A 68,808-nucleotide genomic window follows, 5' to 3' on the forward strand; every position below is an offset into this window, starting at 1 on the left:
TCTGATATTATACAGACGTGTGTCACAATCAAAGTAAAGATCTACATGCCAGCCAATGGAAAGACGGACATCTCTCAAATGCACCTTAGTTCAAAATTTCCATAACATATGATGACCTGTTTTGGAGTTTAAAATGAATTACAAATGTTATTACAATATAGGTTTCAATTCTCTAATTTCATTTTTGCTAATATTTATACCAAAGGTACCAAGACAGAAAGGGCTCTTTAAATTAGATAATAATAATACAATATATTTATATAGCGCTTTTCAGGGACCCAAAGACGCTGATAATGTGGAGTTTTTCATTTGACATTTTGTTTACTAATTTACAGTAAACTAGCATAGCCTAACTATTAATCAATATGCACAACAAAGTTCAACACAATTTGGCCTGACTGAATAATGACAAGTGAGAGGTTCTCTGATGGGTGGAACCTGTACACAGAACATCCAGTGATGGGTGGAACCTGTACACAGAACATCCAGTGATGGGTGGAACCTGACGGGTAATATGTTCTGTTTATTTCCCTCAGACTGTGAGGACTGCGGGTCTTTCTTCATGGAGGAGTGTGAGCTCCATGGTCCTCCCATCTTCATCCCTGACACCCCTGCCCCTCCAGGAGTCCCTGACAGGGCCAGACTCACCCTGCCGCCCGGCATGGAGATCATGACATCAGGCATCCCTGGAGCAGGACTGGGGGTGTTCAACCAAGGGGTCACTGTGGCTCTAGGAACCCACTATGGACCTTATGAAGGAGAGAATATAGACAAGGACCAGGCCATGGAGAGTGGATACTCCTGGGTGGTGAGAGGAGTGTCGATCTACAACAGCAGACACGAATGTAGATGTTGTCTTCTTCAGCTTCACAACAGCAGACACTAATGTACACTGAACAAAATTATAAACGCAACACTTTTGTTTTTGCCCCCATTTATCATGAGCTGAACTCAAAGATCTAAGACTTTCTCTATGTACACAAAAGGCTTATTTCTCAAATATTGTACTCAAATCTGTCTAAATCTGTGTTAGTGAGCACTTCTCCTTTGCCGAGATAATCCATCCACCTCACAGGTGTGGCATATCAAGATGCTGATTAGACAGCATGATTATTGCACAGGGTGTGCCTTAGGCTGGCCACAATAAAAGGCCACTCTAAAATGTTCAGTTTCACCGGGGGCGTCCAAAAACCAGTCAGTATCTGGTGTGACCACCATTTGCCTCACACAGTGCAACACATCTCCTTCGCATAGAGTTGATCAGGTTGTTGATTGTGGCCTGTGGAAAGTTGGTCCACTCCTCTTCAATGGCTGTGTGAAGTTGCTGGATATTTGCAGGACCTGGAACACGCTGTCATATACACCGATCCAGAGCATCCCAAACATGCTTAATGGGTGACCTGTCCGGTGAGTATGCTGGCCATGCAAGACCTGGGATGTTTTCAGCTTCCTGGAATTGTGTACAGATCCTTGCAACATGGGGCCGTGCATTATCATGCTGCAACATGAGGTGATGGTTGTGGATGAATGGCACAACGATGGGCCTCAGGATCTCGTCACGATATCTCTGTGCATTCAAAATGCCATCAATAAAATGCACCTGTGATTTTGTCCATAACGTGCGCCTGCCCATACCATAACCCCACCGCCACCATGGGCCACTCAATCCACAATGTTGACATCAGCAAACCGCTCACCCACACGACGCCATACACGCTGTCTGCCATCTGCCCTGTACAGTGAAAACCGTGATTCATCCGTGAAGAGAACACCTCCCCAAAGTGCCAAACGCCATCGAATGTGAGCATTTGCCCACTTAAGTCGGTTACGACGACGAACTGCAGTCAGGTCGAGACCCCGATGAGGATGACGAGCATGCAGATGAGCTTCCCTGAGACGGTTTCTGACAGTTTGTGCAGAAATTCTTTGGTTATGCAAACCGATTGTTGCCGCAGCTGTTCGAATGGCTGGTCTCAGACGATCTTGGAGGTGAAGACGCTGGATGTGGAGGTCCTGGGCTGGTGTGGTTACACGTGGTCTGTGGTTGTGAGGCCGGTTGGATGTACTGCCAAATTCTCTGAAACGCCTTTAGAGACTGCTTATGGTAGAGAAATGAACATTCAATTCATGGGCAACAGCTCTGGTGGACATTCCTGCAGTCAGCATGCCAATTGCAAGCTCCCTCAAAACTTGCAACATCTGTGGGATTATGCTGTATGATGGAACTGCACATTTTAGAGTGGCCTTTTATTGTGGCCAGCCTAAGGCACACCTGTGCAATAATCATGCAGTCTAATCAGCATCTTGATATGCCACACCTGTGAGGTGGATGGATTATCTTGGCAAAGGAGAAGGGCTCACTAACACAGATTTAGACAGATTTGTGAACATATTTGAGAGAAATAGGCCTTTTGTGTACATGGAGAAAGTCTTAGATCTTTGAGTTCAGCTCATGATAAATGGGGGCAAAAACAAAAGTGTTGCGTTTATAATTTTGTTCAGTGTAGATGTTTTATTCTTCAGCTTCACAACAGCAGACACTAATGTATATGTTTTCTTCAGCTTCACAACAGTTAACACTAGCAGGACTGGGGGTGTTCAACCAAGGGGTCACTGTGGCTCTAGGAACCCATTATGGACCTTAAGGAGAGAATATAGACAAGGACCAGGCCATGGAGAGTGGATACTCCTGGGTGTTGAGAGTAGTGTCGATCTACAACAGCAGACACTAAAGTAGATGTTGTCTTCTTCAGATCTACAACAGCAGGCAGTGTGATGACTACATCGATGCTCAGAGAGAAACTCACTCCAACTGGATGAGGTGGGCAACGATATGAAGAATAAAGACACTGTCTTCTGTGTCTCGTACTCAATGCTAACTCATCTTTATTATATCCTCGTGATATGGTCGGGTGTTGCAAATATATCCCTTGGAAAACTTTTCCATATGCTTTCCGACAGTGTCTTGTTCTACAAATACCGATTATAGAGAAAGATAATCTTCAACTTTTCCATACACTCTCCGGCAGTTGGAATGTATTAAAAGAAAATGATACGCAGTACAAATACCATCACAGTATATGACATCACCGTTGGAACACTTTGAACTAGGCTTCATTGGAGCTCAAACCCTCCCCAGGAGAAACCCAATGTTTTCCAGCAGACAGAGAAATGTCCCGCGCACCAGGTCTTCCTGCGTACTCACAGCTAACCATGCTGTGATTCACACGGGGTCTGTTGCTAGCTCCTTAGATCAATTACTCCAGAACCTCAATACTAACAGCACAGAGTGAAGGAATCACTGCTACTTCTTAAACATTATCGGTAGCCATATCCTTGACAGAAGAAAATGAATAGCTGATGTTCTTTTTCTTTGTTTTAAACCTATACTTTTCAGAAATATGCGTATATTTGTAATGAGTTGTTCACATTTTAATACTGATTATTCAGAAAGATTATCTTCAACTTTTCCATACACTCTCCGCCAATTTCTTGTTCTACAAATACTGATTATTAATGAGGATAATCTTCAACTTTGTGTTAGTCACTTGGGTGACATTACAGTACAGTCAGAAGCTGTCATTCCCCATGACACAGCATTCTGCCTTCTTCCATTACTTTCCATCTCTGCCACTGAACTAACAAACTACACCTGAGCAGCAGCTTAATCATTGTACTGAGAGCAGATTTGGAGTAGCTACATTACTACCTAGTAATGACCTAATGGTATGTTACATCAATACAGCTACATGGAAGTTACAACAGGCATTCATAAACCATATACCAATATGTAATTGCAATGAATTCGTCTCTTACAAACATCAAGATGTTAAAAATTCCAAATTGTCTTCAAATTAATCTCTGTCATACACACACATAACCCAAAGGTCTTTTTACAGCCTCCTAATCTAAAAGCTAAGAAAGGTCAAGTTTAGGGAATGAGATGTTTTGAATGTCTCATTGTATTTATGGGGTAATTGTACCATCTTTTAGTGTTTTGTAATAGGGTATATTTTGTTATTTTCATGGACACCGGGAAGAGTAGCTGGTGCCTTTCCAAGAAGCTAATGGGGATGCTGATAAATCTTAAATAGTCAAAATCTATAATGAATATATTTTAGGTCTATATGGTACCCATCATTCTCATCTATACACATGGTTAAACCGCTTATTTTCACACATCTATTTACTTTTGAAAGGCTTTATTGGCATGGAAAACATTTGTTTACAGTAACGTCTGAAAATATTGGACACTGACACAATTTTCATAATTTTGGCTCTGTACTCCGCCACAATGGATTTGAAATGAAACCACCAAGATGCAATTGAAGTGCAGACTTTGAGCTTTAATTCAAGGGGTTGAACAAAAATATCATATGAAATGTTTAGGAATTTCAACCGTTACGCAGTCCCCTTATTTCAGGGGTTCAAATGGTAATTGGACAAATTAACACAATGATAAATAAAATGTTCATTTTTAATACTTTGTTGAGAACTCTTTGCAGGCAATGACTGGTTGAAGTCTGGAACACCTGGACATCACCAAACGCTTGGTTTCCTCTGTGATGCTTTGCCAGGCCTTTACTGCAGCTGGCTTCAGGTGTTTGTTTGTGGGTCTTACTGCATTAAAGTCACTTCAGATTTCATCTGGCTGCTTCTTCTTTCCAAATTTCGTCCTTCTTAGGGAGTTTTTCTTAACCACTGAAATTCTACACTACTGTTGTTTGCTCTTTGGAGTTTAAGGCAGTGTTTTGTAAAAGCACTTTGTGACAACTGCTGATGTAAAAAGAGCTTTATAAATACATTTGATTGATTCTGTCTTCAGTCACATCAACACTAGTGACCCAGTGCCAATGAAAGCCATGCATGCCCATGCCATCACACTGCCTCCACTGCGTTTCACAGATGATGTGGTGTGCTTTGGATCATGAGCCATTACTTTTTTCTTCCCATCATTCTGGTACAGGTTTCATCTCTCCAAATAATGCTGTTCCAGAACTGGGCTGGCTTTTTTAGATATTTTTTGGCAAAGTCTAATCTGGCCTTTTTATTCTTGAGGCTTATGAATGGTTTGCACCTTGTGGTGAATTTGCTGTCATGAAGTGTTCTCTTTATGTTAGACTTTGATAATGATATGCCTACCTCCTGGAGAGTGTTCTTCACTTGGCTGGATGTTGTGAAGGTTGTTTTTTTTTACCATGGAAAGAATCCTATGATCATCCACCACTGTTGTCTTCTGTGGATGTCCAGGTCTTTTTGTGTTACAGAACTCAGCAGTGAGTTATTTTTTCCGCAGAATGTACCAACCTGTTGATTTGGCCACTACAAATGTTCCTGCTATATCTCAGATTTTTTTTTGCAGCCTAAGGATGGCCTGTTTCACTTGCATTGAGAGCTCCTTTGGCCGCATGTTATGTGTTCACAGCAATAGCTTCCATATGTGAATACCACACCTGGAATCATCTCCAGACCTTTAACTGCTTAATTGATGAATAAATAACCCACACCTGTCCATGAAACCGCTTTTAAGTCAATTGTCCAATTACCTTTGGTCCTGTATTTCCTATTTGTGATTCCTAAACCCTTCCTCCAATTTGGATGTGAATGCCCTTAAATTAAAGCTGAGAGACTGCACTTTAAGCCCATGTTCATTATTTAACTGTAACTTGAATATATTTTGGTGAACAGTCAAAATAACAAAACTAGTGTCCAATTATTCCCGGACCTAATTGTATGTTACCAAATCAAGTGGATAAATAAATCTTCCCACTTTAAAGTTAAACAAATAAAAAAATATATAACTAACAAGTGGAAGAAAGAGTAATAATTACTCCTGTCAGTGTTTCAAAAGAAAGAAGGCATTTCAGATGTTACTAGCTATGTACAGTGTTTTAACCATGCAAATAGTTTACTTTCTCCATTTCTCCCTGTGTCTGTGGCTCCATTTCTCCCTGTCTGTGGCTCCATTTGTGTCTGTGGCTCCATTTCTCCATGTGTCTGTGGCTCCATTTGTGTCTGTGGCTCCATGTCTGTCCGTCTGTCTGTCTGTCAGGTATGTCAACTGTGCCCGTAATGAAGAAGAACAGAATCTGGTGGCCTTCCAGTACAGAGGAGGGATTCTGTACCGCTGCTGTAAGCCCATAGCTGTTGGAGACGAGCTGCTGGTTTGGTACGGAGAGGAGTACGCCAGAGACCTGGACTTTGTCTTTGACCACCTCTGGGATAAAAAGAGCTCTGCTAAAGGTACAGTTCTCACTCAGCGTCCTTTACCTCTTTATTTTTCTTTCTCTACATTTGGACGTTGGAACAACTAGATAACTAAAACATCTCTTACTCCCTCCTTTTTCCTACCACCATGATAACGTTTCCCCCGCCACCATTTTTTGGCTACTCTAAGATTATTTTAATTTGTCTGCAACCACACATTGAACGAATAAATTATACAATTTTACACAGTTTTCTCTCTGTCAGTCTGTAAGAAAATAATTTCACTGTTGGTCTACCCTTAACAAATTATGTGGCAAATAACATTTGATTTGATTTCCTTATCACTCTCTTAGATGTGAACTCTAAATCTTCCCAGTCCCGGATCTACTACTGTTCCTGCTGCCCATTCTCTTTCACCTCTCAGGTCTATTTCCACAACCACATAAAGAGATGTCACCATGAACAGTACATCAGACTACTGAGGAGTGGAGAGATCAAAGCAGAAGGTGTTATGTCTTTCAGTAGTTCACAACAACATCAAACCACCTCCCGTTCCTCCAAACCACCTCCCACTCGGAAGCCAAGAGGGACATCCAAGCCACAACCTTACCATTGCTCCCAGTGTGGGAAGAATTTTACTAGAGACAACAGTCTTAGAACACACCAGCGCATTCATACAGGATATAAGCCTTTTCACTGTTCCCAGTGTGAGAAGACATTCAGTAGAGAGGATGTTCTTAGAACACACCAACGCACTCACACTGGTGAGAAACCATACCACTGCACTCAATGTGGGAAGACTTTCAGTCAGCTACAGCATTTAACAGGTCACCAGCGCATTCACACTGGAGAGAGGCCATACCACTGTTCCTACTGTGAGAAAAGTTTTTGTCAGTCAGGAGACCTAAAGAAACATAAACGCATTCATACAGGAGAGAAGCCATTTCACTGTTCCCAATGTGAGAAGACTTTCAGTCAGGAGGGTAATCTTAGAACACACCAACGCACTCATACAGGGGAGAAGCCATACCACTGCTCCCAGTGTGGTAAAACTTTTAGTTGGTCAGGAGACTTCAAGATACATCAACGTATTCACACAGGAGAGAAGCCATACCATTGTTCCCGGTGTGGAAAGACTTTTATTCGGTCAGACAGGCTAAAAACACATCATTGTTCTAAAGAGTAGTAGTAAAGTGGATCTTGATGTTTAATTTAAGAATGGGATGTTGGTGAGAAGGCTATATTAATATGACAGTGATAGTAAATGTTAAGTATGTGTATATAAAATGTTTCTAATATAACTTTAAATATAAGACATCTCAGTCTTGATTTGTATCATGGTCGCATCATATTACAGTTTTTTACAGTCGCTAGGACACATTTCCCAATACTTCGGTCACTTTTTCAAAACTCTTCACACAGTTCTCCAAACAAACTTTCAGCTCGGCACAGCAGTTCATTTCACTTTCAAAATGCACTAAAACTACCAAATCACTTCATACATGTCTCAAATCAACTCATTCTTCCAGAACACTAGCAAAGGTTGACAGACAACAAACACACTTTGTCACCCACAAAACAATGACCTAAAAAACGCTAACAACAGGTAGCATTTTACAATTTTTTCTTGTGTAAAACAAGGACACATCTCTGTTTATAATTCACTGCAATGTATTTTACTGGAATGAATCAGACATGATTCAGAAAGCCACAATATGTTTTATGTCTTTTATTAATTATTATTTTTGTGCAGTAAGTCCAAAATACAAGAATTTGTGTACACACCATCCACTGATACAATAGTAATGCTAATCTACTCGGTCTTCTCCATTTGGCCACAGATTCTCATCCACATCACATCTTATGTCATCTAGGGCAATACACCTAGGAAAGAATCTTCTGGCATGCCTGATCCATCCCTGACAATCTCCTGCTGATATGTTCAGGCATCCAGCATTCATTGTGTCCAGGAGGGATATTTGATCATGTGGATGGTGGTCATAAACCTTCCACCTCCATGAGGAAAATAATTCCTCTATGGGGTTGAGGAATGGAGAATAAGGTGGGAGGAAAAGTTACACCATTCTGGGATGGGCTGCAAACCACTCGGTGACTGCACGGGAGTGGTGAAATGCCACATTGTCCCATACAATTATAAATGTTGGCTGATTTCTTCTCTCCATCCCTTTCCTTACCTAGCACAACCCTTCCATAGAGGTCATGCAGGAACGCAAGGAGACGTTCAGTGTTGTATGGCCCAATTAGTGGTTTGTGTAACAGCAGTCCATATTGCGGGGCACATTGTGATGTTGGCACCCCTCAGGCCTGGGACATCCACTGTGGCTCTCTTCCCAATCATGTTCAGAGTTCCTCTCAAAAGGCACAGTGTACAACTGTTTCATCCTTACCTGATGTTTTTTCAGGACTCTACAAATAGTTGTTATGCTTACACTGTGAATATTTGCAAAAGTAATGTTGTCTGCCAAGACTCTGTCTCGAATCTCAGTGAGTTTTATGTCATTGTTTCTGATGACCATATCAACAATGTCAGTTTCCTGCACATCAGTGAACATCCTTCCTCTCCCACCTGTGTGAGGTAACCATTGAGTCCTAAGCAGATATGCAAAAGCAATTACACACAAGTCTATTTACTTCTGTAATGTGCAACTCAGTCAAATGCCCTTGCAGAATACAAGTTACCTGTTGGTTTGCCGGAAAACTCTAACAATAGATGCCACTGTTCAGTGTTGCAGATTTGGCTGCACTCTCTGACCAGCCTCTCTCATTGAGAGACAATGATTTACTACATGATCAATTACAGTAGCTCTGATCTCATCTGAGACTACAGCTCTTGATCTTCCTCTAATTCTTCTTCCACCACACATACGTATTCTTCACCCCCTCCCAGTCACTCTTCTTCCTCTTTCAGCCACTTGTCTATTTCTGTCCGGGTCCATTTTCTGGCTGGGTCCACATCACAATGCAAAACTACTCAGCAGTTGTCTCCTTTTTGTAAGGAAATTGAAAGAGTAACAACTGTGTAGATGTTCATCTACAATGAGAATCAGCTGTGGTTGGTCCAATTGTCCAATTGTTTTTATAGCATCTAATTTTAAGATTTAAAATATATTTCATTAAAATATGACTGTAGAATTGTAGCAAATTGCTGTCATATTCAGCTTTGTATTATGTTATTGTTTTGAACTTAAGTTTAACAGTTTTGAAAACAGTATGTAAGCATGTGCAAATTGGCCTGTAAGTACACAGAGTTTTGGCGGTTGTTGTGTCGAAGTGAGAAAATAATTAATGTAATTTGAAAGATGTAGTCATTGAATTATAAATTTTTATGGACAGAATTTCTAGGCGCAGCCAGGGGCCGGAGGGTGCCAGGTTTGGGGACCACACGATTTCGTCTTTGCTCTTTGCGGATGATGTTGTCGTGTTGGCCCCTTCAAACCAGGACCTTCAGCATGCGCTGGGACGGTTTGCAGCCGAGTGTGAAGCAGTGGGGATGAGAATCAGTACCTCCAAATCCGAGGCCATGGTCCTCAGTCGGAAAAGGGTGGCTTGCCCACTTCAGGTTGGTGGAGAGTGCTTGCCTCAAGTGGAGGAGTTTAAGTATCTAGGGATCTTGTTCACGAGTGAGGGAAGGATGGAACGGGAGATTGACAGACGGATCGGTGCAGCTTCTGCAGTAATGCGGTCGATGTATCGGTCTGTCGTGGTGAAGAAAGAGCTGAGCCTCAAGGCGAAGCTCTCGATTTACCGGTCAATCTACGTTCCTACTCTCACCTATGGTCATGAGCTTTGGGTCATGACCGAAAGGACAAGATCCCGGATACAGGCGGCCGAAATGAGCTTTCTCCGCAGGGTGGCTGGGCGATCCCTTAGAGATAGGGTGAGAAGCTTGGTCACCCGGGAGGAGCTTGGAGTAGAGCCGCTGCTCATCCACATCGAGAGGGGTCAGCTGAGGTGGCTTGGGCATCTGTTACGGATGCCTCCGGAACGCCTTCCTGGGAAGGTGTTCCGGTCCCATCCCACCGGGAGGAGACCCCGGGGAAGACCTAGGACACGCTGGAGGGACTATGTCTCCCGGCTGGCCTGGGAACGCCTCGGTGTCCCCCCGGAAGAGCTGGAGGAAGTGTCTGGGGAGAGGGATGTCTGGGCATCTCTGCTTAGACTGCTGCCCCCGCGACCCGGCCCCGGATGAAGCGGAAGAAGATGAATGAATGAATGAATGAATGAATAGTCATTGAATGCATTTTGTGCCAAAGCAATGATAATTGATCCTCAGTTTAGCCCACTTATACTTCTGTTGTGCTCACTGTGTGAAGAGTTTTGAAAAAGTGACCTAAGTATTGGAAAATGTGTCCTAGCGACTAAAAAACTGTAATCATTCTATGCAGCCATCATAGCGGATAATATACAAAAATAAACAGGACTTTATCTTGTCCCCCTCCCTACTGAAACAGAAAACTCCCCCAGAAGATGAGAGACGTGCGGATCACAAGGTAGCGGAAATGTCTGAAATGGCCTTACTTTGTTATGCAGTAAGTGGACAGTTCTGGAACTTTGTGGTTATGAGTGATCACAGCTGTCAAGCGAGACACTTCAATCTAATCCCATTAGAAATGTACCTCATTTAAACCACTCATTTGCAAGTCTAAAGGACGTCAGCAATGACATGACTTGAGTTTCTTTAGTTTACTGTTCGCCAGCATTTGGACCATGGGGTGCTCATGGTGTTACTGACAAGATCTAATCAAATCAAATCCTTGCATATTCAAAACATTGATTCTAGCTTAGCGAACTGCCTATATTGTGAACGGTTCAGTGCAATGTTGGCATTGACATGATATTTCCAAAAAAGTGCATTATCCATATGATTTCTGTAACAAATGTCTGCCTTGACCTGCTACAAATGTTTTGGTATTTGACTTGATTGTTCACTGTCATTCAAAACTCATATCGCCGACCTGCAGTCGAAAGTTAAATCCAGAACTGGTCCTTGTTTACAGCGACATTGATCACTGTGACCTTAACACCTGGTTAACTGACTATCTCTTCACACACATCAGCTTTAATGGTACCAGCTTACTTAAATATTTCAGGTAAATGCCCTCTATCTTAGTTTACTTCTCAATATCTGCTACTCTGATAGTAACATGCGCTCTGAAAGATACATCGCTGGTCAACCCTAAACCATGTTCTTCCATCAGCTAAAGCTCGCTTTGGTTTGCTGTTGCCAATGACTGGAATGAGTTGCAAAAGACTCTCTAGCTTGACACACTTGTTGCACTAAGAAAATAATGAGCTGCTATTTATAATTGTACCTGCTGAATCTCGTATTCCCATCCCTCTATATTTACTGTTTGTTTTCTATTTATATTCGTATACATTTCAGTTTTACCTTCCCTATGGTCTTTGTGCTTGCATTTAAATGCTTTTTTCCTTGAAAATTGGAATTGGTTCTCAAGCAATTTATCTTGTTAAATAACAGTTACATGAATAAATGCCTGTTTCACTGTGATGACAAACAAGCCACCCACTGCCTGTCGCTCAGATAATGTCAGTTACAGTGGAGGGTGTTGGTTAATCTCAGCTACTGTCAGGGGTTAGTAGATCATCTCAAATACGGTCAGGGGTTGGTAGATCATCTCAGCTATGGTCAGGGGTTGGTAGATCATCTCAGCTACTGTCAGGGGTTAGTAGATCATCTCAAATACGGTCAGGGGTTGGTAGATCATCTCAGCTATGGTCAGGGGTTGGTAGATCATCTCAGCTACGGTCAGGGGTTGGTAGATCATCTCAGCTATGGTCAGGGGTTGGTAGATCATCTCAGCTACGGTCAGGGGTTGGTAGATTATCTAAGCTATGGTCAGGGGTTGGTAGATCATCTAACCTACGGTCAGGGGTTGGTAGATCATCTAACCTATGGTCAGGGGTTGGTAGATCATCTCAGCTACGGTCAGGGGTTGGTAGATCTCAGCTACAGTCAGGGGTTCATCTCAGAAGGATCTCCTCAAACCTAAACAGTCTACATCCCAGAATGATCTCCTCAACCTAACTAGTCGGGCTTAAACTCAGAAGGATGTTCTCAACCCTAACCAGTAAGGATTCATCTCGATTTTCTTTGGTGGAATGCCAGTCTTCTCCAAGACCTGTCCATCATGTTTGTTAACTCATAACATGGTTTCCCTCTCCCAGAGTTGAATGTGAGTGAATATCTGACACAAGACTGAGAACAAACAAGATTAAACAAATATGCATTTTATTATCACAGCAAAAAGACTTGCCATGCAGATGTCTTGGGTATACATTTGATTTAGTGATAAATAAAATGTTTAGGCCCCAAACAATAATTTTGATTCTCATAAAATATCGTTGAGTTTGGGAAACAAATCACCTATAATATATTAAGGCAAAAAAAAAATATGTTTGTCAAATTACCAGGAAAGTTGAAAATATGTCATTTTGACACATCAGGGGTCTTTGTGTTGAAAAGACCCTGGTGTCATTAATGACGTGAAGTCTCATTTACAATATTCCAGCTTTGCCTAAATATGAATCATCATGAATGCTTTCAGAATTGGAAAAATAATGGTGTCACAATGGGCTCTAGACATCCAGTGTAGAAATCTTCATGGTTGCTAAAATCTATCATCATCATTTTCTTCCGCTTATCCGGGGCCGGGTCGCGGGGGCAGCAGTCTAAGCAGAGATGCCCAGACTTCCCTCTCCCTAGACACTTCCTCCAGCTCTTCCGGGGGGACACTGAGGCGTTCCCAGGCCAGCCGGGAGACATAGTACCTCCAGCGTGTCCTAGGTCTTCCCTGGGGTCTCCTCCCGGTGGGACGGGCCCGGAACACCTTCCCAGGAAACATCTGTTCCGAAACAGATGCCCAAGCCACCTCAGCTGACCCCTCTCGATGTGGAGGAGCAGCAGCTCTACTCTGAGCTCCTCCCGGGTGACCGAGCTTCTCACCCTATCTCTAAGGGATTGCCCGGCCACCCTGCGGAGAAAGCTCATTTCGGCCGCCTGTATCCGGGATCTTGTCCTTTCGGTCATGACCCAAAGCTCATGACCATAGGTGAGAGTAGGAATGTAGATTGACTGGTAAATCTTCACCACGACAGACCGATACATCGACTGCATTACTGCAGAAGCTGCACCGATCCGTCTGTCAATCTCCCGTTCCATCCTTCCCTCACTCGTGAACAAGACCCCTAGATACTTAAACTCCTCCACTTGAGGCAGGCACTCTCCACCAACCTGAAGTGGGCACGCCACCCTTTTCCGACTGAGGACCGATCAATTCTCCAAAATTCCAAACTCTGTTAAACTTGACCATTCTGTAAAAAACATTTCAGAACCATTTTACAATTGTCAAATACCATCCAATTTATAAATGAACTCTAAAGCTCCACTACTTTACTATTTTGAGAACACGTGTCTTTCGCCTACTTGAATGACTGGTAGTTGTGTGGCTTAACAGTGCCATTGTGTGACTTCTGAAAGTGATCCCTAAAACTTATTTTACACAAGGAGCAGTTGGACAGGTTTCCTCCAGTGTGAATGGGTTTTGTGGTTTCTGATATAACTCTTTTGACTGAAACTCCTCTCATAAGTGAGGTTACTGGATGTTTTATTAGGGCATTAATGCAAATCAAAGTACTACCCACAACAACAATAGTACAATTACTTCTCTCTTGTGTGAGTGCGCTGGTGTTTTTTCAGAACATCCCCTCTACTGAAGCGCTTCTCACACTGGGAACAGTTGTATGGCTTCTCTCCTGTGTGAATACGCTGGTGTGCTCTGAGAATAAACAATCTACTGAAGCTTTTCTCACACTGGGAGCAGTGGAACGGCTTCTCACCTGTGTGAATGCGCTGGTGTGTTCTGAGAATAAACATTCTACTGAAGCTCTTCCCACACTGGGAGCAGTGGAATGGCTTATCTTTTGTGTGAATGCAGTGGTGTGTTTTGAGATTATCCTCAATATGGAAATTATTTTTACACTGAGTGCAGTGGAACGGCTTCTCTTCTGTGTGAATGCGCTGGTGTATCTTTAATTTTCCTAATTCCCTGAAATTCATTCCACACTGAGAGCAGTAGAATGGCTTCTCTCCTGTGTGATTACCCTGGTGTGCTGTTAAGTGCTGAAGCCGACTGAAAGTTTCACCACATTCTGAGCAGTTAAATGGTTTCTCACCAGTGTGAGTGCGCTGGTGTCTTCTGAGATTACAACCTTGACTGAAAGTCTTTCCACATTGTGAGCATTGGTATGGCTTTTCCCCTGTGTGAATGCGCAGGTGGTTCTTTAAGTTTGCTGACCCTCTGAAACTCTTCCCACACTGGGAACAGTAGTAGGGATTCTCTCCTGTGTGAATGTGTTGGTGTACTGTAAGACTACTCTTGAGACGGAAACTCTTCCCACATTGGGTGCAGTGGTATGGCGTCTCTCCTGTGTGAGTGTGTTGGTGTTTTTTTAGATTAACCTTTTGAGTGTAACTCTTCCCACACTGGGAGCAATGGAAAGGCTTCTCTCCTGTGTGAATGCGCTGGTGAATCTTTAAGGTTCCTGGCTCACTGAAACTCTTCCCACACTGGGAACAGTGGTGAGGTCTTGTCTTGTCTGTCTCAGTTGGTATCAGGGTGGGAGGTGGGTTGGAGGAACTTGAGCTGGATTGTTGGTGTTTTGAGCTGATGGAAGATATGAGACTTTTTACTCTGATCTCTCCACTCCTCAGCAATCTGATGTACACTTCATAGTGACATCTCTTCATATGGTTGTGGAGGTAGATTTGGGAAGTGAATGAGAACGGACATACAGAACAGGAGAAGATCTGGGAACGGGAAGATTTGGTGTTCACATCTGCAAGAGAAAGACAGAAACAAATATACAGCTCCGGAAAAAATTCTGAGACCACTGCACCTTTTTCTTTCCTTTCCAAAAAAGGAAAGTTTTGAGTGAGGAACAGAAGCGTTCAATTAGCAAGTGGTCTTAATTTTAACCCTTCTGTTCCTCACTCAAAACCTTCCTTTTCAACTTTTTTGGAAAGGAAAGAAAAAGGTGCAGTGGTCTCAATTCTTTCCAGAGCTGTATGTGACAAGAATATGACGTCACCCATGAAACAATGCTAATTTGTCATTTAAATCAATCAGGTATGTATGTAGTACTGATCAGTGGGACTGTAAAGTTGATGTACATTAGTGTATTTGGCTGACTTTCAGTGATATGGGCCGGCGGACAGGTTCAGAGCTCCAGACAGATCCTGACCACAATCATGAGCCCTGTATCAGTAAGCCTGGTCTTTACCAGTAGGACAACCTGGCCCTTTGTGTAATGATTGGAACAGGAATTGTAAAGACATGTAAAATGATTAAAGAACAAAAAAAAAAGTAAAAACCTTTTTTTCATTACTGAAAAGACCCTGTGCAAGAAACACAGAAACAATTACCACAGGACTATTTGAAAAAATACAATTTCTTATACAGCACTGTTTTAAAACAAACACTCACTGCTCAGATACATTTTCATATTTACTATTATTATTATTTTTTTAGGTGGCATGAATATTTTGCACTGTATATATTGTGTTTTATTACAGCATAAAATATTTTTTTAAGAATTAAATGCACTATTAATGATGGGATGTGCACATCTGCTCCTGAGCTGAAATATCTAGGTACATGCAAATAAAGCGTAATTCAACTGTTGAATTACACTTTAAGGTTGCCTCAGACAATTAACCATAACAATTACTGACTATGATGGAGAGCTGAAAGTGTGTACAAAAATGTGTACTGCACAGGTCTCAACTTTTCGTGTAAAAACATTTTCCACAGTATGTGACTGGTTACAATCATTAAGTGTGGTGTGAAACAGCATCTAGCTGCACTTTTTGTGTTTTCAAATCGGCACTCCCGCATGAGCAAATACTGAAAGTCAATTACAATTAGATATTTATACTTAGATAATTTTTGTTTTATCTTGCAAGTGAAACTGTTTAGCAATATAGCATGTTCTGACTGGCCAGTCAAGCCTCAACATGCCTACAAATTATTTATAATCATCAAACCCCAGCCCTTTGATGAGATGTCAGTCCTGTGCCGATCATACTTCATTGTGAAAAAAGCTAAACTATTTCGTAATGCCAAATATTTTGCGAACCTTAATAACTACAACAGGGCCCCAAATTGTTTATTTATTAAAAATGCATCCTCAATGTTTATTTATGAAGTGAAACCATACATTCAAGAATGACAGATTTTGGCATCTTGTTTTGAAGTCGGTACTTACTGCTGGAAGTAATAAGATCTCCAGGCTGTTCTTCTTCTTCATCCGGCTCTTCCTCTTTTACTTTGACAGCCATCTGCCTTTCCTCTTCTTCCTCATTCTCCTCCTTCACTCCTAAAACAACTTGTTCTTCCAATGAAACATCCTTTCCCTCTTCCACTCTGAAATTTTCTCTCTCTTCTTTCACTGTGACTGGAAACTCCTCCACCTCCACTTTCACTTCAAATCCTTTTTCCTCTGTTTTTACAACACCCTCTCTGTTCACTACATTTATTTCCTCTGCTTTTACAACACCCTCTCCATTCACTACATTTATTTCCTCTGTTTTTACAACACCATCTCCATTCACTACATTTCTTTCCTCTGCTTTCACTGTAAAACCCTCTTTTTTAAATATTGTGATGATAGAATCTTCTTCTTCGTCTTTCATTCCAAACGTTCCTTGTTCTTCTTTCACAGTGACAATCATTGTTCCTTTTTGTTTCTCATCCTCCTTTTTCACTCCAAAAACACACTGAACCTCCTGGAAAGAGACAATAGGAGTGGCCAATATCACAAATACAACAGTAACAGGGAAGTGAACAAGTGTAACACGAATGTGTTCATGTGTAACATCCCATGGAGCAGACAGGCCTTCCCACTGAAGAAGAGTAACTCAGTCTTGTCAAGATTAAGCTTGAATTGGTGAGCTGACATTCATCAGAGATTTGTCACCGGGCATTTCGCCAGTTTTTAAAGACAGATGGGAATGGTTTCCTACGTACAGATTGGTTTAGCAGATATCATTTCACGTAACCCATTTAACATGATTCTCTTAATGGTTCTGCAAATCACCACTGAACTAACCACATAAAACATGTTGAAACTGTACTTCAGGACTCCACAGTACCTACCCAGGGTTCATTTTACACTGGAGTCATTTAGCAAACACTCTTATTCAGAGCGACTTACAATAAATAAATGTGTCAATAAGAAAGCTGGGTAAAACAGCCACACAGCTTAGTAGTGATTGCATTCTAATCAATTAATTAGTTATTGGCAACAGTAATTGATTGATCTCATCTATGGCCCAGGTACAGATGACCCCAACGTGGAGTTGGTTGCGTCCATTATGTTCCTTCCATTTGGGGCAGAACAGAAACGTGGTTGTTCAGATCTTAATGTAGTGCCGACTGAGGGCACAAAGATCATGACCATCCAGTATTGTTTTTTGGCCTCGTCCCTTGCATACAGAGATTTATCCAGATTATTTGACTCTTTTAATTATATTATGTACCATAGATGATGAGATCCCAAACTTGCCAATTTTATGTTGTGAAGCAATTATTCTGAAATTGTTGCACAATTTGCATGCGCAGCCTTTCACAGAGTGGTGAACACCTCCCGATCCTCACTTCTGAAAGACTCATCCTCTCTGGAGATCTTTTAATACCCAATCATGTTACTGACCTGTTGCCAATTAACCTAATTAGTTGTAAGATATTCCACCAGGTTTAGTTTTTAGCATTACACAACTTTTCCAGTCTTTTGTTGCCTCTATCCCAACTTTTTTTAAACGTATTGCTGGCATCAAATTCAAACTGGGCATATATTTTTCAAGAAACAATAAAATGACTCAGTTTCAAAATTAGGTATGTCGCCTTTGTACTATTTTCTATATACATTTTAAACGATTTGAACATTGCATTCTGTTTTTATTTACATTTTACCCCAACTTCCTTGGGAATTGGGTTGCAGAAGAGAGTTTAATTTATTCAGTTCAGTTTATGCTGCTCACCTTCCTGCAATGCACTGCACATTTTTCTGTGGGCTCTCATGGAAAATCAATGGGGACAAAAAATAATATTTGGGATTGAACCCCTTTAAACGGAAGATATTCACCAGGAGCAACAATGTAGGAAGAATACCCATACAGTATCCAAACATTAAAACCAAACACAGTATCTCTAAGAACAGCTGAACTCACCTCTTTTTGAAGCAGACACTCTATGCTGTATTCACTTGACTTTCGTTCCATGGCCTCTAGCTTCAAATACTGCAAGTCAAAATATAAAAACACTGGAAATGTATCACTGTTGATTAGTCCATCAGAAATGTGTGCAATCAGTAGCTAGAAAAAAAATTAAGGGTGGGGGGGGTCACTGTCTTAACTTTAGTCAGGCATTTTTTTTAATCTGGACCAGTGGAGATCAAGCATGCACATTTATTTATATAGCACTATTCATACATCAAAGCAATTAAATGTGCTTTACAAAGAAAAAGAACAAATATAAAAATACAGTAACATACTCAAATGAAAACTTCAAAACAACATCATAATAAGAAAAATATGTAATAAGAAAATATAAAAAGAATAAAAACAGGATAAAAACATCTATAAGGAAGCTATAAGGCTAAACAGAGGTTAAGTGTAAGTGCTCAGTCATAGGCACGTGAAAAGAGAATTGTTTTAACCAGGATTTAAAAGTTGATCCGTTTGGGGCACGTCTAAGATCTTCTGGTAGTTTATTCCAGTTCTGGGCAGCATAACTGCTAAACCCAGTTTCTCCATGTTTAGTTTGGACTCTGGGCTCTACTAGCTGACCTGTGTTCATGGACCTAAGAGACCTGCTCGGTTTATATTCTTCAAACATATGAGAAATGTATTTGGGTCCTAAACCATTCAGAGATTTATAAACTACAAGCACCACTTTAAAATCTATTCTGTAACTGACTGGAAGCCAATGCAAAGATTTAAAAACCGGGGTGATGTGCTCTGTTCTCTTGGTCCTGGTTAACATTCTAGCAGCAGCATTCTGAATGAGCTGCAGTTGTTTTACAGACTTTTTGGGGAGACCAGTTAAGAAGCCAGTACAGTAGTCAACCCTACTAGAGATAAAAGCATGGGACACCAGCATTTGATTCTGGCTATATTTTTAAGATGATAGAATGCTGTTTAGATGACCGCTTTGATAAGACTGTTAAATGTGAGTCTATCAGAACACCAAGATTACGCACTTGATCCCTGGTTTTAAGGGCCAGAAAATCCAGCTCTTTACTAATACTAGTTATTTTATTTTTGTTGCCAAACACAATAATCTCATTGTTTTATCTTGGTTTAATTGTAGACAATTTTGGTTCATCCAGGTATTTATGTGCTCTGTACAGTGACACCGAGAGTCTATTGAGCTCTTATCATACAGTTCGAGAGCCATATATATTTGAGTATCATGGACATAGCTGTGGTAGTTAATGTTGTTCTGTAGAATTTGGCCCAGAGGTAGCACATAGAGATTGAACAGAAGTGGTCCGAGAACTGATCCCTGTGGAACTCTGCATGTCATAGTCACCCTATCAGATTAATGATTACCAATGATGACAAAGGAACTCCGGCCATCTAGATAAGATCTGAACCAATCAAGGACTGTCCCGGAGAGTCCTACCCAATTTTCCAGCCTATCTATAAATGTTCTATGATCTACAGTGTCCAATGCTGCACTGAGATCTAATAGAACCAGAACTATTATTTTATCTAAATCAGTATTCAGCCGTATATCATTTAAAACTTAAATCAGGGCCGTTTCAGTACTGTGGTGGGGTCGGAAGCCTGACTGAAATTTGTCTAAGAGATCCCTTAAGGTCACAAAATTGCTGAGTTGATTGACGACAACCTTCTCAATGATCTTGGCTATAAAAGGGAGATTTGATACAGGTCTATAGTTGTTCATTATAGATGCATTCAGTGTTCTCTTTTTTATTAGTTGTTTAATGGCAGCTGTTTTTAGAGACTTTGGGAAAATGCCTGATTGCAGAGTGCTATTAACTATTTGCTGTAGGTCCATTGTTATAGAGTAAAAAAAAAAAAAAGTAAAGTCTGATGCCAGTGTGTCAAGACAACATGTGGAAGCTTTAAGATGTCGAACTGTTTCTTCTAGGGATTTTTGATCAATTGTATTAAATTGCGACATAACCAAGTTATGTCTTGGTGACGGTACGGAGTCCTTGTTAGACTGTGTAGTTCTGATGGTCTGTCTAATACTTATATTTTTTTCACTAAAGAAACAAGCAAATTCATTGCATTTCACAGTGGACATGAGTTCTGATGCCAGCTGCTTTATTGGGTTTGTAAGCTTGTCGACCGTGACAAATAGAGTGCAGGTATTTTTTATATTCTTGTTGATCATTCAAGATAAATGTTGCTGTCTGGCCCTGTGTAACTCATTGTTGAAGCTACCAAGGCTTTGTTTATAGATGTCATAGTGAATTTATAGAGTTTTTCTCCTCTTATGTTCTGCTTTCCTACATTCTCTTTTCAGGGTTCTTCCCATCATGGTGGTTCTCCATGGTGTTTTCTGTTTGCTCATAGTTTTCTTTACCTTTACCGGTGCAACACGATCCATGACATTCAATATTTTGGCATTAAAATGATCCAGGAGTACATCAACTGACTCAGCACATATTATTGGAGAGATAACTATGGCTTCCATAAACTGAGCACTGGTACTCTCATTGATGTACCTTTTCTTAACAGAAACAGAGTTTAAAGCAGTCAAGTAATTTGTAATCAATGAAATTCCAACTGTGCTCAGTGTTTCTTATTGTATCTCGATGACTGGCCAGATGCTGCGCCTAATCCCAGTATCTCTATATGGGCACACTCACTGTAAAGTTGTTACAAAGTGGACACATTGGCCAGAGCAAACCATTTATAACGTGAAAATGTTCCTCCGGAAATATACACCAAATACAGGAAAAAATATTCAATATTTTCTATTCATATCCTATCCAAGCGCAATCGGTGATCTGCGTGGATTTTGCACTTCTCGATTAAATGTACTGCGCCGTCAGTTTGCAGCAATGAAAATTAAATATTCGCTACAAAATTTGCACTATAAATGGAATGCTGGCTTGATCACTGAACATGTCCCATTAATCTACAACAAGACGTGAATTCAGGAAATATCTGGCATCTGACTACCATTGCTGCGACCCATTTCCATACAGCATCAGGCATTAAGTTCACGGGAAACGTCTGCACTAGACTCGCCATAGACAATGGAACTCCACGCTGCGTGAGTATTTCTGTTGTGATGCAGCCTACAGGTTCTACGATGATCACAAACCTTTCCATGCAGGGCAAAGTATTGCACCAATCAAGGACAAAGGCTTCTTCCCCAAAAAGATCTATAGGCTTATATGTGTGCCACTCCATGTTGTTTAGTCTAACGGATTGAGAGCGAAGATTAAGACCAAATGTACTGTAAAGATGATAGTTTGTGATATATGTTAGAAACAATGGTACCGTATGATAACGCTAAATTGTGATTCAGATCCATATGATATGCCATGAGATAAGAAACCATTTCAATTGTGATTTTGAACGTTTTTGGTTCTACATTTCCATATAAATGGCGTGATTGGTAAAAATGATTTCGACCTGGATTGTATTCGTGTAGTTAGACAAACATCCACATCTCAGCTAGCTAGTGGCAAACTCGTAGCTATAAAAATTATTTAGCTAGCTATACTTCATTATGTAAGTTAAAAACAAATTAGCCAAGTTTATTTTACAAATCCTTATACGCATTGCCTCTGACGCGCTAACCCTTATACTAAACACCATTAACATAGCAAATTCAAAGTATTTGTTGTATGCTAGCTTGCTACTTACCTTTTGACACATTTATCTTTTTTCACGAGTACTCTGCCTGCAGTAGGGATGGCCAAACCAGATTAGCGTTATTTTGCAGCAGGAAGTTATGCTGGCAGCACTCAGATTTTCTTTATCACAATTAAAGCCATCATCGAAATTTATAAGGCCATATAGTTAATCTAATCTGTAAACAAAAGATCAGAGAGAATAGGAAAATGAAGAAAATGCTGGCTAGATCAGTTTTCTTTTTCAAAATAAAAGCCATCATTGAGATATATATCAATGATGGCTTTTATTTTGAAAAAGGAAATCTGAGTTAGAGCTGCTAGCATAATATCCTGCTGCTAGAAGAACGGTAATGAAGCCTCGTTTGGCCATCACTTGACTGCAGAACTATGACGTCATAATCTTATAATAACGAAGAAACCTTATTATTATTATTCCGATTTGGGTGGCAGATCGCATCCAACTGAAGGTGCATATACCGCCCTCTACTGCACTGGAGTGTGAGAATGGTCACGGCCTCCCTACTTAAAATCCTCACAAAAAGACTACCTCCTTTTATAACTAGCTCCTTCCCTTTCCCACACCCAAGAACACCAACCGTCTTCTCCCCACTTAGCCTCCATTACCTGGTCATACAATCTTCCCCTATCAACATCATATTTCACCTCCCACCGGCCCAATCTCGCCCCAACATGCATATCCATCTCGCTCCCATCTGAACTGCCATCCATGCCAACCTCAGTCACAGCGCAGCTGTGCAACCTGCTTTGTGTTTTTTGCTGTAAAGTGTCCTTGGATCTCAGGGACCTTGTTGCACTACTGGACTCTGACACTGATGAACAAAGTCTGATAAGTACCTTATTGCTGCCATCTCTGCATTTCATTGCATGCTACCTTCAATTTGCCTTCATTGCACATCTATACATTCCACTTGTAATATACATTATACTTAATACTTGTTCTGCCCTCTTCTATTTGCACGTCTGGTTGGATGCTAACTGCATTTTGTTGTACTGTACTCATACTTAGGTTATTTGGTAACAGGTCAGTAACGTGTGGGTATACAAAGAGCATCCCAGAGAGGATGAGTGTTTCAGAAGTAAAGATGGGTAGGGGTTCACCACTCTGTGAAAGACTGCGCAAGCAAATAGTGCAACAATATAAGAATAACGTTTCTCAACGTCAAATTGCAAAGAGTTTGGGGATGCATTTAAAGCAGACATGATTCTGTAGTGGACATCACTGCATGTGCTCAGGAACACTTCCAAAAATCACTGTCTGTGAACACAGTACATTGCTGCATCAACAAAGTTAAAACTCTACCATGCAAAGAAGAAACCATAATAAACAAGATCTAGAAACGCTACCGACTTCTCTGGGCCTGAGCTCATTTTAGATGGACTGACACAAAGTGGAAAATTGTCCTGTTGTCCAACAAACAAAAAACTTTAATTATTTTTGGGAATCATGCCACGTCCTCCAGACTAAAGAGGAGAGAGACCATCTCGAGTGAAAGAGTCCGGGTGCTAAACAAGCCTGCCTGCAGTCCAGACCTGTCACCCATTGAAAACATTTCGCGCATTATGACAAAAAATATGACAAAGGGGACCACAAACTGTTGAGCAGCTGAAGTCCTATACAGTATCTCACAAAAGTGACAACACTGAAGAAATGACTCTATGCTACAATGTAAAGTAGTGAGTGTACAGCTTGTATAACAGTGTAAAATTGCTGTCCTCTCAAAATAACACAACACACAGCCATTCATGTCTAAACCGCTGGCAACAAAAGTGAGTACACCCCTAAGTGAAAATATCCAAATTGGGCCCAAAGTGACAATATTTAGTGTGGCCACCAACATTTTCCAGCACTGCCTTAACCCTCTTGGGCATGGAGTTCACCAGAGCTTCACAGGTTGCAACTGGAGTCCTCTCTTCCACTCCTCCTTGACAACATCTCGGAGCTGGTGGATGTTAGAGACCTTGCGCTCCTCCACCTTCCGTTTGAGGATGCCCCACAGATGCTCAATAGGGTTTTGGTCTGGAGACATGCTTGGCCAGTCCATCACCTTTACCCTCAGCTTCTTTTGCAAGGCATTGGTTGTCTTGGAGTTGTGTTTGGAGTCGTTATCATGTTGAAATACTGCCCTGCAAACGGAGGGGATCATGCTCTGCTTCAGTATGTCACAGTACATGTTGGCATTCATGGTTTCCTCAATGAACTGTAGCTCCCCAGTGCCGGCAGCACTCATGCAGCCCCAGACCATGACACTCCCACCACCATGCTTGACTGTAGGCAAGATATACTTGTCTTTGTACTTTGTACTCACCTGGTTGTTGTCACACACGCTTGACACCATCTGAACCAAATAATTGTATCTTGGTCTCATCAGACCACAGGACATGGTTCCAATAATCCATGTCCTAATTCAGCTTGTCTTCAGCAAACTGTTGGCGGGCTTTCTTGTGCATCATCTTTAGAAGAGGCTTCCTTCTGGGACGACAGCCATGCAGACCAATTTGATGCAGTGTGCGTCGTATGGTCTGAGCACTGACAGGCTGACCCCCCACCCCTTCAACCTCTGCAGCAATGCTGGCAGAACTCATATCTATTTCCCAAAGACAACCTCTGGATATGACGCTGAGCACGTGCACTCAACTTCTTTGGTCGACCATGGCGAGGCCTGTTCTGAGTGGAACCTGTCCTGTTAAACCACTGTATGGTCTTGGCCTCAGTGCTTCAGCTCAGTTTCAGGGTCTTGTCAATCTTCTTATAGCCTAGGCCATCCTTATGTAGAGCAACAATTCTTTTTTTCAGATCCTCAGAGAGTTCTTTGCCATGAGTTGCCATGTTGAACTTCCAGTGACCAGTATGAGGGAGTGTGAGAGCGATGACACCAAATTTAAAACACCTGCTCCCCATTCACACCTGAGACCTTGTAACAGTAATGAGTCACATGACACCGGGGAAAATGGCTAATTGGGCCCAAGTACTCACTTTTGTTGCCAGCGGTTTAGACATTAATGGCTGTGTGTTGACATGTTTTGAGGAGACAGTAAATTTACACTGTTATACATTAACTACTTTACATTGTAGCAAAGTGTCATTTCTTCAGTGTTGTCACGTCAAAAGATATACTCAAATATTTACATACATGTGAGGGGTGTACTTATGTTTGTGAGATAATGTATCAAGAAAGAATGGGAATACATTTCACTTTCAAAACTAGTTTGTCTCCTCAGTTCCCAAACACTAACAGATTATTGTTATAAGGTGATGCAACACAGTGGTGAACATGCCCCTGTACCAACTTTTTTGAAAGGTGTTGCTGGCATCAAATAAAAAATGGGCATGTTTTTCCAAAAACAATACCATCTCTCACTTTCAACATTTAATACGTTCCTTTTGTATTATTTTCAATTAAATACAGCGACAAATTATTTGCACATCATTGCATTCAGTTTTTATTTGCATTTTATACAGTGTCCCATAATCTTTGGAAACCGGGTTGTTATATACAAATTATTTAAGACTGAACTTAATGTTATAACTTTCTCAAGTCACTTTCAAAAACGATCATGTGTTTCACATATTTGAATGCAAGGGTATTGAAAACCTCGGAACAAAACATTACAGAATTGAGATGATTATGGACATGTATCCATGATCTAGCTCAGTGTTTTCCAATCCTGGTCATTAGGACCCAAAGGGGTGTATGTTTTTGTTGTTGCCCTAGCACTCACCCCCCCCCGATTCAAGACCTGATCATAGGTTGATTATGTAACTCAAGTATGTAAGGTCGTAGGGCAACATTTGAAACAGGTGTGTGAGTGCTAGGGCAAATACTTGCACCCTTTTGGGTCCTGAAGACCTGGATTGGGAAACACTGAATTCTAGCCTGATGAATTATGATGAAGGCTGTGTATCGCCATCTAGTGGTTATTTTACATAACAACTAATTAGAGTACACTATTTGCTTTTTACATTTCCGTCACCTCCAGGTCTCACCAGTCTGAAGTATTTGTCTCTGTTGACAAGGAACTTTCTTCTTAAAAAATAGTCTGTGTAGGTGTCCTTTCTTGTTCTATTGTTTTTGGTCTCTGTTGATGGTGTCCTTTGCATCTGGTTCCAATGTTTTGGCAAAAGCTGAAACTAACGCAAACTAAGAGTGGTGATGTCGTTTACCTCAAACAACTTCCTGATGTTGTCTTCCCAGAGAGAATGGTTTCTTTTTTGCAACTACTTGTGTTATCATTACTGCCCTGATACTTCCTATGCTCACTGGTCAGTTTTGTTTACAAATGATGTCCCATGGTGAATATAGGACAGGCTACTATTTTATTTTCATATGGATAAAATAAAGCCGCAATTATATCAACATAAAGGCATTGCATTACACAAATTGCTAAATCTAGCTAGTTAGCTAATCTGCCATCTAATGACAGCTAATACTTACAAACTCGTGTCTTCATGGGTTCACCTCAGTACGGTTTGGATTATGGTCTTCCGGTGCCTACAGTGGTTAGGGTACATACAGTGGGGAGAACAAGTGTTTGATACACTGTCGATTTTGCAGGTTTTCCCACTTACAAAGCATGTAGAAGTCTGTAATGTTTATCATAGGTACACTTCAAACAAAAATCCTGAAAATCACATTGTATGATTTTTAAATAATTAAAGTATTTGATCACCTACCAACCATTAAGAATTCCGGTTCGCAGAGATCTGTTAGTTTTTCTTTAAGAAGCCCTCCTGTTCTCCACTCATTACCTGTATTAGCTGCACCTGTTTGAACTCGTTACCTGTATAAAAGACACCTGTCCACACACTCAATCAAACAGACTCCAACATCTCCACAATGGCCAAGACCAGAGAGCTGTCTAAGGACATCAGGGATAAAAGTGGAGACCTGCTCAAGGCTGGGATGGGCTGCAGGATAATAGGCAAGCAGCTTGGTGAGAAGGAAACAACTGTTGGCACAATTATTAGAAAATGGAAGAAGTTCAAGAAGATGGTCAGTCTCCCTCGGTCTGGGGCTCCATGCAAGATCTCACTTTGTGGGGCATCAATGATCATGAGGAAGGTGAAGGATCAGCCCAGAACTACACAGCAGGACCTGGTCAATGACCTGAAGAGAGCTGGGACCACAGTCTCAAAGAAAACCATTAGCAACACACTATGCAGTCATTGATTAAAAAACTGCAGCGCACACAAGGTCCCCCTGCTCAAGCCAGCGCATGTCCAGGCCCATCTGAAGTTTGCCAATGACCATCTGGATGATCCAGAGGAGGAATGGGAGAAGGTCATGTGGTCTGATGAGACATAAATAGAGCTTTTTGGTCTAAACTCCACTCGCCGTGTTTGGAGGAAGCAGGATGAGTACAACCCCAAGAACACCATCCCAACCGTGAAGCATGGAGGTGGAAACATCATTCTTTGGGGATGCTTTTCTGCAAAGGGGACAGGACGACTGCACCGTATTGAGGGGAGGATGGATGGGGCCATGTATCGCGAGATCTTGGCCAACAACCTCCTTCCCTCAGTAAGAGCATTAAAGATGGGTCGTGGCTGGGTCTTCCAGCATGACAACGACGAAACACACAGCCAGGGCAACTATGGAGTGGCTCCGTAAGAAGCATCTCAAGGTCCTGGAGTGGCCTAGCCAGTCTCCAGACCTGAACCTAATAGAAAATCTTTGGAGGGAGCTGAGTCCATATTGCCAAGCGACAGCCCCGAAACCTGAAGGTCTGTATGGAGGAGTGGGTCAAAATCCCTGCTTCAGTGTGTGCAAACCTGGTCAAGAACTACAGGAAACATATGATCTCTGTAATTACAAAGGTTTCTGGACCAAATATTAAGTTCTGCTTTTCTGATGTATCAAATACTTATGTCATGCAATAAAATGCAAATTACTTAAAAATCATTCAATATGATTTTCTGGATTTTTGTTTTAGATTCCGTCTCTCACAGTTAAAGAGTACCTATGATAAAATGTACAGACTTCTACATGCTTTGTAAGTGGGAAAACCTGCAAAATCGGCACTTTATCAAATACTTGTTCTCCCCGCTGTATACTTTTAGCATACTCCTACATATTGCATATTGCAAACAAAAGCCTACCAGAGGAATTCTCTGATATGGTCGATGGATGAAGTTGTCAGTGGAATGTAGACCATATAGGGGATAGAATGATGCTGTTAATGGCACAGTCAAAACTACTTTAGCTGGTAGCAAACAGCGTCTTTCAGAGAAATTCACCCGTTGGACCATTTCACACTTTGTGTTACTACATGAAATCAAAAGGGATTCAACACAAGAAAAGTCTGTTATGTAAAAGTAAAAATTAAATGTGCAAATTGTAGTTAACTAATGACAAATTTAAAACAGAAAAATTTGTCGTCTTTCCTACATAAGTTTCCACTGCATAACGAAAGTGTGTGTATATTCCGATAAAATAGGCTAATTTCGCTAGTGACAACAGTATCTGGCTCAGTGTAGGTGTTGTTTTAAACCACGCCTGTGATGACATCATCGCTGATCAACAGATGCTATGGCTTGGGAAAGTAATGACTGTAAATAAATTCCAGACAATTCTAAAAATGCAAACTCCAGGCTGGGGCAGAAGTAAAGAATAGCTTATTGTGAAATATGACACAATTTTTACTTTAGAGCCCTTTAACTGTAGAGCTCAGAGACAGAATGACAGATTTTTCACCTTGTCAGCTCAACATTTCAATCTGGCAACCTTTTCATCACTGGTTAAATGGTTTAACCACTAGACTACCCTGCAGTTAAACTTGACCATTCTGTTAACATCATCAATCGTTTTACTTATGTCATATACCACTCTGTTTACAAATGAAAACGAAATCTTCACTTCTTTTCTATTTTGAGAACAATGACATATCATTAACCAATTTCCATGACTGGAAGTAGTTTGGCTTCTGTCTTCTGTTCTGACAGCGTTTACAATGGAAGCAGCGGAACAGCTTTCCTCCTGTGTGAATGGGTTTGGTGTTTTTTGAGATTACTCTGTTGACTGAAACTCTTTGTGCATTGGGAGCAGTGGAACTGTTTCTCTCCTGTGTGATTTCCCTGATGTGCTGTTAAGTGCTGCAGCCGACTGAAAGTTTCCCCACACTGAGAGCAGCTGAATGGTTTCTCTCCAGTGTGAGTGCGCTGGTGTCTCCTGAGATTACTACCTTGACTAAAACTCTTCCCACACTGGGAGCAGTGAAACGGCTTCTCTCCTGTGTGTATGCGTAGGTGTCTTCTAAGACTAACCTCTTGAATGAAACTCTTCCCACACTGAGAGCACTTGTATGGCTTCTCTCCTGTGTGAATGCGTGAGTGGTTTTTTAAGTTTGCTGACCCTCTGAAATTCTTCCCACACTGAGAACAGTGGTAGGGCTTCTCTCCTGTGTGAATGTGTTGGTGTTTTCTGAGTATACCCTCTCGACTGAAACTCTTCCCACACTGGGAACAGTGGTAGGGCTTCTCTCCAGTGTGAGTGCGGTGGTGTATTTTAAGACTACTCTTGTGACTGAAACTCTTCCCACACTGGGAACAGTAGTGAGGTGTCGTCTTGTGTGTCTCTCTATGATCCAAGATGGGAGGTGGTTTGGATGAACCTGAGGTGGTTTCATGATATTGTGAGCGGCTTGGGGACATAAGATTTTCTGCTCTGATCTCTCCACTCCTCAGTAGTCTGATGTACTCTTCATGGTGACATCTCTTCAAGTGCTTGTGAAGGTATGTCGTAGATGTGAAGGAGGACGGACACCAGGAACAGGGGAAGATCTGAATCTGTGAAGAGGTAATGTCTGAGAGACAGACAGTGTAGAGAGAGATGGATTAGAGAGTGAGGGAGTACAGAGAGACCTAAATACATGGCAGGACATGCAGTTCTTTCAGAACAATCTACTCCCTGTATCACTGTCAAGGTAATGAAGACCAAAGAACTCTCTGAAGATGTCAGAAAATCCAACAGTAATGTTGTGGCTTCTGATTATTAAAAAAACACCAATCTTCGCCTAAAGAATTACATCACGGGTATCTTCTAACAAGCTGTGAATGATTTGTGAGACAAAACAAGAAGGGCTTTCCACACAATCAAAGATAAAATTAATCATCAAAACAAAAGCTGTTCAACACACATCTAAAGAAAGGCGAATGCTAAACATTCTACGATGTACAAAATTCTTCTTCAGAGAAATGTAACCTTGACAAAAGCCTCCTAAGTCTGCTGGTTCTGTTCCACTGATCACAAACCCAAACAGACCCAACAGAGCTCTAGTAGCCAACACAGACCACAGGGAGAAATGACATTTTATGAGATGAGCTGTAGGGGATTGATGTATATTCCAGTTGTGTATATGTTTGATTGATGGGTCTTTTGAGGTAATATAATAGGTGTTATTATGATGTGCACAACATTTAGTATAATATCACATCTCAGTTAGTCATGAATTCTGTGGTTGAAAGCCTTTTTTGGCAAATGACATATTATTCAGTTTTCAGGGACCTTCTTTGGCTTGACTGCAGCACTTTTATAACCAGTGGACAAAACATGATCTAATAAGGTTGATAACCACTCGTAGCTTTAACAATTCCCAGAGTAAAGAACAAGATATTCAGTAACTATAGAGTTTGTCCCCCTGTTAAGACAATACTCACCGCAGCGTCTGATCTGATCCATGTCCTCCTCCTCCTCCTCCCTCTCCTCTTCCACTGTGACAGTCACCTCCCCTTCCTTTTCTTCCTCATTGTCGTCTTTCATTACAAAAACCTCCACTGTAACATCCTCCTCTTTCACCTTGGAAGCTCCATTCCCTTCTTTCACTGTAACATCCTCCTCTTTTAATCTTGTGATGGTAGCTTCCACATCCTCCTTTTTCACACCAAAGGCTTCTTGTTCTTCCTCCTTCACTGTGATGGTCACCTCCTCCTCCTCTCCTTTCACTACATCACTCCAGCATCTCTCCAGACGAGGGGTCCAGTCATCTTTCTCCTCTGAGTCACTGGCTGACAGAAGTGGATCGATGTTCTCTAGTCTAGATCTGCCTCTCCTCATAAACCCAGGTACTGGAGAGTTCAGCCCTGAGGGACACATGACATGAGTGAACAAATTTGACACAGCACCATACAACACAAAGACCGTCAGACACAAAGGGACAGTTGGTGATGGAGACCTAGAGAGGCCTGCCACTCATCTTTCAACGTGATGCTTTGCCATCCTGTAACCATCCCTGTAGTGCAGCCATTTCATTTCCTTCTGATTTGGGTACATTGTTCCAGGAATCTACAGGCTTTTTCAAAGCTACTTTTTAGCAGCTGTAATATGGCTGTTCTGTTCTTGAGGCTTACAAGTGGTGTGCATTATGTAGCCTCTGAGGTTATGCTGGTGTCTTCTTCTGTGAATGGTAGTCTTTGACCGATTTATGCTTACCTACAGGGGAGTTTTTCCAGATCTGCTGGAATGTAGTTTTGTTTTTCATGATAACAATTGAAAGTATTCCACAGTTATCCAGTATGGTGGTCTGTGTCTACTAGGTTATTACCATTGATGAGCTCACCATTTTGGCACACAAGAGTTGCATGGACACTTCTTTGGTCCTGGTGTTGTCAGACACCAGCAACAGACACTAAATGCAAAGCCTAACAGCCAGGGAGGTCTGCAAATCTCCACGTTATGTTTGGTTTTAACCTGATATTATATTTTTGTTGTGGGTCTTGGGCATATTTTGGAAGAGCATCCACATCTAGGTGGAGTTGCTATCATGTTGAATGCTTTCCATTTGTAAATTATTTGCTTCACAGTGGACTGACAGAGCTCAAATCTTTTAATAATAATAATTTTAACTTGTACAGCGTTTTTTCGAGATACTCAAACCACTTCACAGGGTGAGCATATGCAGTAAAATCACTTTAATAGCTACAAACAAAAGGTAAAATTAAATAAATCACAACTATACGACCCCTGTTGAATAGTTATGTGATGGTGCTTTCATTTATGTTAAATTAAACACACACACACACACACACACACACACACCCTTGTATTTCTATCCTTGTGGGGAGCAGAAACCAAATGACTAGATTATAATTTAAAACAGCAAACCCTTTCATTAGGGTGTCATGAAGGCACACGCGGTGCGTTTTTTAAATGATCATCTTGCCCAATAGAAAAAAGGCTTTTTAACAACAATAATCCATGAGTGCCTCAAATACAATTCTTATACTATTATTATCTGATCTCCCTTCCAAGAGCAGAGTAGGAGTTTGACTTGACTTTAGAACTGAAGCACTCCTGCTGCAACTTCTTCAGAACTAATTTCATTGATGGACGTTTGATTGCACAGGGGTACCTTGGGAGATCCCGAGGCCCATAACAGAGATCAGATGCCAGGGTGATGTCACGTTCCAGGGTGATGTCATGTTACACCGCTCCATTCCTCAAGGATGTGTCCATTCCCTACGGATGTGTCCATTCCCTACGGATGTGTCCATTCCCTAAGGATGTGTCCATTCCCTAAGGATGTGTCCATTCCCTAAGGATGTGTCCATTCCTGAAAGCTGAAAATGTCCCAGATCCTCCACGGCCTGTATCCTCTCCAGACTCCCAATGGGCATGTTGGAATGCTCTGGATGAATGGTGCTTCCAGCTCCACCAAGCTCCCGTCGACATCCACCAAGCTCCCGTCGACATCCACCAAGCTCCCGTCGACATCCACCAAGCTCCCGTTGACATCCACCAAGCTCCCGCCGACATCCACCAAGCTCCCGCCGACATCCACCAAGCTCCCGCCGACATCCACCAAGCTCCCGTTGACATCCACCAAGCTCCCGTCGACATCCACCAAGCTCCCGCCGACATCCACCAAGCTCCCGTCGACATCCACCAAGCTCCCGCCGACATCCACCAAGCTCCCGCCGACATCCACCAAGGGTTTAAAGGATTTGTACATCATTGCATTCTGTTTTTCTCACAGCGTCCCAAAAACGTAAACTTGTAAATGTCAATAAGAAAACAATATTCCCAATTTAGATCAAACCAGGAAGTCAGTAAGATCGGGGAGGTCACTCTCAGTTTGCGTGAACGTGTCCAACCTGCCTAAAGGGGGGAAAGGACAGGACGACGCCCCGCCACCCCCACCACCCTAATCAGCATCACTCCATGGAGCTCACTGACACGTCACGGCTCGAACCTGGCATTTGCAGGACATCTTCGCATTACGAAACAGCATCGCAGAGTGCTGCACCATCTGGGAGACTGCTTATATTATTTAGTTAACATTCTAGAAAGATGCCAAATGCATTTTAGCATCCATTTGTATATCTTAAACACCAGAAAGAATGAGATGAGAGAAGAATGAGATGACCGTATTAAAATCTAGACCAAATATCTCTAATGAGTACAAAGATAGAAAACAAAAGTTTGCAGTTTAACTACGAACAGAGAAAGATTGTAAATGAAATCACATTTGATTTAACTTTCCACTGTAATAATTCCTACAGGACAGAACAACACTGAAGAGTAGAACCTATGTCCTTTTAAAAGAAATGTAATACTGTACTCACTGCTGGAGTTAATCCGATCTCCGATCTCTGCTTCATCCTCCTTTTTTTCTTCCATTACGACAGTCAGCACCTCTTCTCCTTCACTCTCTCCTTTCACTGTGACGACCTCCCCATTAACTGAGAAGGCTTCTTCCTCTCCTTTCACTGTGATAGTCATTTCCTCCTCCTCAACTTTCAATGCATCTCTCCAGCATCTCTCCAGATGACGGGTCCTATCACCTTCTTTATCAGAGTTGCTGGGTGATAGAAGTGGATCCATGTTCTCCAGTCTAGATCTGCCTCTCCTCATAAACCCAGGTACTGGAGATTTCAGCCCTGAGGTACACATGACATGAGTGAACACAGTAGCAACAACACTATACATCACAGAAGCAGGGAGAGACTCCCATTCGACTAAATTGAAACACAAGTAGTTAATAGTGACTTACTACATGAATCTATTAACTACTAAAATCTCCATATTTCTCAGTTTCCATGAGGCACACTTACCTTCAGCCAACAAAGCCAGGTGGCTCCTCTTCATGTTTCTCTACCTCACTTTCTTAAGTTTCACCTGGCATGTAGGTTAGCTCCATCTTTTTAGAAAAATGTCTTTAAATCTCTGACATCATCCTCTGGTAGTGCACAAGGAGAGACACAAAGCAATCTCCCGAACACATCAGGGGTGCATTTAGATTGCCACAAACAAACAGAACCCAACAACACAGACATAATGATATGACATAATGGTGACTACTACCGGGGCTTTTCAATGGAGATGTTATATTTTCCCATGGATCCAGGTCAATTTTTTACTAATTTGAACTTAGAAAATCTGTCAGAAGCCAAATTAGCCTGACTGGAGGCTCCATCCACATACTCTCACAAGAGGTGAAGATCTCAGAAGATCTTGTGTGTCATTCACTTATCCAGATTAAACCCCAATCAGCCATAACATTATGACCACTGACAGGTGAAGTGAATAACACTGATACACCCATCAGCCATAACATTATGACCACTAACAGGTGAAGTGAATAACACTGATACACCCATCAGTCATAACATTATGACCACTGACAGGTGAAGTGAATAACACTGATACACCCATCAGCCATAACATTATGACCACTAACAGGTGAAGTGAATAACACAGATACACCCATCAGCCATAACATTATGACCACTGACAGGTGAAGTGAATAACACTGATACACCCATCAGCCATAACATTATGACCACTGACAGGTGAAGTGAATAACACTGATACACCCATCAGCCATAACATTATGACCACTGACAGGTGAAGTGAATAACACTGATACACCCATCAGCCATAACATTATGACCACTGACAGGTGAAGTGAATAACACTGATACACCCATCAGTCATAACATTATGACCACTGACAAGTAAAGTGAATAACACTGATACACCCATCAGCCATAACATTATGACCACTGACAGGTGAAGTGAATAACACTGATACACCCATCAGTCATAACATTATGACCACTGACAAGTAAAGTGAATAACACTGATACACCCATCAGCCATAACATTATGACCACTGACAGGTGAAGTGATTAACACTGATACACCCATCAGCCATAACATTATGACCACTGACAGGGGAAATGAATAACACTGATACACACATCAGCCATAACATTATGACCACTGACAGGTGAAGTCTATAACACTGGTAATCTCGTCATCATGGCACCTCTCAGTGGGTGGGATACATTAGGCAGCAAGTGAACATTCTGTCCTCAAAGTTGAAGTGTTAGAAGCAGGAAAAATGATCTGAGCGACTTTGACAAGGGCCAAATTGTGATGGCTAGATGACTGGGTCAGAGCATCTCCAAAACTGCAGCCCTTGTGGGGTGTTCCCAGCCTGCAGGGGTCAGTACCTATCAAAAGCGGAAAAGCGGTGAACTGGCAACAGGGTCATGGGTGGCCAAGGCTCAATGATTCACGTGGGGAGCGAAGGCTGGCCTGTGTGTTCTGATCAAACAGATGAGTTACTATAGCTCAAACTGCTGAAAAAGTGAATGCTGGTACTGATAGAAAGGTGTCAGAACACACAGTGCAACACAGTTTGTTGCGTATGGGGCTGCGTAGCCGCAGACCAGTCAGGGTGCCCATGCTGACCCCTGTCCACTGCCGAAAGCCCCTACAATGGGCATGTGAGCATCAGACCTGGACCATGGAACAATGGAAGAAGGTGGCCTGGTCTGATGAATCACGTTTTATTTTACATTACATGGATGGCTGGGGGCGTGTTGCTTACCTGTAGAACACATGGCACCAGGATGCACTATGGGACGGCAAGCCGGCGGGGGCAGACTGATGCTTTGGGCAATGTTCTGCTGGGAAACCTTGGGTCCTGCCATTCATGTGGATGTTATTTTGACAAGTACCACCTACCTAAGCATTGTTGCAGACCATGTGCGCCCTTTCATGGCAACGGTATTCCCTGATGGAATTAACCTCTTTCAGCAGGATAATGCACCCTGCCACAAAGCAAATGGTTCAGGAATGGTTTGAGAAACACAACAAGTTCAAGGTGTTGACTTGGCCTCCAACTTCCCCAGATCTCAATCCAATCGAGCATCTGTGGTCCGATCCATGGAAGCCCAACCTCACAACTTACAGGACTTAAAGGATCTGCTGCTAACGTCTTGGTCCCAGATACCACAGCACACCTTCAGAGGTCTTGTGGAGTTCATGCCTCAAAGGGTCAGGGCTGTTTTGGCGGCAAAAGGGGGACCTTCACAATATTAGGTAGGTGGTCATAATGTTATGGCTGATGGGTGAATATTACCATAATACAGTACATGAATCATGATCTATAAGTTTAAAAAAGCTTTTACGAATTTTTTTGGGGGAAATCAACGCAGGACATTGATGGTTTATGTAACACCATTGCATTAATGAATTGGTGCATACACTGGTTAACTACACTGAACAAAAATATTAACACGTTATGACTAGTTTCATGTGCTAAAAAAATTCCCGATATTTTCAATACGTACATTAGATTACAGCCTTATTAATTTATTTTAAATGACCCATTTCCTTGTACGAAATTCATTCATTTGCATGTTATGTTTACATTTTTGTTCAGTGTAGCAACAGTTTAAGGTAGCAAACGAGATTCGCGAGAAAGCTAACCGGCTGAGATAGAAACCGTAAATTAAGATTTCCTCAAGACTGCTAGCACTGGCAAATGGGTTTGTTGGCGGGTACATTAGTATACCAATGTGCCATGATACAAAGATAATGTTAACATAATAACAATGCTGTGCTTTTTAGGCAAGTATTGTAATGAACACACCTTGAAACCGTTATTTGGAAAGCTAACCAGCGTACCTCCTCTTAAACAGCGTCTTGTGAGAAACATAAAAAAACACTTCCGCGTCACGAGAATTAGGAACATTTCAAAATAAGAGGCCAACGTATTCCTTCAAAACTACAGAAAAAAACGATTCTATACGCTGCAGTGAATATATTGTAGGAAAGGTTGATGAGAATTTACAGAGTGATTATATGTTACAAAATGAAGGCATTAAGGCGCACTATGTATTTGCAATTGTTGCTGGCATTTTACTCGGCCCATAACACTGGCTACAATATAACTCAATGGATTGCAAATATACAGTGCCCCTTTTTTTGGCATATAGTGTATTTTTTTATATGTTGTTCACAAGACGATGATGAAGCTAATTAGTACATACGAAGGGCAAGTTGTTTAAAATACCTGACTAAAAAGCACATTCAAATATATATATATATATATATATATATATATATATATATATATTCGTACAAAATAAAATTGCAATACTAATGTACCTGTCAAAAAAACCTGTTCGCCAATGCTCCAACAACAATTAAAGGGTTAGCCAACATTATAATATTCCTAGTTAAACTATATAAATCCCTTTGTTCTGTAACTACTTAACAAAAAATGTATACATTAATTCAAGGTTGTACATTTGTTTAATAATTAGGTGCAGTGTTTTGTATATGACCAAAAATAGTTGGCTACAACAACTAACTACTTGTGCTGATCTGTGAAATGTCACTCCCGCCGAGAAAGTGGGGTCAGTTTTTCAAACCAAGCATTGACTAAGCATGAAAATTCATCCATAATTGTACACCCCACAACATAGTGTTGAGAAAACTAATGTTCCACATTTTTCATTTCAGAAAACCATGTCACCCTCTCTTTTTATTGTCAATGATAGCCTGGGGCTCTACAGTGACATTTTCTAAAGTTTATACTAAAAAATAAAGTTTGAGTATTCTTCAGTATTTCTTGGGAAATGTATGGTTGTGTAAACAAGCCAGAAGACTATAATCACTGATTAAAAGTTTACAATTGAAAGGATCTTTCATGTTTTTGTTTGTTTACATTGAAATGAAAACTGACAGCATTTTAACAACACCTAATCTTGCCAAAATATATTGAAAAACAGCATTGGGAATAGCCTCTGCTTGTGCTAATTCTGAAAGACAGAGTGAACCACCCGTCTAGTGAGAAAGTGGGGTACAGAAACATGAACCGGAACCAGTTGGATATGTTCGCTAAAGGAACTGTCCGTCATAAAGACAGAGACATATATGGACATTTTAAATGCATCACTATACAATGTCTTTTTAAACCTTGCTCTGTAATAGTCTCTCTGTTTTTGTGTTTGCAGAGCTTTTTCTAATTTGTGCACTGATGTCATGTGTCCCTCAGATCTGAATTCACCAGTGAACCTTAGTTTGGAGAGATGCAGGAAAGATGCAGGAGAGATGCAGGAGAGATGCAGGAGAGATGCAGGAGAGCTGCTGGAGAGATGCAGGAGAGATGCTGGAGAGATGCAGGAGAGATGCAGGAGAGATGCACGAGAGATGCAGGAGAGATGCAGGAGAGATGCACGAGAGATGCTGGAGAGATGCTGGAGAGATGCAGGAGAGATGCTGGAGAGATGCAGGAGAGATGCAGGAGAGATGCTGGAGAGATGCAGTGAAAAAATAATAGGAGGAGATGACTGTCAAAACGAAGGAAGAGGAGAAAGATTTTGCAGTGAAAGAGAAGGTAGTCATCAAAATATTGAAAAAATATGTTACAGTGAAAAAAGAAGAGCATGATATTTTTGCAGTGAAAGCAAATAACTCTGTCTCAGTGAAACGAGAGAAAGCTTATTGATCAAAAGACAAGGACGTTTTAGTTAAGGAGGAAGAAATATCTGGAGTGAAAGTGGAAAGCGATAAATGAAAGGAAGGGGAGGTGATTGTGACACTGAAAAAGGAAACGGAAGGGAAATGTTTGGTCAAACAGTTTTTTTATTGGACAGGTAGGTCCCTCTATTTGTTCTGTTTCATTCTGTTTTGTGAAACATTTCAAATTTCAATCCTTCTCTCACCCCAGTATTCACATCTCATCTTTCACATCTTTCCTTCTCTCACCCCAGACTTTCAAGAAATGGAGAGATCCGAGCAAAACGTTTCACATCCAGCAGCTCAAAACTCAATCAAACTTCCTCAGGTTTCTCCAATGCACCTACCACCCTGAAACAGAGAGAAACAAACAACACAAGACCGCACCACTGCTCCCAGTGTGGGAAGTTTCAATAGAATCTCATATCACACCAATGCATTCACACAGGAGAGAAGACATTCCACTGCTCCCAGTGTGGGAAAAGCTTCTGGGAGTCATCAACCTTAAAGAGGTACCTGCGCATTCACAAGTTCAGAAGTTTCAATGACAAGGATCATCTTCATACAGAAAAGAAGGTGTCCCACTTCTCCCAGTGTGAAGAGTAGTCCCAAAAAACACGAACACATTCATACAGGAGAGAAACCATTTCACTTTTGCCAATGTGGAAAGAGTTTCATTTGGTTACACAGCTTAAAGAACCACCTGTGCATTCACAGAGGAGAGAAGCCATACAACGGCTCCCATTGCGGGAAGAGTTTCAGTAGGCAGGTTTGTGTCCAAAGACACCAACGCATTCACACAGGAAAAGCCATTCCACTGCTCCCTTTGTGGGAAGAACTTTACTCAAAAGAATTGTCTCAGAAAACACTAAAACATTCACACAGGGGAGAAGCCTTTCTACTGTGTTTCAATCAAGAGAGTAGTCTCCGTATACACTAGGGCATTCACACAAGTGAAAAGCTGTACCACTGCTGCTAGTGTGGAAGAGTTTAATTAGCTTACACAGCTTAAAAAAACACCTCAGCATTCACACAGGAGAGAAGCCTTACCACTGTTACCAGTGTGGGAAGACATTCAATAAAGCAAGTAATCTCAGTAGACATCAACGGATTCACATAAGGATGAAGCCCTACCATAGTTGTGTTGGTATGTGTTGGTATTGCTGGCTGTACAATACTGGCCTCAATCCTCTGTAAAAAGAATGTAAGCACTCCAGGTTCCAATTTAGATGATTTAATGGTTTTCAATGTGTGCACAAGATTTGCCATTAAGAATGATTGCGTGTGGTCTCAAATAAAGGAATAAGTGAATCTAATGTTATTACAGTCAGGCTTATGTTCAGATTTTACCATACATGAACATCTATTGGAATGGCATTACAGCACTTGCATAAACAACTATAGAGTTCACAGAAAAAGGAGACCTGTATATGACACTATTTCCCCCCACAAATTAACTATTACAACGGATGTGTAATAACGGAATATAACAACGATAACAATTGTAATGATATATTCTTTAAACCGAGCTGACGGTAGCCTAAACACTTTCCGCGGACTAACCAGTGCAAACCTAGCACGGTAATCGTGCATTTGTCTCGTGACGTAAAGCTAGCAAACTCAAACATGTTCTAAAAGTAATTCGCTTAACTTTAGTAAACATCAATGATGCTTAACCGAAGCGAATCACTTTTCTTTACGCACGCTGGTTTTGTGTACAATTTACTAACTAAATAATATAATAAGCGAACATCAACCGAGTCACCGGCATTGACAATAGTACTGCGTTATCTAAATGATATGCGCATATCGTGAAGTGATGACGTGACACCTATTCGGCAGAAGCAGGGGATTTTTCACAATGTCATTGATGTCACGGTATTTCAGCAAATTGTTACAGTTGTCACCACCTCAAGATTGTGGTAACATACCGCTTCTCTCAAGAAATGGTAACAGTCTGCATTTTGCTTTAATCATTTTGTATTTATAATTTTGTTTGTAATACATTTTCATAACCCATTACATTTAGGACTGTGTTGGAAATATGATGGCACCTGCGTTTTCTGTTTTGTACGTTATTTCGTATTTGTTGAATATACTGTAGCTACAAAATCTGAAAAAGATAAAGATGTACATTAACAAGGGGAAGTATTTATTTGTTTATTGTTACAGTCGAGCATAATTCACTTTGATATGTGATCAAATAACACCATGCAATCTGTGCACACATAAGCATGTTGATATTTGATACACAATAACGGTAACAGCCTATCTCCCTGTAATCAACATATTTTCACCTTTTCCCCACAAACCTTCATATGTCCTAAAACTCCATATGAAATGAACGATGCATTGTTAACATGGTGTTCTAACAACAACTCTGTATCTTAACAATGGCAAAGTCTTGGCCGTCGTAGTTCTCATGAACCCTGGCAGCTGTCAGCACTAAAGGGACCTCTTCTTCTTCGTCCTGACATCCTACTGACTCTCCAGTTGTCTGTACTTTTTCTTCAGTTTATTCAGCTCAGAGGTCAATTTTAGGTTCTTCTCTCTAAGGGATTTGATGTTCTCCCTTCTCTTGGTCAGGGCCTCATCCCTCTCCTGCACCTGTTTCTGCAGCCTGAGAATCGTCGCTCGGCAGGAATAACCCTGGCAGCCCACGTCCGCCCTTCCTTCTGCCACGGAAGGCAACGGCAAGTCTGCCAAGCCATCCTCACTCCGACACGCTGCCTCCAGAAGGTCTAAGCGGGTGGCCATCGGGACTGCGGGGTTCGACGCCCTCAACGCCGCCAGTCGCTCCATCGTCACACGTCTCTTCACTCCGTCCAAAGCCCATCTCCTCTGCGCTCTGCTGAGCTCCATGTGGGAGGCCATGTGCCGGTCCAGCCGTTGGATCTGGGCGGCGCATCCCGGCACTGGACAAGGCTCCTGCCGGACGTTGATACGGCCCGACTGCCAGTTACACAGGAGCAACCTCTCCGCCGTGTTCCTCACAACGTGCGCCACCCTGAGGTGTTGGCTGAAGGCGACCACCACTTTTGGGCAGAGTGGGCACAAACGCAGCGCCGAGCAGCGCCTTGCGGAGCATACCGAAGCCTCCTGTAATGACATGAAGCAGAATGTCAGCAGCATCTCAGTTGTAATTTCCACCTCCAGAAACAAAGCCCAATAACAAAGTGCCCCCCCCCAAAATTATTGGCACCCTGGGTAAATTATTTGTCAGCTTGATCGTACACTCCAAAAAAATCATAATGTTCCAGCATTTAATTCAGCTGGGAAAAAAAACATCAAGAAACAATTTCTTCATTCAAAAACATGCATGCTGCAATTATTGGCACCATTTATTTAGTAATTCTTTATTTAGTAATTCTATCACCCTGCCTTGATGGACGACTAAGGGAGGGGAGCCTGTGTGTTAACTCATATTTATAATCCAGTGAAAAGGGATGTCATGGATGACCATATACAGGAATTACCAAAGATAGAATAACTTGGGGCTCTAAATGGAGAAAAAAGAGATTTACACTCACGAAGTCCGACTGGAGGAGAGCATTTTATAAATGATTTAAATAGGCTGTTGGTGGCTGAGGAGGGTACGATAAATAAATGGTTAAATAAAATGTTACGCCTTCTCAAGGTGTAATGACAAAGGGTAGTAAAGACACCCCATCTCGCTCTCTGCTGTTCTACCTAACATTTACCTGTACTGCAGCTGTGGCAGATCTGTCAAGTTGAGGGGCTCCCTGTGACCCTGTTGGTTTAAAAACAAAATTAGGATTTGTAATTACAAAAATACATATACATTTGCTGTCAAAATTCAAAATTGTTTGGGCGATCTACTACAAGCACAAAAAGATTGAAAATAAGACCTCATGTAAAAACAGTCGACCACTCTAGCTTTACAGATCCAATTAAAGTCCAAAGACCTTCAGCAGAATGCCCCTTAGAAATGAACACATGCCTGTGGGCTAGTATTTACGATAGTACTCACTGCTACAATTAATCAGATCTCCAATGTCCTCTTCCTCTTTCATTGTAAGAGTCATCACCCCTTTGTTTTCTCTCCCCTCACTCTCCCCTTTCACTCCTAAAACACTTTCTTCCTCCTGCTGGTTCTCCCTCCTTCTTTTCACTGAGAGCGATGTCTCTTCTTCTTTCACTGCAAAAGCTTTGTTGTCTTTGCCTTTCAAAATAACATCCTCTTCTCCAATAACTAAGCTCTCTTCTTCTTCTTCTTTCACTGTGATATCCATCTCCTCATTCACTCCAATAGGGCTCTCTTCTTCTTCTTCTTTCACTGTGATATCCATCTCCTCTTTCATTCCAATAGGGCTCTCTTCTTTTTCCTCTTCTTCCTTCCCTTTAAATCTTGTGATTAGTTTGACGTCTTTCATTCCAAAGGCCTCAATTTCTTCTTCTTTCACTGTGACAGCCATCACCTCCTCCTCTCCTTTCACTACATCACTCCAGCATCTCTCCAGATGAGAGGTCCAGTCATCTTTCTCCTCTGAGTCAATGGTTGATAGAAGTGGATCCATGTTCTCTAGTCTAGATCTGCCTCTCCTCATAAACCCAGGTACTGGAGAGTTCAGCCCTGAGGGACACATGACATGAGTGAACATAGTATACACAGCACTATACACAATGAGAGACTCATAACATATCGTTCATAACAGAGGAAAAACAACTTAATAGTGATATATCTAAAATCTCCATATTATCTCTTTCTCCATTTGGGACACTTACCTTGACCCAGCATGGCCAAGTTGTTCCTCTTCATGTTTTTGTACCTCACAATGACATTTCACTTGACTGGTGAAATGTCAGTGTTTTGGTTCACTTCGTCCCATTGAAAATGAAGCTCAAAGCAGTCAAAAGACAATGTTGGCTAACTATACATCGAAGTTTCTGGCTTTGTCGAGTAGCTATATTATATCAATTATTAATAATTAGAGTTATAATAAACTCGTAATGCTAAATTAACAACAATGTCTAATCCAGGTACTTCAAAGAATACTATCAGCGTCTTGTGAGCAACATTAAAGAAACACTTCCGGGTTAGGGTTAGATACACCATGTTCATATATTAAGGGCCTTGTTCCAACTGATTTCAGAGGATTACATAGCTCTATCAGCAATCACATAAAAACCAGGTGCCATACATTTCCCATTATGGAGTCGAGGGCAAATACATCTTCATTTTAATGTAGCCAAATGGGTGAGACATCAACTTCATCTTTCCATCATGAGGATAGAAATGACTCCAACCGGTTCAGCCAATGGATTTCAAAGTCATTTTACCCACTTGACTTTATGTTTAAGAATTACATTCTATATTACACATAACAGCTTTAAAAAAATATATATATTTGGATTACATATTACTGTTCATTTTTTTTTTTTTACTGAGTTACTTTTGGCAAAAGTGAAACTGAAAATGGAAAACCATACAGTAAATACAATAGCGACAGTAGTAATGTGAAAAATGCGTTCCACTCACCACTTTCAACAGCATGTTGTTGACTCTCTCCTGCATCAGTAGTGGAGGTGGACCCGGAGGAGGCATCCTGCACACAGACTCTGCGTCTGCACACACATGTTGTACATGAGCATCATCACCATTTAACTTATTTACAGTAACATATAAATGTAACATGTTGATAAGCACTATTACCATTAGTGCTTATCAACATACATATTTATAAATTGGCCTACCGTTTTTTGGGCGACTTTCGGCAGCCTCCAAGCTTCTCCTTAGCTGGGTTAGGCCCTTGCATAGCATTTATGGGATTGGGGAACTCAGGGGTAGGTTTTCCATTCATAAAATGCTACATGAAAGATAAAAACAAAATTATTTAAAAAGTTGCTTGTTGGGGCACTATGTTCGACTTTATTGTAAACTGACGAAAAATAAAATGATAATAAATCTATAGAGTCTCCTGAACATTTCCTACAATACATTCACTGCGGCGTATAGAATAGTTTTTTCTGTATGAGTCAATATGCATTTCATATCCATTGAGTTGCATTGTGGCCAATGGGATGAGTGGAGTAAAATGCCAGCAACAATTGCAAATACACAGTGCCCCTTGATTTCTTTGCATATAATTATTCTATCCACTCTCCTGAACATTTCCTACAATCCATTTTAACAATATACACTAAGCAAAGTGTCAAAATCGATACATTTATTATAATTAAAATCTCGTTTTACCGCGGACTTCTATTTTGAAGGCAAAATCCGAAAACCGGAAGTCTTAATGTTGCTACGGAATCTCTAATGTTGCCAGCATGACGCTAATGGAGCTCAAAGACCCAACACAACAGCACCTAATGTAGCTAGCGTTAGCTAACATGTTAACTAATGTGGGCTAAAGCTAAAGGGCTTGTTAAACTTAGCTTAGAGAGTAGGTTAACATTCTGGCAATGATATCCATGGTAATCATAATTTGGGTCCAATTTGTGTTCTTGCCTCTAGTTAGTAGATCTAGATAACACGGTAACTAGTTAGCTGTTAGCCTTACCTTTGAGCAGACGTATTTATGCTTCGTAATGTTCGACACATTTAACCGGGAGTGGGGCCGTCCACACTGTTTTATCCATTGTAGGCACCGCTCACGTTGTGTTTTCGGCTTTGGGAATGGAAAGAACACAACTCCTCCAGACAATCTCTCGGGGTATCTAGTGTCGGATTTACAAACGCCATGGGCGCACCGCTTCACCATCTTGCTTGGAGTCAATGTTTGTCGGACCTGCTCACATAGTAACGGTTGCTATGATGTGTGATTGGACAATGGCCGTTTTGGGGGAGGGGCCGGAGCGTGGTCAATTCAGGAAGGTCAGGGGCAACATTTTGTGTTCCAGAATTTAAGGTGGCAGTGATAATGAGCTCTTCAGATAATTTGTCAGTCTATACAGTGGAGTTGCAGGCTATTCCATTGGCTCTAGAATGGGTGTGAGGCCAGACAGAGAGGTTATTTGATCTGACTTGTACGCTGCGTGGCGTAGTCTAGAATAATTTCTGTCTTGAAGAAGGCAATATACAGCTCTGGAAAAAATTAAGAGAAAATGTTTCTAAAATCAGCATCTCTACATGTATGGAAGCCATTCCATTCCAGTGTCTGTTACATTCCAACAGAGGTACACCTCATTTTACTTTATGGGGTACTGATTAGGTGATTATCTGAACTAAATCTAATTTTTTACTGAGGAAAAGTATAAAAACCACTGTTGTGGTCATCACTATCCTCTTGCAATAGGACCAGCTGGGTAGCAAAAACAGTAAGTAGTACCTCAAAGTTAATTTGAAAAAAAATATTAACCATGACAAAAGAGTTAAAAAGAAAAGTTTGAATGTGGAAAAGAAGGGTTCAATTCTGGCTTTGCTGGCAGAGGGATACAGTTCTATTCCCATTAGTGCCACAGTTATTTTAGAGTTTTGGAGAATCCCTTTCCATGAACATGTCCATCCCTGTGTTTGACAGAAATATTATTATAATTTATTTTATTACAATCTACTCTGAAATTAGGTTAACCTGTTGAAAGTGTTGGTGGGCAGCACCTGCCATATTTCGTGTCACCTATGTTATCCATAAAGGCGCCAAATATTTCACTCTTTGCTACTTCTTCTTGGGTGGGTCAGGGGGTTGTGCTGTGAGCCTTTTCTCCCAGGTGTTGGGGGTTGGGTTCCCACTAGAGCCCCTTTGATTTTAGAGTCTTTTTTGAGAATCTCTTTCCATGAACATGGGAGCAAAGTCCATCCCTGTTTTTGACAGAAATTGTTTTTTTATTTTTTATTTATTACAATCTACTCTGAAAGGAGGCTAACCAGTTGAAAGTGTTGGTGAAAAAGTGACAGGACACATCACAAGACATTATCTGAAAAAAACACTGTTGATTGACAGGGACACGAAATATGGAGGGCAGCACCTGCCATATTTCGTGTCACCTATCTTATCCATAATGGCGCCAAATATTTCTACACCAGCACTTGTTCTTGGGTGGGTCAGGGGGTTGTGCTGTGAGCCTTCCCTCCCAGGAGCCTTGCTGTTTGTCTTGCAACAGGTGCTGGTGATTGCAACGAATCAAGGTGCTGGCTAGGAATCAGGGTGCTTGCTGTCTAAGTGCATTGGAAATTGTGATTTTATTCTGCTTTAACACTGGTGATTTGATTTACAAGTGTTTATCTGTTTTTACGTGTTCCCCAGCAGCCTAGTGCTGTTTGGGGGACAGTGTTCCCTTCTTTGGGCTGTATTCGTGCATTCGAGATGGAGGCTATTGCTAACATCTTACCTACTATGGGAATGGACGAGAGCGAACGACGTGTCTCAGAGGAAGAATTGAAGAAGAGGATGTATGACAAAGAGCTGACAGTGGTGGTGGAATTGTTTGGAGTTGAGAACATCTCTACAATGGAACTGTTGAGAGGGATACGAGAGGTGTGTGGACAAATACTGGGATGCAGGAAGAGAACGGACCGAGAATACGAAATCACTGTGTCGCATGCAACAGGAAAGGAAAGGCTAATGGATGGTTTGAAGATAAAAAGCAGTCAAATTTCCGTGAAAGAACTCGGGAACAATGAAGTGGTGGTGTCGTTCGTGAATTTTATATTATATATGCTTGTATATATTACGGACAATTAAATACTAGGAAAGCTACGCGAATGGAAGGTGATGGCCATTTCCCCGATTAGGAGGAACATATGGAGGGGAGCAGACGTGGTGGATGGGACGAGATGCTGCAAAGTAAAATTTTCAGACACGGTTAAATCGTTGCCTAATTCGGTAAGGTTTTATACAGCGGAGGGTGCAAGTTATTGTGTGTAAAGAGCCCAAACGAAGATGCACCTGTGGGACGGACCGAGCTTCGGGCTTTTCTGGTTCAGCAAAAGGAAAAGCTTTTAAGACGCAAGATGTTGTGGGAGCTGCGAAAGGCAGATGATGATCTGGATTATGATGTGGCAAATTATTTAAAAATACATGCGGAGCTGGGGTGTTATGAGAAACAAATGTTTGTGTGATATTGTTAGAAATAGGGCACAATATGCATTGGAGGGGGAAAAGTGCACATCTTTTTGGGGGGCGTGGAGAACTGGAGGCAAAGTAGGGAGTAGATTGTGGAACTGAAGAATGAAAGGGATGGGAAGGTGGGAAGTTAACCTATTTGGTAGAAATTCTGGACACAGTTGATTCCTTCTACAGGAAACTTTATAAAAAGAGGGGTGTTGATTAAGTGTGTGTTGAAAAGGTTTTAAATGGGGTCAGTGCCAGTCTGTCGCCAGAAGATAGCCTTATGTGTGATGGGGAGATTGTACTTTGTGAAATAGAAGGTGCGATTGAGAATAGGAGTCCGGGTTTCGATGGTTTGACAACTGATTTTTATAAATGCTTTGTAGAGATGTTGGCGCCCATTTTGTTGAAGGTTTTTCACTACATGGAGCAGCGTAGAGTATACATGCTAAGAGCAAACATCACATACAATGTTAACTAAATAATATTAAATGAAATGGCTAAAGGCTGTATTTCCATTTTTATTTTAGCAGAATCAATGAGATGTTGTATCCACCAGTGCACATACCTTTGGCCATAGGATGTATGTGGACACCTGACCATCACGCCTATATGAGCTTGTTGGCCATCCCATTCCAAAACCATGGGCATTTGCAAAAACATATTTGTCCCCCTCACATTTGAAATCAAACCTATGCCCCTGTCAATCAACAGTTATTTTTATGATTTTTTTTGAAAATGTCTTGTAATGTTTTCTCTCTTCCTCCCCAACACTTCCAACAGGTTAAATTCATTTTAGAGTAGATATAAATAAAACAAATGGACAGTATTTCTCTCTAACACAGGTAAGGAACACCAACAAACTCCAAGCCACCCCGAGAGGGCCGAATATCGCCCACAGAGTTCACTCCCATAGCCCGAGTGTTAGGGATTACATCAGGTAACAGTCATTACTCTCCCCTGAATAGCATTTGAGAGTGAAACACTCAGTGGTCAGCGGGAATTTCACAAGCAACAAACAGCAAAGACAGACCAGTCTCTTCCCCTCCATGGAGGGCTCTTCTAGCGCCAAAGGTACTGAAGCAAGATAATGGATAATAATATAATCAGAGATCATAGAAAACATTCGCCAATGTGGTTTACATTATTTCTCCAGTTGTTTGGTTTTATAGCTGTACTACGTATCTCGAGACATTCGGTCACGCACAGCAGTGGCACTGGAAGCAACTTATCACTCATTGATTTAAAACAATGCATTGTAGCCTATCAAATCGATGAAAGTGGGTATATACACCGTTTGTGCCTGGGTTCGTTAAGCGCCACATTTTTCAAAGCAGTTCGGACAACTGTCCGGAGGTTGGTTGATGTCTGAAGCATCGGACGTCATTAACCACATGGTATTGTTTCTTTGAAACGAGCATCCGTACGTGGTGTCGAGTCGGTAGCTAGGGCTCAGAAAACTGTTTCCGACCGTTGGTGTCAATCGTACCATGACTAGATGGAATACCAGATGTAAAACTAGAATGTTGCTGTAAGGGGGACAATGTGTTAGCTCCGCACCCATTAATAAGTTCGACTGTTTACAAAACATTACCTATAGCTACTGCATTCGACTCGCATAAATGAACAACTCTCCTAGCTATAGCCTTCTCGCTGTCGTGAAGCTACCCACAGCCTCCTATTTACCATGGGATGTAGCTGCCGTTAGCCTGCTAGCTAAAAGCGCTCATCAAATTGCCTGCTAATGAGTTAGATAGGAAACATATATACCGTCCGCGATTATGAGTTTCTCTGAAGAGGTGAGTTGAAAAGTGCCTAGAAAAGATGGAGTGAATGTAGTGATTGTAACACATGGAATCGAGTTATATTATTAATGTGATTGTATTTGTTGATTAGGCTAGTTCAGTTCAAACTCCCATCTTGTCACTTTGCAGGATGTTACGAGTGTTTTGGGAGTGAAAGAAGAGAGTGAGGAGGAAGAAATGATTGTCACAGTGAAAGAAGAGGAACACGAAGTGTTTTTTATTAAATATGAAGAGGAGAGTGTCGCAAAATTCAAAGAAAGTGATGTTCCAGTGAAAGAAGAGGAAGGCGATTTACCAGTGAATCGAGAGGATGTAACAGCGAAAGAGGAGGATATACTTGTCACAGTGAAAGGAGAGAAAAACGCGTTCTTGAAGGACAGTGATGTTTTTGGATTGAAAGTGGAGAGTGAAGAAGAAAATATGGAAACAATGCTTGTCACAGTGGAAGACAAACATGAGGGGAATATGGAAGAGATTGAAGATCTAATTCACACTAGCAGTGAGTTGTGGGGGCGAATGTTGACGCTAGACTGAGTTGTTACAACAACAGCTAGTCTTCCGTGTGAAGCTGCCCCTGAACGCCCCCTTGTGGTGATATGTACAACAACAGCTAGTCTTCCGTGTGAAGCTGCCCCTGAACGCCCCCTTGTGGTGATATGTACAACAACAGCTAGTCTTTTGTGTGAAGCTGCCCCTGAACGCCCCCTTGTGGTGATATGTACAACAACAGTTAGTCTTTTGTGTGAAGCTGCCCCTGAACGCCCCCTTGTGGTGATATGCAACTGCAGTGATCGGACCGTATTCTGTATTGTAAATGCTAGAGCTATTTTATGATTTAAAAAAATAATAATTCAGGTGTTTTTTGGTCTGTCCTTTGACTTGTTGAGGAGAATGTCCTGGTTCCCATGCATTGTGAATAGCTACTAGGCTACAGGAAAGTTATTTTGCAGCCTATGTTGTGTGTGATTAAGTAATAAACAGTAAAACATGGGGGGACCTATTAGTTACCAGGAATGGTTTATATTGATCTTATATTCTTATATTGATCTCTTTGATCTGTTAGTAACTAAGATAGGTTTACTGTATATTAGGTATCTGTTATCTCTTAGTAACCAATACAGGTTTATTTTGGGTCTCTAAACTGTCTCCACAGCAACACAGAGCTTTGGACCCCAAACTAGAACACCAGCAGCATCTCGGGGAGAAGCGGCCAGGAGACCAGCAGTGTTTCAGGGAGCCTCTCTACCTAACAAACCTGCTATAGCTACAATACTGGTACATTTAAGTGTTTCTTAACTCCAGGTTTTGGGAGCTACGGCTGGTTTTCCTTTGAGCCCTTTTATTAGGGACCAGACACAGTGTCTTAACTTTGACACTCCTGCACCTGCTGGTGAATTGTAACTAGCAGGGCCATTGAAGCCAATTTGACATCATGAAATTCAATGGCAATGCAGGGAAAAATACTGGGTTTCTCGAGTGTCTACTGCATTGTAGTGACAATGTCATTTACGTAAATTATCACCTAAAAATGTATGTTAATCTGAACTTTTGATCCAAAAGTATAAAATGCAAATAAAAATAGAATGAAATGATGTGCAAATCATTTATCCAAATCATTTTAGTCCTTGTACTAAAAATAGTACAAGGACATCATTAAATGTTGAATCAGGCCTTGTCCCTTGCGTACAGAGATTTCTCTGGATTCTCTGAATCTTTTAATGATATTATGTACCATCGATGATGAGATCCCCAAACATGTTGCAATTTCACGTTGAGAAACATTACTCTTAAATTGTTGCGCTATTTATCTGTGCAGACTTTCGCAGAGTGGTGAATTCCTCCCCATCTTTACTTCTGAAAGGCTCATCCTCTCTGGAGTGCTTTTTCTATACCCTGTCATGTTACTTACCTGTTGCAAAATAACCTATTATTTGTTCCTCCAGGTTTTTATTTTTGCATTACAAAAATTTGATTTTTTTTTATTAGTGCCTCTGTCCCAGTTGTTTTGAAACATGTTGCTGGCATCAAATTCAAAGTGGGCATATATTTTTCAAGAAATAATAACAATGCTCAGTTTCAACATTTTATATAATGTTTGGGTACTATTTTCTATTGAATATTTGGTTTAAATGATTTGCACGTCATTGCATTCTGGTTTTCTTTACAGTTTTCTACAGCATCCCAACTTTTTTGGAAACAGGGTTGTATGACAAATTCATAGATGGTTATACACTTGAGAATTTCACACCGAGTATGACAAACAAATTCACAGGTTGACTTTAGGAAACGTCTTCCTGACACTTTTATGTGACCACGTTTTTTAAATACTGTCAAATGAAAAAGATGTCTATTGAAAGAGTAGCGTTTCTGCCGGTAAATGTCATTGAATTCGATTCATACTCACAATAACAGGTTATTCTCATGGTTCACCGATCTGTGCTATGAAAAGAAAAGACAATACATTTGTTGGAGTTACTACAACTGATGATTATCCTCAGACTGTCTCTTTCCAGGAGGGTCAGAGTGAAGTGACCCCCAGCACCAGTGGAGGGGAGGCAGGGAGTTCCACACAGGGAGGGGGGACAGACACCCCCGCAGTCACACAGGGAGGGGCTCCCTTGTTGCACCCCAAGTTAACCTCAGGTAACAGACTGACATTAGACTGACATTAGACTACTGTGTTTGAGACTGTGATTTTATTTGTTCTGAGAAGAATGATAAATTATTGCTAGAAAATGATCAATAGGCACCATTTTCAGTCACACCTAATACTTTGCAGTACGATCTGATATGTTTAGTTATGTGCACCAAGTAAACTCCAAAGATGTAAGGAGTCTAATTTTAATGGCTTACATATACACCTGTACAGGCCAGTGTTATGCAAGGGTCTTGATATGGTTGACTGGTGCTCCATTACTCCCAACCGCTGAAATCTGTAGCTCCTTCAAAGTTATTGTTGGCCTCTTTGTGGCTTCCCTCAACTGTGATGGTGATTTTATTATATTGGATGATGATTGTAATAATAATAAAACAGTAATAAGAAAACCCTGGGACTGGTGAATAGAAAAGAGGATAGAATCAACTACAAAAAAAAATCTATACAATTGAAAAGTTTCATTGTTCTTGCAAGAGCTGAGTGAGGGCAGAGCAGAACTGAGGGGGAGGGCCAAACGTGGTGAGACTTATGAAGAGAACAATACAGTCAGAGTTGCTTGGTAGTTTTGATGGTTTTGGGTTTGCTGTGGATGTTGTTGATGAGGTTACAGTAGCAGACTGATTCTTCTTGGGAGATGTATAACTTCTGGGTCATCTATGACTTCTATAGAGCCTCGGTCGTTATTGGCTAGTGGACTTTAAGGAGAAGATAAGGAGACGGTCTTAGTTTCCAGGGGATCACACGCGAGGGCGACAGCCGGTTAAGCACACAAGGTGCAGAACGTGGCATTTGTTGTGTGTTGGAAATGCTTCTGGAGAGACGGGAACATGTTTGTGTGAAAGTCAGCCAACACCAGTGTAGCTGGTGGAACTCTGGGATGGACAGAGGATGGTTTGGGAGTGTGGTGGAAATGCACTGGCCAACCAGAACCAACCAGACCCAACCAGACCCAACCAGACCCAACCAGACCCAACCAGAACCAACCAGACCCAACCAGACCCAACCAGAACCAACCAGCCCAAAGGCCCAACATTCGAGGGACGCTGCATTGTGTATGGCAAGAACCTCAACCTTAAAGTCTGTCAGTTGGATGTGTGATTACTGCACTGACCCACCACACAGGTTCTGTTGGTACATCATCACTGGACATGCTGATAGGATCGTTCATGATTTAGTCTCTCTCAACCTCTTTTAATCTCTTACTGACATATGTGATGGCAATTCAGTTAACAGCGTCAAACACTTACAAACATTATCGTCCGAGGTGTCTCTAACTCAATACATGAACAATCCGTATTTATTATAGTTAAAAGGGGGTGTGGTAAGTTGTTACCCATCTGTCTTGTGTCACATAGGTTTTACCTAAAGGGCGGGCTGTCCCCCCACCTTATCCTTCCTGCCATAATGTTTACTGTTGTGTTTAACTAAAGGGCCCAACTGACCTTATTTCCCCCCAAGGACCACATTCCTAAAGAACAGAGAGGACTGACCCCCTTCTTTGTCTTGGCAGGAGGACATGGCCCAAATACCTAATAATCCTCTGATATTATACAGAAGTGTGTCACAATCAAAGTAAAGATTTACATACCAGCCAATGGTAAGACCGACATTTCTCAAATGTACCTTAGTTCAAAATGTCCATAACAAATAACAGATAAAAGGGTGAGCAAGTCATTTTGGCGTGTGGATAGTGCAATGCCCTGCTCTGATTCTGGTCTGGTTCTCCAGTCCCACCTCAGCGTTGTTTCTAATCCGGCCCACTGCTTTTTCAACCACTGCCCTCTTCAGAAAAGCATAGAATGCCTACATTGAAAAGCCAAAACATTCTGACCGCTCACAGGTGAAGCAAATAACATTGATCATCTCCTAACAAGGGAACATCAAGGTCTGGTCTGGGTAGATTAGATGGCCAGCAATCAGTTCTCCTAGTGAATGTGTTGGATGCAGGAGAAATGGGCAAGAGAAAAGACCTGAGCAACTTTGACAAGGGCCAAATTGTTATGGCCAGACGTCTGGGTCAGATCTCTGAAACAACAAGGCTTGTTGGGCGCTCCCGGTCATAAGTGGTGAGTACCTACCGACAGTGGTCTGAGGAAGGCCAAACTACAAACCAATGACATGGTGTTAGGTGCCCAAGGCTCATCAATGCATGGAGGCAACTAAGGCTATCCTGTCTGGTTATCGCAGACCAGACTGGCCCATCCCAGCTAACAGGTGCCACATTGACATCTTTGGCCAATTTGATAAACATACATAAGAGTAGACTGGATGGTTTGTAACTATGTTTTTTTTAAGTTGCCAGGAACCCCACTTTGTATCTCCCTTTCAAGTATAATATTATTACTGTATGGCAAATAAAATACTGCATTTGTATTTTGAGGTGTAATTTTGGTAGTTTCTTGTCTCTCATTCCATTTCAGATGTGAACACTGGATGTTTCCAGTTGCAGATCCAGTCCTGTTCCAGGTGTCCATCCTCCTCCACATCTCAGCTGAACTTCCATAATCACATGAAGAGATGTCACCATGAAGAGTACACCAGACTGCTGAGGAGTGGGGAGATCAGAGCAGGAAGTCCCTTGTTCTCCAGCAGCTCCCATGAAAGTACCTCAGGTTCCTCCAACTCACCTCCCACTCTAAAACAGTGTGAAACGGAAAATACAAGACCTCACCACTGCTCTCAGTGTGGGAAGAGCTTTACGAGAATGGATCATCTCAGAATTCACCAACGCACTCACACAGGAGAAAAGCAGTATCACTGTTCCCAGTGTGGGAAGACCTTCTCTCAAGAGTGTAATCTCAGAAGGCACCAGTTCACTCATGCCGAAGAGAAGCCGTATTGCTGTTCTCAGTGTGGGATGAATTTTAATCATCCTGGACGCTTAAAGATACACCAGCGCGTTCACACAGGAGAGAAGCCGTACCATTGCTCCTATTGTGGGAAGAACTTTAGTCATTCTGGAGATTTAACGATACACAGGCGCATTCACTCCGGAGAGAAACCATATCACTGCTCTCATTGTGGAAAGAGTTTTGGACATTCAGGTGATTTAAAAAAGCACATGCGTGTTCACACAGGAGAGAAACCATACCACTGCCCCCAGTGTGGAAAGAGCTTCAGCCAGCTAAAGCATCTCACAGGACACCAGCGCATACACACAGGAGAGAAGCCTTACTACTGCCCCCAGTGCGGGAAGACTTTCAGACATGAGAGTATTCTCAAAACACACCAGCGCATTCACACAGGAGAGAAGCCATTTAACTGCTCCCTGTGTGGGAAAACTTTTAGTCATAAAAGTAATGTCATAACACACCAGCGCATTCACACCGGAGAGAAGCCATATCAATGCTCCCACTGTGGGAAGAGTTTTATTACGGAGGCTAATCTCAGAACTCACCAACGCATACACACGGGGGAAAAGCCGTTTCACTGCTCCCAGTGTGGGAAGACTTTCAGTCAGATACAGCACCTAACCAAACACCGACGCACTCATGCTGGTGAGAAGCTGTACCACTGCGCTAAGTGTAGGAAGTCTTTCAGTCATTTAAACAGGCTGAAGACTCACCAATGTTCTTAAGAGTAAAGAAATAGACCTGTACAATTTACTTTTAATTGGGATAGTAACATGATAATGATATAACATATGTTTTCTTTTATTCAGAAATTGATGTTATATAGCAGTGAACATAAAGCAAATTACATTTTACATAAGCATGTGTAATACCCATGCTTTAATGCCATATGTTGCAAACACTATTATTGGGACACATAGAGAGATCGTCATTGACATCAACCACATGCCCAGCATCAGCACTGTTCAACCTCTCTAGAATACCACACTGTTAAACAGATTCATCTGGGGGAATGACTTTGATAGAAAGGGTATCCCATCACAAACTCTTGGGGCCACATGACAAATTGAATACACTTGGCTGCAACAGTGGACCTGGACATCCTGAGTCCTTGATTTTCTTCCTATCTGCACGCCTATATGCTTTCTTTGGAGACATCTGGGTCACTTCAGGCCCGTATTCAAGCACCACTCATTCAAGTGTCACCACAAATTCTGCATTCGGTGTGTTTAAGGCAAACGTCAATTTTTAATCCCAACAATTCCCTCCACCTCACATCCCTTGAATGTATAGATGGGTACCTTGTACACCAGGATTAGTCTGATGATCTGTGGGAGGACACCATACAGGGTATATCCAGGTCTTGAACTTGCCAGGTAAACTGAACTTGTCTGCTCCAACCAAGCACATATCCAGGTCCTGGTTGGTTGACCTCTTTCCCGGGTTCCACTGGTTTCTGTGTATGGGGCAGTGGATACCTCAGTGGTTAAAGTGTGGGTCCAGTTACCAAAATGTGGTTCTTTGAATCTTGCAGCTGATATCCTGAAAAAGATATGTAATTGTTGCCTTGAGAAAAGTACTTAACCCTAATTGCTTCTATAACTTGCTCTAGATTAGAGCGAAGACTCCATCATCGTTCATACATTGTTTACCAGGGCTACTGTTGGTGCTGGTGAAGTCTAAAACTGTCGACTGTCAAGTATAGAGTGTGGCACGAATACCCTCCTGCCTGTGGCATTAGCATCTCACCAATGTCTCCAAGGGAAAAAGTTGGCAGGGAAACATTCCTTAGCGATTCAGGTTCAGGCAGACTTGATAGCATCACACAGTCCCTGCAGATATTTGGTCACATTCATGTTGCGAACCTCCCGTTCAACTTCCCAAAACATCCCAAAAGTGCGGTATTGGATTTTAATCTGGGGAATGTGCAGACCATTAGAGTACTGAAGTAACTCTCATGTTCATATTATTAGTGTCAAGTCATGCATGCTTTGTGACGTGACATCTTGTCCCTCTCTGCTACCTGCAGTACCTGGATTCCGCTGCGATAATTGTTGACTTGGTCAGTATTGGTGGGACAATTAAGGCTCTGCCATGCTCCAAGTCTTCCGCTCTACACGCCCAAGGTAGTTATGTTTTTGAACCTCAGTCCTGGGGTTTCTTTATATCTCAAGTTAGGCGAAAAGCTGGTGCCACAGAGTACATTCAGGGTATCTTTTTTTTTTCTCGAAACGCTGATAAAGACTATGGATGTATCGGATTTGTTTTTCAACACCTCTTCTGAAACACCTTGATATTGCAAGTGCAAACGTATTCCTGAAATACTTTAGAATAAAGATGTACACTCATCACTAAAGGATTATTAGGAACACCTGTTCAATTTCTCATTAATGCAATTATCTAATCAACCAATCACATGGCAGTTGCTTCAATGCATTTAGGGGTGTGGTCCTGGTCAAGACAATCTCCTGAACTCTAAACTGAATGTCAGAATGGGAAAGAAAGGTGATTTAAGCAATTTTGAGCGTGGCATGGTTGTTGGTGCCAGACGGGCAGGTCTGAGTATTTCACAATCTGCTCAGTTACTGGGATTTTCATGCACAACCATTTCTAGGGTTTACAAAAAATGGTGTGAAAAGGGAAAAACATCCAGTATGCGACAGTCCTGTGGGCGAAAATGCCTTGTTGATGCTAGAGGTCAGAGGAGAATGGGCTGACTGATTCAAGCTGATAGAAGAGCAACTTTGACTGAAATAACCACTCGTTACAACCGAGGTATGCAGCAAAGCATTTGTGAAGCCACAACACCCACAACCTTGATGCGGATGAGCTACAACAGCAGAAGACCCCACCGGGTACCACTCATCTCCACTACAAATAGGAAAAAGAGGCTACAATTTGCACGAGCTCATCAAAATTGGACAGTTGAAGACTGGAAGAATGTTGCCTGGTCTGATGAGTCAGAATTTGGCGTAAACAGAATGAGAACATGGATCCATCATGCCTTGTTACCACTGTGCAGGCTGGTGGTGGTGGTGTAATGGTGTGGGGGATGTTTTCTTGGCACACCTTAGGCCCCTTAGTGCCAATTGGGCATCGTTTAAATGCCACAGCCTACCTGAGCATTGTTTCTGAACATGTCCATCCCTTTATGACCACCATGTACCCATCCTCTGCTGGCTACTTCCAGCAGGATAATGCACCATGTCACAAAGCTCGAATCATTTCAAATTGGTTTCTTGAACATGACAATGAGTTCATTGTACTGAAATGGCCCCCACAGTCACCAAATCTCAACCCAATAGAGCATCTTTGGGATGTGGTGGAACGGGAGCTTCGTGCCCTGGATGTGCATCCCACAAATCTCCATCAACTGCAAGATACTATCCTATCAATATGGGCCAACATTTCTAAAGAATGCTTTCAGCACCTTGTTGAATCAATGCCATGTAGAATTAAGGCAGTTCTGAAGGCGAAAGGGGGTCAAAGACAGTATTAGTATGGTGTTCCTAATAATCCTTTAGGTGAGTGTATATTGTAATACTACCATGGTAGAAGCTGTCTGGAATAAATTATTTTCAACAATCTTAATATGAGGACAGCTAAATACAACCTCTTTCCAAGAAAGTTCAGCAGCAGCTTTGAAAACATATTGGTCTTCATCGTAGGTCTTGTTTCAGTGCCAAATAGAATAAAATGGCCAGTAAAGATTCATTCAAAGCATTCAGATATTGCATGCGTAACACCCATTTTTGAACCCAGGGCTGGTGATAAAGACTGATTAAAATAATATGGTACTTTTACAGCCTGTTCTACCTGATATTTCCCCAACAGTAAATAAGGATGTATATTTGGTAACTCACTTGGCTCATCCCGATGGGGAAAGCTCAGGGGAGCTTATCTTTCTAAATGAGTTGTTAGTCTTACATGGAGTCATATTTATAGCACTTTCTAAATACATCGTAAGATGTAATTTCGATAAGCCAATGTATTTAAGTTTATGCATTTCTGTTTATTAAATTTTCATGTACAGTCCATATTTTTTGTATTTCATGACCTTCTCATTGCTAATAGTTATTCTTATCAGTGTATTTTGTTTGTAGGTAGTGGTTGTAGGATTGTCTTTTTTTCTGCCTGAGAGTTTCAAAAGCTTTCACCTTAGATCAGAGTATAAAGCACTGGTTCAGTCTTATAGGATTTTCATTGCAATCAAGATAATCGGATCATGCAACTGAATTAAAGTGCCGGAGGTCATAGGTCATTACAAGAGTACTGTTCCTGCTGCCATTAAATGTAATAAGGGAGTCGACAGAGACAGGGACAATCGATAGACTTACCGAAGTCATGTTTGAGGAGCTACTGTAAACTGTTTCTGCTAGTCTCTTCTGAAGACAAATACTTCAGTAAAAATGTTATAACTGGAATGTACTGATTACTATCAATTTGAGTAATGAATTAAATGTCTGCACTGTAATGTTTTGAATTCTGAGAGAAAATAATAAGCTATATGTCTGCTTGTTGCATTATGGCTATTTAGACTCATGCAAAACAGACATTAATTAAAGGCCTTCACTGCTGATCAGGGGCTGGTATCAATTCAGTGAACAAAACCAGAACCCGAAAAACAAAAATAGTAGGATTCCATAGATACTGCTATTTAAAACTACCAAGGATACAAACGTTTAAAAAAGCTGCTAAGCATACTACCAGTTAAAACTGCAATTTATTCACTTTGATGTTGAAATAATATATGTTATGAATATTATGATGAGCTGTTTGACAACTTTGTCCGAGTTATTCAGGAAATTGAGACGCTAAGAGATAAGGCTGGATGTAAGAAGTAAAGCTGGTTTCTGGTGCTGAGTGGATTTTTTATGAGTGGGTTTTAGAGTGGGGCAAAAAAGTATTTAGTCAGCCACCAATTGTGCAAGTTCTCCCACTTAAAAAGATGAGAGGCCTGTAATTATCATCATAGGTATACATATGAACAAAAATAAATCCAGAAAATCACATTGTAGTATTTTTTATGAATTTATTGGTAAATTCCTCGGTAAAATAAGTATTTGGTCACCTACAAACAAGCTAGATTTCTGGCTCTCACAGACCTGTAATTTCTTATTTAAGAGGCTCCTGTGTCCTACACTCGTTACCTGTATTAATGGCACCTGTTTGAACTTATCAGTATAAAAGACACTTGTCCACAACCTCAAACAGTCACACTCCAAACTCCACTATGGTCAAGACCAAAGAGCTGTCAAAGAACACCAGAAACAAAATTGTAGACCTGCAACAGGCTGGGAAGACTGAATCTGCAATAGGTAAGCAGCTTGGTGTGAAAAAATCAACTGTGGGAGCAATTATAAGAAAATGGAAGACATACAAGACCACTGATAATCTCCCTCGATCCGGGGCTCCACGCAGATCTCACCCCGTGGGTTCAAAATGATCACAAGAACGGTGAGCAAAAATCCCAGAACCACACGGGGGGACCTAGTGAATGACCTGCAGAGTGCTGGGACCATAGTAACAAAGGTTACCATCATTAACACTCTATGCCGCCAGGGACTCAAATCTTGCAGTGCCAGACATGTCCCCCTGCTTAAGCCAGTACATGTCCAGGCCCGTCTGAGGTTTGCTAGAGAGCATTTGGATGGTTGTATTCCACACAAAAACTCAACTCGTTGTGTTTGGAGGAGAAAGAATGCTGAGTTGCATCCAAAGAACACCATACCTACTGCGAAGCATGGGGGTGGAAACATCATGCTTTGGGGCTGTTTTTCTGTAAAGGGACCAGGACGACTGATCCGTGTAAAGGAATGAATGAATGGGGCCATGTATCGCGAGATTTTGAGTGAAAATCTTCCATCAGCAAGGGCATTGAAGATGAAACGTGGCTGGGTCCTTCAGCATGACAATGATCTCAAACACATTGCCCGGGCAACGAAGGAGTGGCTTCGTAAGATGCATTTTAAGGTCCTGTAGTGGCCTAGCCAGTCACCAGATCTCAACCCAATAGAAAATCTTTGGAGGGAGCTGAAAGTCCGTATTGCCCAGCAACAGACCCGAAACCTGAAGGATCTGGAGAAGGTCTGTATGGAGGAGTGGGCCAAAATCCCTGCTGCAGTGTGTGCAAACCTGGTCAAGAACTACAGAAAACGTATGATCTCTGTAATTGCAAACAAAGGTTTCTGTACCAAATATTAAGTTCTGCTTTTCTGATGTATCAAATACTTAAAATGTGAATTTCTGGATTTTTGTTTTAGATTCTGTCACTCACAGTTGAAGTAGAAAATTACAGACTTCTACATGATTTGTAAGTGGGGAAAAACCAGCAAAATCAGCAGTGTATCAAATACTTGTTCTCCCCAATATCTCTCTCTCTCTATGTCCCTATCTGTCTGTTAGTCTCTCTCTCTCTCTGTCTGTCTGTCTGTCTCTCCCTGTCTGTCTCTGTCTCTCACTCGCTGTTTCATTGTGTTTCTTTCTGTCTGTCTCTCTCTCAGTTTAAGGCTACAGTTTTGTCGGCTGGTTATTCCAATAATGCTCCAAGCAGTTTGCTTTTCTGATGAAGTGAGGTGGAAGGAAAAGCCAATTGTACCATATAAGATATAATTAGCTATTCAGTTTGTTGAGTCAAAGGTTGTTTGTTCCTGCTTCTAACTCTTTTGTTTATAACACTCAAAATACTCAAAAAAACATTTGAACAAGGCACAACACTCCAGGTATAAAAAAGTAGACTTTCCTATCTGAGAAATATAACTACGAAAAGATCTCCTCCTTTCAGATGGATCCTCTGAAGCTTGTGTTCATCACAGAGAAAAAAACACATCTGTGTTCCTAAGAACCAAGTGAGTGGAACAAGAAGCTATTCATCTGTAGCCTGAACAATTCAGCAGCAATTTCAGGAGGACAGGCAAAGACATCTCATGATGAAATCTGATCAAAGCAAGTGAGGTGGAAAAAGCAATGCCATCTTGATGGAATATGTTTGGACCATTGTCTTCCCTGGAAAATAAGTACTGACAGTATGTGTGACTAGAAAACACACGTCCCCCAACCTCCAGAAAACAGATTTATTTCTGTTTGTAAATGCTTGGTTGAAAATATTAAAGTGGGGATAGGAAACGATTGCCATAAAATAAGTTGAATTAAAAAAGGATTCATATAAAAACCTTAAATGTGGATAAAAATGTATTTCCAAAAAAAAAAAAAGAATATGTCCTAAATTGTATCTGTCTTCCCCTTTTTTCTCTCTCTCTCCAACAACAACCATTGTTTCTCTCTTCTACCATCTTCCCCCAGCTGTCTCAACCCATCTATCTCAGGCCAACCTATACTGCCGCCTACTGGATACATCTATCCCAGGCCAACCTATACTGCCCCCTACTGGATATATCTATCTGAGCCCAACCTATACTGTCCCCTACTGGATACATAAAGTGGCTTGAGATAGATGTATCCAGTAAGGGGCAGTGCAGAGTGGCCTGAGATAGATGTTTCCAGTAGGGGGCAGTATTGTGTGGTCTGTGAAAGAGATGCATCCAGTAGGGGGCAGTATAGACTGGTCTGTGAAAGAGAGATTTATCCAGTAGGGGCCAGTATTGAGTGATCTGTGAAAGAGAGATGTATCCTGTAGGGGGCAGTGTAGAGAGGCCTGAGAAAGAACTAGTATGCAACAACTGATCTTCTGGCACCTCCTCTAACTTGTGGCCCTACTCATCTTCTGGGACCTCCTCCAACTTGTGGCACTACTCCTTATCTTCTGGCACCTCCCCCAACTTGTGGCACTACTCCTTATCTTCTGGTACCTCCTACTACTTGTGACATTACCACTCATCCACTCCAACAATTCCAGACGTTGTTATAAGACAATTCGGAGTGCTGTTCTGAGTGTGAACATGAAATTGTATTTCAGTGTGAACATGAAATTGTATTTGCTAGTGGATAGGGTCCCTGAAGTCACATGTTGCCAGGTAGACTGAACTACAGTACAGCTATTATAAACATATAAACCCCTCGCCATCAAGGAAGAGGGCTGCCAGAAAGTGGGAAGCTTCAAGCCTGCTGCCCTCAGCGTGGCTCGGACCCAGCTACACAGGAGCCGAGGAGGGAGAGAAACCGATCAGGGAGGACGGTTTGAGAGGCCACCGAGGAGTTGACCGCCAGAGCGTATTCCACACAAACCACCACTGGGAGGCTGCCACAGAAACAGCGCCGTCATCCCGTCACAGCAGTTTTTTTCAGTTTGTGATTTCTCCCTCAGCCACTCACACTTCTATTTATGGGCCCTGTACATAACCTCTGTGTCTGTTCCATGTGTCTGTCCCCGCTGGAGTATATTGAGTACGGTGTGTGGTAACTCCTAACTAAAAGTATATTATTGAGTACGGTGTGTGGTAACTCCTAACTAAAAGTATATTATTGAGTACGGTGTGTGGTAACTCGAGCTATGTGCGCTAACAACAACATTCACATCAGATACTATAATGAAAAAAATATCCAACAAGGAAGCTTCTAAAGCAGAAGCACATAATCCTACTGTTACAATAAACAGTGTGACAGGGTTCAACAGCAGAACACATCAACAACTGAACCTCTATAGAAAAGACCTCCCTTTTATATAGAGACAAACACACAATAGAAACACTCTTTATAGCAGGGGTGTCCAAACAGTTCGAGGGAGGGCTGAGTGTCTGCAGGTTTTAGTTTTTTCCTATAAATTGGTTCCCAGTTCAGACCTAAACAACCAGGTGAGGGTAGAAACTATCCAATTAGTAACCTAATTAGTCAATCAAGTACAAAGGTGAGAGCGAAAACCTGCAGACACTCGGTCCTCCATTGAACTGTTTGGACGCCCCTGCTCTATAGAGACAAACACACTATAAAAACAAACACTCTACAGTCGTGGCCAAAAGTTTTGAGAATGACACAAACATTAATACCCACAAAGTCTGCCTGCTTCAGTGTCTTTAGATATTTTTGTCAAATGTTATTATGGTCTACTGAAGTATAATTACAAGCATTTACTGTAAGTGTCAAATGCTTTTACTGACAATTACATTAAGTTTATGCAGAGTCAATATTTGCAGTGTTGACCCTTCTTTTTCAAGACTTCTGCAATCCTCCTGGCATGCTGTCAATTCACTTCTGGGCCACATCCTGACTGGTGGCGGCTTGGAGTTTGTCAGAAATAAAAAAAAAATTGTCCACCCGCCTCTTGAGGATTGACCACAAGTTCTCAATGGGATTAAGTTCTCAATGAGGTGTTTCCTGGCCATGAACCCAGAATTCCGATGTTTTGTTCCCCGAGCCACTTAGTTTTATGGCAGGGTGTTCCATCATGCTGGAAAAGGCATTGTTCATCCCCAAACTGTTCTTGGATGGTTGGGAGAAGTTGCTCTCTGAGAATGTTTTGGTACCATTCTTTATACATGGCTGTGTTCTTAGGCATAATTGTGAGTGAGCCCACTCACTTGGCTGAGAAGGAACCCCACACATGAATGGTCTCAGGATGCTTTACTGTTGGCATGACACAGGACAAGCTTTTTTCTGGATGCCCTAAACAATCGGAAAGGGGATTCATCAGAGAAAATGACTTTACCCAAGTCCTCAGCAGTCCAATCCCTGTACCTTTTGCCGAATATCAGTCTGTCCCTGATGTTTTTCCTGGAGAGAAGGGGCTTCTTTGCTGCCCTTCTTGACACCAGGCCATCCTCCAAAAGTATTTCGCCCTGTGGGCACAGATGCCTGCTGCCATTCCTGAGCTCTGCACTGGTGGTGCCCCGAGCCCACAGATGAATCAACTTTAGGAGACAGTCCTGGCACTTACTGGACTTTCTTGGGCGTCCTGAAACCTTCTTCTTTGGGGATTAAGTTCATTTTCCTGGCAAAGAGGGACTTTGCAATTAATTGCAATTCATCTGATCACTGTTCATAACATTCTGGAGTATATGCAAATTGCCATCATAAAAACTTAGGCAGCAGATATTTATATTTGTTTCATTCTCTAAACCTTTGGCCACGACTGTATAGAGACAAACAAACACTATAGAGACAAACCCACAGAAGAGTAAAACACACTATAGAGAAAAACACACTATAGAGAGAAACATACAATTCAATTCAATAGGTACTTTGTTGGCATGAATGGATGGTAGCCACTGTTGCCAAAGCAAACATGCTTAAGTAGCAATAGTGATACAGTACATAAATACATACAATGAAACAATAAAAGCACAATTAAAATAAATACAGTGTACCAAATAATATTGACAGTTTTACAGAGAATAAAATTAAAAAAATAAATATCAATAATCTAACATCTACATTCTGGATGCTATTGTTTCCCTTTTGTAATGACAGGTCAGGACATGGTCAGCTGCCAGGTCTATTGTTTCTATATTTTCACCCAAGATAATGCACATTTTCTCCTCAGCAGATAGTTCCATAAAACTAGAAATAACTTCTTTAAAATTTACGAAATAGATATCTCTAACTGACTCATACTTGGAGCAGTGAAGTAGGAAGTGCTCATTTTCAACTTCTCTTGAATCACAGTGTTTACAAAATCTCTCTTCTCTGACCACCCATGTTTCTTTATGCCGTCCTGTCTCTATAGCCAGGCTATGATCCCTGAGTCCTGTCTCTATAGCCAGGCTATGATCACTGAGTCCTGTCTCTATAGCCAGGCTATGATCACTGAGTCCTGTCTCTATAGCCAGGCTATGATCACTGAGTCCTGTCTCTATAGCCAGGCTATGATCACTGAGACCTGTCTCTATAGCCAGGCTATGATCCCTGAGTCCTGTCTCTATAGCCAGGATATGATCCCTGAGTCCTGTCTCTATAGCCAGGCTATGATCCCTGAGTCCTGTCTCTATAGCCAGGCTATGGTCACTGAGACCTGTCTCTATAGCCAGGATATGATCACTGAGTCCTGTCTCTATAGCCAGGCTATGATCACTGAGTCCTGTCTTTATAGCCAGGCTATGGTCACTGAGTCCTGTCTCTATAGCCAGGCTATGATCACTGAGTCCTGTCTCTATAGCCAGGCTATGATCACTGAGTCCTGTCTCTATAGCCAGGCTATGATCACTGAGTCCTGTCTCTATAGCCAGGCTATGATCACTGAGTCCTGTCTCTATAGCCAGGCTATGATCACTGAGTCCTGTCTCTATAGCCAGGCTATTGTCACTGAGTCCTGTCTCTATAGCCAGGCTATGATCACTGAGTCCTGTCTCTATAGCCAGGCTATGATCACTGAGTCCTGTCTCTATAGCCAGGCTATGATCACTGAGTCCTGTCTCTATAGCCAGGCTATTGTCACTGAGTCCTGTCTCTATAGCCAGGCTATGGTCACTGAGTTCTGTCTCTATAGCCAGGCTATGGTAAGGATTTTGGATAGAGGTTTTAATTTGTTTAAGTTTTGTTACTGAAGGTGTAATGTTTGGATTTAGCTGATGCTTCTGGGCCAACTGCTTTAAAGCAGTTGTCTTGATTGTAGGCTGAGTTGAATATCTCCGCTGTTTGGTGGGTGTGTGAATGAACGTAACTAACTATGCCTAACCTTCAGTCCCTATGATTAAAGATATGGCACCAGATAAGTCATTTAAAAAGTATTAAAGCTACGTAAACGACAAAAGGAAACGGTAGGAGAAGTTTCTCTCAAGCGTCCTCCACCTGCTTCTAACTCTGGAGTGTCCTCCACCAGCTTCTAACTCTGGAGTGTCCTCCACCAGCTTCTAACTCTGGAGTGTCCTCCACCAGCTTCTAACTCTGGAGTGTCCTCCACCAGCTTCTAACTCTGGAGTGTCCTCCACCAGCTTCTAACTCTGGAGTGTCCTCCACCAGCTTCTAACTCTGGAGTGTCCTCCACCAGCTTCTAACTCTGGAATGTCCTCCACCAGCTTCTAACTCTGGAGCGTCCTCCACCAGCTTCTAACTCTGGAGTGTCCTCCACCAGCTTCTAACTTTGGAGTGTCCTCCACCAGCTTCTAACTCTGGAGTGATCCTAAGCCACCATTAACCTAATTACGGCTCTTACAATTATTGTTCATATTTTCAGCATCACACAAGGATAGCAATGTACAGTTATGTGAAAAATTCAGTGCTCTCCTGTCTGGCAGAAGGCTGAGGTATATCAGGACCAAAATCTCCCTCCACAAGAACAGTTTCTTTCCTACAGCAGTAGGCCTCAAGAACATGCCCCTGGAACCAAACTGATTATAGCCTTTTCTTAACATACATACACACAACCCACAACTGGACAAAGTTATTACCCCTCCCCACATACATAAACAACCCTCAACTGGACAAAAGCGTCTACCTAACATATACATTTTTGTTCTTTTTAGTAATTTATGAATGCACAGTCTACTATTTCTATGTTCAGTCCACTGTTCTTATTTGTTTTTAATTCCCTTATTCCCTTTGTATTAATCGTTGCACCAACAATTTAATGTTCACTTAAAAAGGTAACCCAATTTAACAAATAAAACAAAAATACTTTGAAACCCTAAAAACAGATATGCATTTTCAATTTTAAAATTAGAATAATGTGCACAAAAACAGTTGCAAATGTATTTTTATTTTTTTTGAAAGAATATCTTGGGAAGGTCTTGCCTTCCATAAAGATTATAAACTTGTTTTGGTCTTAACCACATGGGTGTGAGGAAACACATCATGCCAAAAGACCAATCTGAAGGCCCTCTGAATCAAGATAATTGACGCCCCCGGGACAAGGAGGGGTTACAAAGCCATTTCCAAGCAATTGGAAGTGCATCATTCCACTGCAAGATGCATCACCTGCAAATAAAGAAAATTCAAGACATTCTGCAGTCTGCAAGTCGTGCTACCAAATTCAGCCGAAGACCTAACCAAAACATGCTCATAGAAGTGAGGGTAGCATCATGAAATCTACAGGCCACTCTTGCCACAATCAATGATGAGTGAACTGTCAGAAAGATACTGCCCAAAATTGACCTACTTGGGAGGTCAGGAAACCCCTGGGAAATCACATGGGTTTGCCAGACAACACCTGGATTAAAAACTTCTACAGAAATACATCTGGCTTTTACTAAAAAAAAAACATATGTAATGTTTTATTTGAGAATATTATTTTCTAAATAGTCTTAGAATCCTATAGGGTTGTTAAGTTAGAATACCTGATGTAAATGAGCAACGAACCACTGAAGACCATAGGATAATTACCCTCAGCCCTGTCAGTCTGGAGAACAAAATGCTTTCAGCCCCACCGATCTCCCCTCCCACCCACTGTTAATGACACACAACTAGGAGAAGTCTGTGGCAGGTTTTTCCCCTCCCATCAGTTTATGTTTGACCCTGGAACAAAGATAACTGAATAAACACACTTTCAGATACCATTTGGTCTGTTCCTCTTGGTCGTAGTGTTAAGTGTTTCAGAGGTTGGTGCGTTTCGTCTAGTTGTCTGGTCGCCTGCAGCTGAACCCAGCACCTGTGATGACCAGAGACGCAACTCTTTCCCTGAAGAGTCTGCTCAAAAGTAGCGCACTGAGTCAAAGGTCAAATGCAGGGTGTGACGAC

The 68,808-nt window shown here is 41.6% G+C and overlaps 3 protein-coding genes and 1 pseudogene across 12 annotated transcripts in view; 2 read left to right on the forward strand and 2 right to left on the reverse strand.

Moving 5' to 3' along the window:
• Nucleotides 1-7,733, forward strand: part of LOC105031050 (histone-lysine N-methyltransferase PRDM9-like) — an 11,928-nt gene extending 4,195 nt beyond the window's left edge. For 6 of the 7 annotated variants that reach the window (XM_020056732.2, XM_010905246.3, XM_034288197.1 and 3 more), the window contains 4 exons: nucleotides 537-808; nucleotides 2,754-2,821; nucleotides 6,053-6,243; nucleotides 6,561-7,733. In XM_020056732.2, coding sequence (XP_019912291.2) covers nucleotides 537-808; nucleotides 2,754-2,821; nucleotides 6,053-6,243; nucleotides 6,561-7,393 — 1,364 coding nt within the window. In that variant the 3' untranslated portion in view covers nucleotides 7,394-7,733. Of the gene's footprint in view, nucleotides 1-536; nucleotides 809-2,753; nucleotides 2,822-6,052; nucleotides 6,244-6,560 lie in introns of those variants that run through there. The other variant, XM_020056735.2, reaches the window with a different exon arrangement.
• A 5,724-nt stretch (nucleotides 7,734-13,457) lies between these two features.
• On the reverse strand, nucleotides 13,458-34,718 carry LOC105031049 (annotated as a pseudogene).
• A 5,256-nt stretch (nucleotides 34,719-39,974) lies between these two features.
• LOC105031047 lies at nucleotides 39,975-45,645 on the reverse strand. The gene is made up of 6 exons (XM_010905244.3): nucleotides 45,446-45,645; nucleotides 44,637-44,749; nucleotides 44,422-44,507; nucleotides 42,913-43,515; nucleotides 42,623-42,672; nucleotides 39,975-42,020 (listed from the first exon to the last, which is right to left on the reverse strand). The coding sequence occupies exons 2-6, from the start codon at nucleotides 44,741-44,743 to the stop codon at nucleotides 41,400-41,402; spliced, it is 1,467 nt and encodes a 488-aa protein (XP_010903546.2). The 5' UTR covers nucleotides 44,744-44,749; nucleotides 45,446-45,645; the 3' UTR covers nucleotides 39,975-41,399.
• A 3,109-nt stretch (nucleotides 45,646-48,754) lies between these two features.
• LOC105031046 (zinc finger protein 883) lies at nucleotides 48,755-56,336 on the forward strand. Of its 4 annotated transcripts, none has more exons than XM_020056736.3 (5): nucleotides 48,755-49,006; nucleotides 49,867-50,236; nucleotides 50,891-51,012; nucleotides 52,236-52,380; nucleotides 54,814-56,336. In XM_020056736.3, exons 2-5 carry the CDS (start codon nucleotides 49,915-49,917, stop codon nucleotides 55,968-55,970), a joined length of 1,746 nt encoding a protein of 581 aa, XP_019912295.2. In that variant the 5' UTR covers nucleotides 48,755-49,006; nucleotides 49,867-49,914; the 3' UTR covers nucleotides 55,971-56,336. The 4 variants fall into 4 exon arrangements, with proteins under 4 accessions (XP_019912295.2, XP_034144092.1, XP_010903544.2 ...); XM_034288201.1 differs by lacking the exons at nucleotides 48,755-49,006; nucleotides 54,814-56,336 and adding exons at nucleotides 49,275-49,731; nucleotides 53,904-53,942; XM_010905242.5 differs by lacking the exon at nucleotides 48,755-49,006 and adding an exon at nucleotides 49,281-49,731.
• Nucleotides 56,337-68,808: the final 12,472 nt, after the last annotated feature.

This window comes from Esox lucius, chromosome 19 (genome assembly GCF_011004845.1).
Source record: "Esox lucius isolate fEsoLuc1 chromosome 19, fEsoLuc1.pri, whole genome shotgun sequence".
Taxonomy (NCBI): domain Eukaryota; kingdom Metazoa; phylum Chordata; class Actinopteri; order Esociformes; family Esocidae; genus Esox; species Esox lucius.

Excerpts from the sequence above, each read along its gene's own strand:
- LOC105031047 (XM_010905244.3), bottom strand. The coding sequence starts at position 44,743 with ATGAATGGAAAACCTACCCCTGAGTTCCCCAATCCCATAAATGCTATG. Across the intron at positions 43,516-44,421 it reads ACAACATGCTGTTGAAAGTG|GGCTGAACTCTCCAGTACCT; the intron begins GTGAGTGGAACG and ends TGTGTCCCTCAG. Across the intron at positions 42,021-42,622 it reads CTGCCACAGCTGCAGTACAG|GAGGCTTCGGTATGCTCCGC; the intron begins GTAAATGTTAGG and ends ATGTCATTACAG.
- LOC105031046 (XM_010905242.5), top strand. Across the intron at positions 50,237-50,890 it reads AGATCTAATTCACACTAGCA|CAACACAGAGCTTTGGACCC; the intron begins GTGAGTTGTGGG and ends CTGTCTCCACAG. Across the intron at positions 52,381-54,813 it reads GCACCCCAAGTTAACCTCAG|ATGTGAACACTGGATGTTTC; the intron begins GTAACAGACTGA and ends ATTCCATTTCAG.